Source organism: Sus scrofa, chromosome 7 (assembly GCF_000003025.6).
Source record: "Sus scrofa isolate TJ Tabasco breed Duroc chromosome 7, Sscrofa11.1, whole genome shotgun sequence".
Classification (NCBI taxonomy): Eukaryota; Metazoa; Chordata; class Mammalia; order Artiodactyla; family Suidae; genus Sus; species Sus scrofa.
In genome coordinates, this window is record NC_010449.5 from 115,642,416 (window position 1) to 115,714,504 (window position 72,089).

The 72,089-nt window shown below is 44.8% G+C and overlaps 2 protein-coding genes across 2 annotated transcripts; both read right to left on the reverse strand.

Annotated features, from left to right (window-relative positions):
- SERPINA11 (serpin family A member 11) lies at positions 23,656-39,475 on the reverse strand. The gene is made up of 5 exons (XM_001928472.7): positions 39,311-39,475; positions 35,368-36,013; positions 29,868-30,141; positions 25,878-26,025; positions 23,656-23,999 (listed from the first exon to the last, which is right to left on the reverse strand). Exons 2-5 carry the CDS (start codon positions 36,008-36,010, stop codon positions 23,796-23,798), a joined length of 1,269 nt encoding a protein of 422 aa, XP_001928507.2. The 5' UTR covers positions 36,011-36,013; positions 39,311-39,475; the 3' UTR covers positions 23,656-23,795.
- UABP-2 (uteroferrin associated basic protein-2) lies at positions 43,415-54,217 on the reverse strand. Its single transcript, NM_213845.2, is given in 5 exon segments — positions 43,415-43,712; positions 45,672-45,813; positions 47,842-48,109; positions 51,343-52,008; positions 54,164-54,217. Coding segments are annotated over 4 exon segments (1,263 nt in total). The 5' UTR covers positions 51,989-52,008; positions 54,164-54,217; the 3' UTR covers positions 43,415-43,505.

Below are 72,089 nucleotides of genomic sequence, written 5' to 3' on the forward strand. Positions count from 1 at the left end.
TTCCCCACTCTGAGCCTGTTTCCTTTTCTGTAATCAAAGGGGAATAATGCTCTGGGTGATTAAGGCACATAATGATAGAACAGCTGGCAGCATTTCAAGGATAACAATGCACTTTCCACGTGATGAATGTTATTCCTTTATACTCTGGGTGGGTTTGTTAAAATGAATGTGCAGGAGAGAAGGCATGGTGCCATTTGGGTATTATATTTTATCCTCTTCCTCCTCTCATTCTAATCACAGCAACCGTCACCATTACCCAGGACTAAGCCTTCCCGGCGTGTTTCCATGTATTCACAAAGTCAGACATCAGCCTCATTTTGTGATCACCCCAGTTTGATGTCCATTAAATCGCATTCACAGCATCTCCTCTCTGATTGAGTCATTGTAGTTCGAGTCTAATTCCCAAGTTTTTCCATTTCCTTCTACATGCTGCCTACTTTTCTGGCTGCTCCCGTGGATTCTGGTTTCTGTTTTCTTCCTCCTCCCTAGGTCATGTCTCTTTTACTAACCTGATGTTTCATTTTTAGCTGCCACACGGGCTGGCCCCAGGGCTAGTTCTTGCTTCACTTCCCTGGGTTTTGCGCCACCTAGTGGCTGCTTGGATAAGGGGTTCTTGGAACGAGGGTTCTACCACTATCTGTGACCAAGCCCAGGCTGGGTCCTGGCACCTGTGTCAGGTGTCCATGAATTCTCTCTCCTAGTATGCAAGCTGCAGCTGTGAGTTTAACATGCTCCCAGGCACTGACTTAGGAAGATTTGGTAAAACATTCTTGTTTCTCTCTCCATCACTCCCTAGACTTAGAACTCAGATTTCACATGTGCCAAATTTATTCTACTTATATCTCTATTTATCCCACTTACATCGAATGGAATACTGCTCTATTAGGATTTAAATTTACTATTTTATATGTGCTTTCTATTTTTTCCTACTTAATAGTCCTTTTCCTTTCCTTTCTTGCCCTATTTAGGACTGAGATTTTTATTATTTCATTTTTCTCAGCTAGATTGGAAGATAAAAACTTTTATTTTTCTCTTAGTGCTTGCTCTACAAAGCACAGCACGCATTCTTTGATTTATCATGATATAATGCTAATTGGTATTTTGACCCTCCTCCTGGTAAAGATGAGAGCCTTAGAACACCTTAATTTCACCTGCCTCTCTCCTAATGTACAAGCTGTTGTCGTTGTGCATTTTAGATTCTATATAAATCTCTCTCTCTCTGCTTTTTTAATAATGCACATGCAGTGTACAGAAGTTCCTGGGCCAGGGATTGAATCCAACCCACATCTATGGCAACGTCTGATCCTTCAACCGCTGCGCCAGGATGGGGATCACACCCATGCCTCCGCAATGACCAGAGCTGCTGCAGTCGTATTCTTAACCCACTGCGCCACAGCGGGAACAACAAGAGTCCTTCCAAATCTTGTGCAATTGTGATGATTGTTGTATGCAGCCAATACTTAGGTACATTCTTCCTTTAGACTTTCCTGTAATGATGTCTGCTATTGACACATTCTTTCTGCTTTTACTCATCTGAAAACATTTGGTTTCACCTTCATCCTAGAAGGATATTTTTGCTGGTTGTGGAATTCTACTTTCTTCATTACCAGTTATTTTCATTTCATGCTTTATTCTCACTGTCTTCTGGTTTTGCATGGTTGTCCTTGAAACATCAGAGGTCAGTGTGCTATCCTTTCAAAGATAGTACAGCCTCACTACCTGGGATGTTTGAAAAAGTATCTCTGTCTTTGATTTTCTGCAGTTAAAAAATGATGCTGTGCCTCTGTTTTAATGTCTTTTCTTTAAAAAAAAGTTAACTCCCCTTGGGATTTATTACGTATCTTGAATTTTGAAGGTGATGCCTTTCATCAGTTCTGGAAAATTCATAGGCATTATTGAAGCTAACTTCTGCCCATTCTCTCTTCTCTGTATTTTGGTTATACGTACCTTAGAATTTCTCATGATACTATTTATGTCCCCTGTCCCTCTGTATATCTTTCATCCTTTTATCTCTTCATCCTGTATTCTGGAAGTTTCTTCTGACCTATTTTCCAGTTCACTTAATTCTTTTTTTTCTTGGTGCTTTGAAATTATTTTAGTGTTCTTCCCAAAGAATACATAGTGAAAATGAGAGTAAAGGATAATTTCCTCCAGGTGTTCCTGTCGTGGCTCAGCGGTGATGAACCCAGCTGGTATCTACGAGGACAAGGGTTTGATCCCTGGCCTCACTTAGTGGGTTGGGGATCTGGCATTGCCTTGAGCTGTGGTTTAGGTCACAGACTTGGCTAGGATCCCGTGTCACTGTGGCTGTGGTGTAGGCTGGCAGCTACAGCTCCGACTGGACTCCTAGCCTGAGGACTTCCACATGCCACCGGCCCAGCCCTAAAAAAAATTATTTTCTCTAATCTCAAGTGAAAAACATTAAAATCTACCCATTAAACTTTTTTAAGATCATCCTCTCAAGCCATTGCCTGAAGAAGAACAGGAGATACTTTCTAAAAACTAATTATTTAATTAATCAATGTTTAAATTTGCAGTGTAGTTGATTTACAGTAGTTCAGGTGTACAGCAATGTGGTTTAGTTTTATACACACACACACACACACACACACACTTCTTCAGATTCTTTTCCATTATATGTTATTACAGGATATTGAATATAGTTCCCTGTGCTATACAGTAGGTCCTTGTTTATTTTATATATAATAGTGTGCATCTGTTAATCCCAAATTTCCAATTTATCCCTCCTATCCCCTTTCTCTTTCATAACTATAAGTTTGTTTTCTATATCTGTGAGTCTATTTCTGTTTGGTAAATAAGTTCATTTGTATCAATTTTTTTTTTAGATTTCATATATATGGTATCATATATTTGTTTTTCTCTGTCTGACTGACTTCACTTAGTATGATCACCTTTAGGTCCATCCATGTTACTGTGAATGGCATTATTTCACTCTTTTTTATGACTGAGTAATATTCCACTATATGTGTATATATACACACTACATCTTATTTATCCATTCATCCTTCAGTAGACACATAAGTTGCTTCCATGTGTTGGCTACAGTAAATAGTTCTTCTATGAACACTGGCATGTATGTATCTTTTTGAATTGCGGTTTTCATCTTTTCTGGTATATACCCAGGAGTGGGATTGCAGAATCATATGGTAGCTCTATTCTTAGTTTTTTAAGGAACCTCCATATTATTCTCCATAGTGGCTGCACCAATTTACATTCCCACCAACAGTGCAGGGGATGCTTTACAAGAGTATGTTTGTGGGGGGTTCCCTTTGTGGCTCAGCATTTAACAAACCCAATTAAGATCCATGAGGATGCAGGTTCGATCCCTAGCCTCGCTCAATGGGTTAAGGATTCAGTGTTGCCATAAGCTGTGATGTAGGTCACAGATGCAGCTCTGATCCCCTGTTGCTGTGGCTGTGGTGTAAGCTGGCAGCTGCAGCTCCAATTTAACCCCTAGCCTGGGAATTTCAATATGCCACAGGTCCGGCCCTGAAAAAAAAAATATGTTTGTGTGGAAGGATCTGGAATTTGTTGGTGAATTCATGCTTAGCTGGCCATATCATAACCATATTTCTCATATTTTAAAATTGGTTCTTCTACAGAAAATTTGCATTTGAAATGTCACACAACCTCCAAATATTCACGGGAAAAAAAAATGCCTTTTTCCTGTCACCATGATGGGGAGAACGTGACTCTGCTTTTACGATCGTGATTCTCTCTGTGATCTGCATGATGATCATTGCTATCCATTTTCTAGCTTTAAATAAAGAAGGGAGTTTGTGTGTTTCAGCTAACATCTCCAATTTCTGGATATTTTTATATGTTCCAAATTTTCCTCTCTTGTCCATGAGATTAGCCAGATTGTGTCCTTGAATACTTTCCAGATCTCCATGGTCCCAGGTGGATGTGATAAATAGTCATAGCGTATATTATCCAGAGCTTTCTCCCAAGACTGTAATCGTGGCAGCTCAATCATATGCTCTGAGAATGTGCCTTAACCCGAACCAGTGCTGTGTTGAAGGTTGCCTTGGTCTATTCGGGCTGCTATAGCAAAGTACTATAGACTGGGTGGCTTTGAAACAATAGCAATTTCTTTCCTGCAGTCTGGAGCAAGGAAGTTCAAGATCAGGCTGCCAGCCAGCGTGGTCGGGCTCTGATGAGAGCCCTCTTCTACGTCCTCGCAGAAAGAGGGCACTCTGGAGTCCCTTTTATGAGGGCACTAATCCTATTCACGAGGGCTCCACCCTCATTATCTAATCGCCTCCCAGAGACCCTACCCCCTAACTCTACCACCTGGGGGGCTAGGGTTTCAGCACCTTGATTTGGGGGACAGATATTCAGTCCATGGCAAAGGCCCTCAGAGGCACCGTGGGGCTTTGGGATCCTGCAGGTAATAACAATACAGAGCATAGTTCCCATCGTGGCTCAGCAGAAACGAATCCGAATAGGAAACGTGAGGTTGCGGGTTTGATCCCTGGCCTTGGTCAATGGGTTAAGGATCCCGTGTTGCCATGAGCTGTGGTGGAGAAAAGCAAATAATAATAATAAGGAGCATAAATATCCTTCATCATCACAATTTTTTCCTCTCTTTCTTCTACTATAAGTTCTATGATTAACGGGGATTTATTATGTTTGCTGATGGCCTATGGGTTTAGAGCAATGCCTGGAACATATGAGGTGTTTAAAAAGCATTTGTTCTTAGTAAATAACATTTATTGACCTATGCGACAAGCACTCTTTTGCTGTTAAACTCATCCCTTGAATTCTTGTTTTCAGTTCTCGAATTTATTTTTCCCAAATCTGCAATGTCACTTTTCATGTTTTCTAATTCCCTGTGAAGTTGAGAAGGATTATTTTAATCATCAGAAACATGGTTTATGGCTTTTGTTTGGTAATTCCCGATTTTTTTCCCTTTTCTGTTATTTATATTTATTTTTGTGCATGTTGTAGTCTCTCTTCATATTTCAGGTTAGTTATCTTTGACCACGTGTGTTACATTATATTTGAAAAATTATTTGAAGGAATAAATTTCAGGCCTAAGATAATAGTGTTGCCCTTCAGGTAGAATTTTTTGTTGTTGTTTGTTTGTTTCAATTAGATGTCTGGGATTCAGGGTGATCCGGATGTAATTTCAAGACCTAAGTTACATTAAAGGTGATCCCAAAAGACTGGTACTCCCAACTTTTGCTGAGATTGTCAAAAATGCTACTCGGAAAAAAAAATGCTGCAAGACCTTCTGCATCTTCTTCTGGATCCGCAAACATCTTCTTGTTAACGACAGCGCCAGCCTACCTTCAAGGTTGGTCATCCTTTTCTGGAACTTGGAGCAATAAGCTTCACTATCCTGTTAGTTTTTTTTGACATTTTAGGGGAAATCTTGGAAAAATATTTAATCCAGATATTTTAATTGTCTCTAGTGGGTGGGTTGGTTCAAATTACTTTATTATCAGGAAAGGAAAAAAATTTAATTTGTTTTTAACCAGGCAGTTAACACTGGTTGTTCTTGAAGCATGAGATTTTAGGGGAGAGTTTTTCTTCTTCTTTTATATACCATTTGTGTATATAATTTAAAACTATAATTCCAGGAAAGAAAGAGAAAATACCTGCAAAGTGCCAGCACAATATTAGGCACATTATCATTGTTCAAATGTGGTCTTTCCATTTGCTGGTTTCTTCTTCTTGTCTACCCTCCCCTCCTGCCACCAGGACAACGCTCTGCCTCTCGTGCCTTGCTGCCTTGGAGCAGTGACACAGGAGTCCCACCCCCGCTCCCCTTCCTCTTACAGGCCCAATCTTCAGGCTTGGATCAGAGCTCATCTTCAGCTGAGACTGAAGGAATTCCTACGTCCCTGGAAAGACTGCAAATGCCATGGCAACGGTGAGATCCACCAGGATGCTCTAACCACCTCAGCATGGGAGAGACCCTATAGCTCTGGGGAGTTAACACTTGGGCAAGGAGTTCCCATTGTGGGTTCTCAGTGGGTTAAGAACCTGACTAGTATCCACGGGGATGTGGGTTCGACCCCAGGCCTCGCTCAGTGGGTTAAGGATCCAGTATTGCCACAAGCTGTGGTATAGATCACAGACATGCTTGGATCTGGAGTGGCTGTGGCTGTGGTGTAGGCGTGCAGCTGCAGCTCTGATTTGACCGTTTGCCTGGAACTTCCACATGCTGCAGGTGTGCCCCTCCCCCCAAAAAAAGAAAAAAGAAAAAAAAAAAGAGAAACCAACAAAACAAAAACACTTGGGCAACAAGTAATCATGGAGATATGTCTGGAATAAATCATGCCAAAGACCTACTGATTTTATGGACTCTTTGCCATGCTTTCCTAGACTAGGATTTGTCAAACACCGCTCTTGGTTGTAATCTTCCTATAAAAGTGACAGTGGTTAAGACTTGAAGCATCTGAGAGCCTTTATTTCTGAAAGACTCATAGGAACAAACTCTCAAGCACAAGCCCTTCGACTGTCCCTCAACGGCTATGGGGGATCTTCCTCCTGGTCTTTCAAACACAACCCACTTCCAGCGCCCTTGCTTGAATCTGCCTGTCTTCCCCTTGGGGTCTTGGAACATTGGAACTTTTCTACTCAATTTTCCATTCAATTGCAAGTTCCAACCTAATTGATATTTATTTTCCTATTGAAAATAGCCTCAAACCAAGTGTTGAAACCAGAAGTGAAAATATCATAAATCATAGATAAGGGAATATGGGTGCTTTGGTGACTTCCTCTGTCAAGGTAAGGTGGTATTTATTTATTTTTTTCTTCTTTTTATGTGGTACTTGAGGCATATAGAGGTTCCCAGGCTAGGGCTTCTAATTGGAGCTACAGCTGCCGGCCTACGCCACAGCCACAGCAACGAGGGATCTGAGCCACATCTGCAACCTACACCACAGCCACAGCAACACCAGATTCTTAATCCCCTGAGGGAGGCCAGGGGTTGAAGCTGCATCCTCAGGTTCATTACCACTGAGCAACAACCAGAACTCCTCCTGACACTAACTTAATATAAGGCCAAGTATCTAGGAATAAAACATAGTATCAAATTAAAAAAACCTGTTAACTCAGGGTTCCCATTGTGGCTCAGTGGGTTAAGAATCCGACTAGTATCCATGAGGACGAAGGTTCAATTCCTAGCCTTGCTCAGTGGATTTAAGCATCTGGCGTTGCCACAAGCTGTGGTACAGGTTGCAGATGAGGCTTAGATTCAGGGTCGCTGTGGCTGTGGTATAGACTGCAGCTGCAGCTCTGATTTGACCCTGACCCAGGAACTTCCCTCTGCTGCAGGTGTGGCCTTAAAAGCAAAAAAAAAAAAAAAAAACAACTTAACTTACATACAGTATCAAACTTTCTATAAATCATAAGTGATTAATTTTATCCAAGAGTTTTAGGTCGGGGGCAATTTTCCTTCTGTCCTGGGTCTGATAGGAGGCCAGCCAATTATGCTGTGGACATAAAGGCAGGTGATGCCAGGAGAAAAAGAAGCAGGGACCTCATTATCTGTTAGTATGTAACCTCAACCACCTAACTGGTGAAATCTGCTGGCCATGCTCACCAAAGTTCCAGAAACAGCTTCAGTTGTGCCGGCTGTTCCTGACCGTCCATCGTGCAGGACGCTGGCTTCCCCTCACCGCCTGTGAATCTGGGCACAGGAAAGACATGACAATCGGGTCTGCAGGCCCCGTCAAATATCATCTTAGATTATATTCTGAAGGCAAACAGACACTGCTGATGGATTATCAGGGGATGGAGGGGACAGCCACGCGTCATTGGACAGGGACATTGTTTTGGTTGGTTGGCAGGTTTTTGCTTTAGATTCAGTTTTGTTTTAACAATTGAGTCTTTCCACGTGTTCGCTAGGGCTGCCAGAACAAAATACCACAGAGTGAATGGCTTCAACAACAGAAATTTATTCTTCATAGCTCTGGAGGCTGGAAATCCAAAATTAAGGTACAGGCAGGGTTGGTGTCCCCTGTGGCCTGTTTCCTTGGCTTGCAAATGGCCTCCTTCTTGCTCTGTCTTCACATGGGTTTTCCTCTGTGCATGCGCACGCCTGGCAGCTCTTTTTGTGTCCAACTTTCCTCTTCTTATAAGGACATCAGTTGGATTAGATTAGGCCCGCTCCAAGGGCCTTATTTTATCTTAATTACCTCTTCAAAGGCTTTGTCTCCAAGGATAGTCACATGCTGAGGTTTTGGGGTTAGGATTTTAAGGTACGGTTTGGGGGGACACAATTCAGTCCATCACACCATGTTTCCTATTTATTGGAAGACGGCTCTATGATGGTCCTTCTTTATTTCCTTGCCCTAGTTATCACTGTATTGCCTCTCAACTCTGAGTTCACCTTCCAATCCACGCTCTGGGATGACACTAACAGGAGTGATTCCTTTAGGCGTTTCTCCTTTTGCAGTGTTAAGATTTCTCAGCAGGGGGCGCTGGAGAGGCACTGCAGGGAGGCGAAGGCAGTTCAGCAGCTGCTCCTGCAGCTCATGGTGTTGGTGGGAGGAGAGAGGGAGAGTCACAGTGGGGTTGTGACACCATCCGGTGATGCTTTGCCGTAGAACACAGCGGGAAGGGGCAGTCCCTGAGCAACCACAGCCCGGGTGCAGCATGGTGGTGGTCACACCACAGCTCCCTCCACGCCGACTCCAGACCTCCTGTCCACACTGTTGCTCCCGCTCCCTCTGCTTGCCTTCACCTTTGGAGTTTTATCTCCTGGGGCCCTCCTGATGCCATGGTCCTCCCAACGTGGACACTAGGTGTCCTGTCTGTACCACAACCTCTGCTCCCTCTGCCTGCCTGCCCTGCCAGCCACAAGCTTTGGCCTGTCTGAGCCTTGGATGGCTCCTTTTTCCCTTCCCAGGGACCATAGACCAGCTGTGGTCTGGGTGAACCAATGAACTTCTCTGACACAAGTGGGACGCACCTGCACCTTCTCCAACAAGGTCTAAACCCTTGGGGGCCGGGATCCACCTTCAAAGTTTGTCCCCTTGGAAATTCTCAGTCAGCCCTACAGTATCCTCTAGAGCACATAACATTTTATAGCTACTCTTTTCCCCCCTTTCTTAGGGCCTTTCATACAGCATATGGAAGTTCCCAGGCTAGGGGTTGAATTGGGGCTACAGCTGCTGGCCTACGCCACAGCCACAGCAACTCCACATAACCCACTGAGTGGGGCCAGGGATCAAACCTGCGTCCTCATGGATACTAGTTGGTTTCATTACTGCTGAGCCACAACGGGAACTCCCTATACTATAGTTACTCCTTACCATGGCTTAATAATTCTTTATATCAAACTTCCCTGTGGTTTCTGTCTCCCAATTGACCCACGCTGACCATAAATCAACATTTAATTAGCACTTATTGTGGTCCATGAACTTTATATATATGCTATTTCACTTAATGCCTTTAAATTCACTAACTTGGGGTAAGATAGTGGATAACAGCATGAACTTGGGTACCAGGCAGGTGTATGACAATTTCAGCTCCACCACTTACCATCTCTGTCATATTCGGGTCAAGGATGCTGCGTGGTATCACCCAGGTCCCCCCTCCAGGACTGAGATTCTCATCCATTCAGCTCCCAACAGTGTCACAGCTGACAGTTCATGGCTCTGCTTCTCCCCTGAAAATAATTTTCTTTTTTCCTTTTTAAGGCCACACCTGCAGCATATGGAATTCCTAGGCTGGGGGTTGAATCAGAGCTGCAGCTGCAGGCTATGCCACAGCCATGGCAACAGTGGGTCTGAGTTGCATCTATGACCTACTGCACAGCTTGTGGTAATGTCTGATCCTTAACCCACTGAGCCACAAGGGGAACTCCAAAAATCATTTTCTCCTGAAGGAAGCTACTGTGCCCAAAGTGACAGCCCTTCCGGGGAGACAGCTACACCAATGGCCGGTTGATATGGGGCTACAGATGCCTTCATTTGCCATCTCCATCTCAGAGTGCCCTGGGGATCTGAGGCTGCTGTTACAATTGCCTCAAAATTCCCCATCTGCCCAAACATGTGCCTTTGCCCCTTCATGGGGATGGTTCCCAAGAGCCTTCCCCAATAAAACTCCTCCAGGCGAATCTCAGAGTCTCTGAGTGTATTTTCTAGGAATCTGAACTGAAACATAAGTTATTGGACCCCTCTGAGCTTCTGTTCTTTCACTTGTAAAAGAGAGATGAGGCGTTCCCAGTGGCTCCTTTGGTTAAGGACGCAATGTTGTGTCTGTGAAGATTTGGGTTTGATCCCTGGCCTTGCTCAGTGGGTTAAGGTTCTGGTGTTGCCACAAGCTGCAGGACAGGTTGCAGATGCTGCCGGGATGGATCTGGTGTTGCTGGGGCTGTGGTGTAGGCTAGCAGCTGGACCTCCGATTCAACTCGTAAGCAAGGAACTTCCATATGCTAGAGGTGCAGCTATAAAAAGAAAAAACAAACAAACAAAAAACCCAAACAAAACAAAAAAAGGGAGATGATAATTGAAATTATATCAGAAATTACTGTGAGGATTAAATGAGCTAAGGAACGCAAAGTGCGTGGTAAATTACTTGACACACACTTGGCACTCAAAGGAACTGGTCATTCAGATTGTTCATAAAATGGAAACATTACTATCCCCATTTCATACAGGAGGAAACAGGTGTTGAAAGTTTAAGTAACTTTCCAAAGTCATATAGTAAAGAGAGGACCCAGCAATAAATCTATACACAGTTGTTGTTTTTTTTTTTCCTGCTACCACTTTATGTTGTCTCTTGCTCTTTGGAGCTAATGTATAAATTCTGGTAGAAGTTTTGATTAGAATAAAAAGTTTGTGGAGGAAGTTGGGAAGGGAAGATAGATGGTTGTCTTGGAGGCTTATGGAAAATATGTGACCATCAGCTTCAAAGTGGTGGAAAGAGGACCCAGGGAATAGATCTATGCAAAGGCTTCTATGGGAATAGAATGAAAGGAAGATAAAGCACTGGAGTTAAAAGAAAACACCCCAGACCCCTGCTGGGACTGCCATTCGTAATGCAGAAACAGAAAAGTGGAAGCAATGTACCTCCCAGACATTTCAGTGGTTTCCAGAATTATTTTTACCTACATGCCCAATTCTTAGAACTGGAGGAAAAAAACCATGAGTGGTTTTGCTCCTTACATAATTTGCACAATCTGCAGGCAGTTTTGCTTCTCCTTTTTCCATTTTGGGATAATGGAAATATGATTCTCTTTGTAAAGGATTCTTCTGAGCACCTGGCGGAGAGAGAAGGATAGTAAAATGAAAAGCAAAATGAATAGGAGGAACTTGCTGTAGAATTGCGAACCATCAGAAAATAGCAGATGAGGAGTTCCTGTCGTGGCGCAGTGGTTAACGAATCCGACTAGGAACCATGAGGTTGCGGGTTCAGTCCCTGCCCTTGCTCAGTGGGTTAACGATCCGGCATTGCCGTGAGCTGTGGTGTAGGTTGCAGACGCGGCTCAGGTCCCGCGTTGCTGTGGCTCTGGCGTAGGCCGGTGGCTACAGCTCCGATTCAACCCCTAGCCTGGGAACCTCCATATGCCGCGGGAGCGGCCCAAGAAATAGCAACAACAACAACAACAACAACAAAAAGACAAAAGACAAAAAGACAAAAAAAAAAAAAAAAAAAAGAAAATAGCAGATGAGGAGACAGTATTTAACGTATCAGTGGTGGGGGTTCCCTCGTGGCTCAACGGGTTAAGGATCTGGCATTGTCACTGGTTCAGGTTGCTGCTGTGGCTCTGGTTACAGCTGTGGCACAAATTTGATCCCTGGCTTTCAAGGATGCTGCAGGCACCACCAAAACCTTAATAAATAAATAAAACATCAGCTGTCAACATCCACTCCTCTGGGCATTACTGTCCCCAAGACACTGTGAGCTGAGAGATTACTATTTGTTTGGGGCAGAGCATGAGCCAAGACGGAATGCGCAAAAGCCTCCTGGTCTTTTATCTCTGCCTGCTCTGTCAGGGACCCTACAGACCACTTAAAGAAAGCAGATTTCCCATCGATGGAGCACATGGGTGGAGACATGATTGCTGGTGGGTGACACACTCTAGGGACAGGAGAGGCCTGGCAGCGCAGTGGAGCACAGATGGGCATCCTCCATCCAGAAGAGAACGCAGTTCTCTAGGCTGAGCCAGGGGAACCCAGAGGCTCCTGGAGCTCATGGGATGGGGAATAACAAGGAACTTCTAACTAGCAGCTGTTTTGTGCACCAAGTCGCACTTGTCTACCAAAGTGGCTGGATCATGGCCTTTATTGCTAAAGAACTGGAAGCTTTGGGTAGGAAGAGTAAAAATCCAATTTTAGAACTCTCCACTCAAGGCCACCTTTTGCTGAGGGTAAGTGCTAAACTGTGCCTCATCCTACTTGTGCATCCAAATTTTAAGATTCTCCCTTCCATCTCTGGCCCTGAGTGGAATAAATCATTTTGGGAAATAAAATAATATTTATATGCAAATAACTTGCATCATAGAGCAGGAAAAGCCAAGAGAAAAAAAAAAACAACTGAAAAGTTACTAGACACAATGAACATGTTTAAAATATTCATTAAGATCAGTTAAGATATGAGTCAGTAGGTTACATATTTGTGGTACAATCGGCAGCCAGCACATGGAAGGAAAAGATCATATGCACAAAAGTAAAAAAATGAATCACACACTCATGAATGATATTAGCAAGAAATGTGCAGGAGCTTTAGGAAAAAAGGAGAAGGAAAAAGGGAAACGTGGTTAGGATCACATACAGATGAGAGTAAGAGAAGAAATTCACCTTGTTCTTTAACAGGAAGACTCTACATTTTATAAGATGTAAATTTTCTCTAAGTTGATTTACATATACAATGGAATTCCTATCAACATTCCAGCAGAATTTTTCTTGGACTCTGACAAAAGGATTCTAAAATTCATCTAGAAGACTCATTTTCTTTTTAAAAAAAAATCCCAGAGAAATCTTAAAAAAAAAGAATAATATGAGGAACTTGTCCCACACAGTGAAACTATAGTATTAACACATGAGATACTATGTACAGAAACACTGACAGTTCCCTCCAGCAGAAAGAGACTCAAGAAATAGATTCATGTGCATATAAGAATTTGATTCCCAAAAGATCACACTTCAAATCAACTCTGGCTACCCAGATACAACTTTTTGAGAAGATAATCTGAAAACAATGTTCAATCCCCTATATTCTGTATCTCCTCTGAGTGAGCCATTTTAATTCCGTAGGTATATTTAAAGGATGTGCATCCTGGTATTTTTAAAATTAAGAAACAACTTAGAAGGCTGTTAAAAAGAGAATTGTAAATGAAAAACATGTATGGAAGATTATTCTGTCTTTAAAATAATATGTTATTAAGTTCAAAAAAAGTTTATATCCTACGTATGTGTGGCAGGATCCCATTTTGTGAGTGTGTGTGTGTGTGTTTGTATTTACTTTAGTGATGTATATATTATAAGAAAAGAATATGACAAAAAGCTAATAGGACTAGGTGGTGGGTGACTAAATTTTATTTTTCTTATTACTTTTATGGATCTCATGACGTGCCCGGTGTGATCATGTGTGGCCCATGTAACTAGACATTAACAATAAAGGCAGCTTTCGAAGGTGCGGTTGGAAAGCCCTCGTTGGTACAGTAAGTCTGTCTCATTCACTGGACAACACAGTTGATGACATGATCTCATATGCCCTACTTATCCAGCCACAGGACCTCTATCCTAAGGGAAAGCATTCTCAGGGAGCAGCAATGTCTTGGCCGACAGTGAAAAGTCTGAACCTCCATTTAGTTTCCTATTTGCCTCACTTACCTGAAACCTGAGCTTTGAGTTCAAAGCCCAATTGTTGAGATCATCTTATGTAGTTCAGCCAAAGCGGATATCAAGGCATCTTCTTGACTTTTCTAGAACCACTGCAGGCATCAGTCATTTGAACATTTCTTCTGTGCCTTTTAAAACCAGAAGAGGAAGAACTGTGCTAATATAAAAACCAACTAGAGCTGGATTCCAGTAAGAAACAAAAAAAGTGTTTTTTAGGTCCACAAATATCCATACTTTCTCTTGCTATGTAGCTTATATCTTTCCTTTTGCTTCAAAAGCCAAGAACTTATATCTGAGTTCAGTGTACACATACGGCCAATATAAATGATTGACAACCTCTATTTCTGCATTATTTCATACTTTTAAAAACGGCCTTCTTGTATTTTTAAAAAATCTCAAGTTTTGTTCTTTTATATTTTTTCGTCCCACAAACAGCTTCAAATCCTTTTGGAAGAAAGTTAGATTTGGGAGCCTTCCCCAGGGAGGCCGAGAACAGAATCTGTGACCTTCAGAGCGATGTATAGTCAGCCTGGCTTGTAAGGAGGCACAGTGGTGGTTACAAAGCCAGTGTCAGCCCTGCAAAGACTAGTGGGGGGTGTCCTCCTAGTGGCCACACTGGCAGGGGCAACGGGGTCTGTCCGACTTTCTCTCACTAATGAGGACAGAAGAGGGAGCACGCCCAGCCCTAGAGACCCAGGTCTCAGCCTCCAGGAGGGTTGAACCCAGAGAATGGGGAGCCGTGGTGTGTGGAGGTATCTGAGCCAAGGGTAGAGTCTCCTCCAGCATGTCGAGGGCTGCAGGCACAGATATCAAGACCCATTGGTGGTGGCTAAGGTTGCAATGGAGATGTTCTCCCCAATGCTCAGTGACAGTGAGTCTATGATTGCAGCCCTGCCTTTTCTGTCACCATGTTCCTACTGCTCCCAGCTCAACAGGTCAACAAATTGAGAGACAATTTGTTGGGGCAAGAAATAGTGACTTTAGTCAGAAAGCCAGTAACCTGAAAACATGGTAGACTAGTGTCCCCCAAACCCATCTTACCCAAGTTAGATTAGGAATCTTTTACACTAAAAGGGGGGGTGTGTGGCTGATAGTTGCAAACTTCTTGGTTCTGGAATCCTCTGCTATCCACTTGGGTCTGGTCACAATGTTCCTGTAAACCTCCAGCAAGACAAAGGTTATCTTTGTTCTGCAACATTTTATCTCTGTGCCAGTGGAAAAGCTATAACTTAAAAGGTCAGAGCCTTGAGAAAGGTCTAGCTTGTGTATTTCAGGCCACAGGCAACATTCTTTGACAAAGGTGCTCATCCAGCATGACTAGGCACAGATGGTGAAGCACAAGGGCTAGAGCTAAAGGAACAGAGCTAATGTGGAGTCAGATTTGTTCCTCTCTGTTAATTGGGGCCCAATCCTCTGCCTCCAGGGACTCTGATCCTTCATCAGGGCCCCAGACACTCATGGCCTATCTGCCAATTCATTCAACACACTCTTACTGGAGAGCCCCTGCCACTGTGGTCCACCCTCTACCTCTCAGATGCAGAGAGATGCCCAGAGATGTGTGCACAGGGGTATGGTACAGAGAGGAACAGCCAGGCCCTCTCCTCCCAGGGAAATCTTCTCTTTTGATCTGGAGGGTTTATCTGTCACCTGCCTCTCAACCCCCATAATATCTCATACCACTGCCTGTCACTTAATGCTCAGCAGTGAAGGCTGCTGTTTTTGTTTTTGTTTTCCTTATATAAATACTATAAATAATGTTTCCTAATAGTCTATGCTGACAGTAAAACCTGGTCTTAGACCAAGTTTTCTTCTAAAAGATTGGGTGACCTTAGGCAAGATGGTAACCTCTTTAGGCCTCAATTGTTTCTTAAAAAAGGAAAATAAAAAAAGAAAGAAGAAGAGTAGATAACATAATGCAGACCACAGAGCATTTTTCCTTAAAGTGCATCACATAGAACACCAAATCTGTGGGATGTTAGAAGTGTTATGAGAGAAAAATATTTCTGTGGTCAAATGACCTTGATAAACACTGGATAAAGAAGCCAGGAGGTCAGGCACTGAGATAGAGCCCAAACTGAGAGAAGGAGAGAGAGAGAGAGAGAGAGAGAGAGAGAGAGAGAGAGAGAGAGAGAGAGATTATTGTTTGATGACATCCAGCCTCTTGCAAAACTATGGGTGAGGCCATCCTAAACCAGTTGCCAGTTGACCCATAGATGCTGAGGAAGATCAGCTAATCCTGGCCCAGGCCAGTATAACTGCTCAGCTGACCTCCAGATTCACAAGCTAACTTTTGGAATGGTTTGTTATGCAGCTTAGGTTACTGATACAAAGAGGAGGGAAGGTGTGGGGATGGACCTTGGGAATTCCAGAAGACAATACAATGAGATGTGGTGCCTAAGTGTCCAAGTCCCCTAGGTCCTCCCCCACCGCCTCCCCAAGGTCTGAGTGGCAGGTATTGAAGTACCTGCTCATGTCTACACCTCAGGGAATCTGATAGCCCTGAAGGCCCTTGAACAGAGCTGGCTGAGCAAAGAATGGGACTTGATTCAAGGGTAACCCATCCACTGATTGACCACCTATGAGTTGTGACCTGGCTCCAAAAGATGAACTGGGCCAATCAAAGCCTTCCCTGGCAATTAATGAGAGCATTGTGGGGCCAGAGCTGAAAGGTCACGGGTGAGCCATTAAAGGCCCCTGTGAAGTGAAGAAGCAGAGATGTTGTTTAGAAGTGAACAGTGTTGTTCAGATGCGCAGAGAGACACAGAGCAGCCCTGGGAGATAGATGGGCGAGAGACTGGCTCTTCTCATTTTCAGCTCCAGCAAAGGTGATCATCTGGATCCAGGGAGTAGACAACCACTCAGGCTGGTACAAGAAGATGCATGTGTACTATAAGGCTGCAGGGCCATCTCCAAGAACCATATGCAAGACATATAAGCATTTGTGGAAAAGGAGAAACTGGAGAGTCATCAAACAGAACAATCTCTCTTTCTCTCAGGCAGGCTTTCAAGAAGGTCATCCCTCTTCGAACTTGAGGGAGGGCTTGCTTTCTTACAGGGACTCTCCCCGTCATGCTTTCAGCAAGAGGCGTGGGTAAACATACGCTTTCTCAGTCTGCTCTCTGGGTACATTCTCACCTCACACTCCCTCATCCCTCCTTCGACCACTGGCTTTCTATCTTGAACTGTCTTAAGGGGAAGATTCCAAATTTGGGCTTGCGCTTTGCGGGAAATAGGTCTCGTGGGTCTGAGGCAGGTGTCACTAGGTCCGGCTCAACCAACCAGGGTTTTGTGGATGATGTTGATTCAAAGCCATTGCCAAAATAAAACAAATCTTGGACTTCCAATTGCCTTTGGAATCTTGTTCAGATATCACTACCAGGAAACTCTTGGAGAGGTAGGGCTGTGAATTGGAGTAGGACATGGGTGTTTCCAGATTCCTGCCTTTTTACAATTTTAATAGCACACTGGTTTCTAGCACATCAGTGAACAAAGAAAATAACCCTTCTCTACAAGAGATCCAGAGAAGAGGTAACAAGATTTCTTACTACCAAAGGTCATCTCACACAGGGGAGTTGCCATTGGAGATGTGTGTGATGGGCTGCATTAGTCAGGGTTCCCTGGAGAAACAGACCAATAAGAGATTATCTCGCTATGTCTGTCTGTCTGTCTATCTCTCTATCTCTCTATCTATCTCCCTATCTCTCTCTCTATCTATCTATCTACCTACCTACCTACCTATCCTATCATTTTTATTCATTATATGAAATTGGCTCAATAAACTATGGAGGCAAGAAAGTCCCTCATCTGCAGAGCTGATGTCACGGTTTGGGGACCATCAGGCAACTGAATTCTCTTTTCCTCAGGGGAGGACTGGCTTTTTGTTCTATTCAGACCTTCAGTGGATTGAATGAGGAGGACAATTTGCTCTACTTAGTCTACTGATTGAAGGGCTAATCTCATCCAAAAAAACACCCTCACAGAAACACTCAGAATAGTGCCTGGGAACCAAATATCTGGGCACTTTATGGTCCAGCCAAGGTGACACCTAACATGTTATCTCAGCTGGCCTGGAACCATAGCTTGAGCTTCTCTTTGCTCTAGCAAGAATACACCTGGCAGAGTTCCCATTGCAATTCAGTGGGTTAAGAACCTGACAGAGTGTCCATGAGGATGTGGGTTTAATGCAGGGCCTTGCTCAGTGGGTTAAGGATCTGGTGTTGCCCTGGCTATAGCGTAGGCCTGCAGCTGCAGCTCCAATTCAATCCCTAGCCTGGGAGCATCCATATGCTATAGTTTCGGCTGTAGGGAGAACAAGAAGAATGCATATGTAAGAAGAATGCATTCTGTACAGCAGAAATTGGCACAACATTGCAAATCAACTGTACTTAAAAAAAAGTATACACTTGGCTTCTGACTAGCTTCTGACTATGCTTCACAGGAGAGAGCTCACAGGTTATTTTCTTAACCCTTCCTCAAGAAAACTATAAATGCTGCCTAGCATATCAAATATAGATGGTTAAGGGTACTGGGGAGCAATGTGGAAGCATGAGTTAAGGGTGGGGAGAAGGTTCCAGAGAAAAGGGAAATGCATTTCAGTGAAGCTTGAATAGTGTCACTAGGCTGGGGAAACAAAAATAGGAGTTCAGAACCAGCAAGAAGTTAGAGCAAATTCCTAAGTATCAAATTCCCAGAGAATAGAGACTCACAAGGAAATGAATCTGATGTCCTGTATACAATTTCCCTCCAAGGAATTTTCTGACTCCTAAGTGGTGAATGCCTTGGGATAAGATATTGAATAATCATGCAAAATTCACCTACTAAAATAATAGAGATTTTAGCAGGCTCATAGGACTCAGAAGACGAAAATCGGTGTATGAACGTGTGAGGGGGGAGGGACTCTGGAAAACAGCCCAGGTTTTCAGTTGAGACCTCCTCACTGCTACATCATGGGGGGAGGGAGAAGGCCAAATAAATCAGCCCTCAAAAGAGACCAAAACTCAGCCTTGACTAATAAAATAATCAAGGGACTCTTTCTATACTTTATCTGCCTGAGAGAAGAAAATCAAATCTCCTCTTGAGGAAGGAAATAGTCAAAGCTGCATAATTCTTTTTTTTTTTTTTTTTTTTTTTTTTTGTCTTTTTAGGACTGCACCTGTGGCATGTGGAGGTTCCCAGGCTAGGGGTCCAATTGGAGCTGTAGTCACCGGCCTATGCCATAGCCACAGTAATTCAGGATCCAAGTTGCATCTATGACCTACACCACGGCTCATGGCAATGCCGGATCCTTAACCCACTGAGCAAGGCCAGGGATTGGACCCGCATCCTCATGCATGCTAGTCGGGTTCATTAACTGATGAGCCATGATGGGAACTCCAAAGCTTCATAATTCTTGATACACATTGTCTGGCATAAAAAATGACTGGGCATATCAAATAACAGAAAAAAAACCCCTGAAAACTAAGAGAGAAATAGATACTAAATATTCACAGGTATCTAGATATTGGCATTATCAAACAGACTTCAACCACGATTATTTTATATTAATAAATAGATGAAAAGAATTTCACAGAGAAATGAAATCCATAAAAAGAGTCAAATCAAAATTTTAGTGCTAAAAATTTAAAGTAACTGAAATTAAATAAAGAATCTAGAAAACATGGACAACTTTAAAGCGCTCAGCTCTGTTCTTGGCTGGAGTGAAGGGAAAAGAACATTTATGCCCATTTTCACGGATTCTATAAAACTCAAAGAAATTTGAAGTGGCCTTAATGATATTTCCCATACAGGGTCCTATGTATTTGTGTAGGTTTTACCTGGCCAGAGGTTTGGTCCCAACATTTGAAGCCTGTACACCTGCAAGCCGGAGACAAAATAAATGTACCTGGGACACTGCTACACTTGCAGAGATGTGGCATTACAGAGATGATTCAAGACTCACAGGTCTTCACAGGATCTTTAAAAAGATAAGTTTTAGGTAGCTGTTGACCTACTTGAAAATGACCAGTTTCTTCTAGATGGTTAAAAGTTCAGTTTGGAGTATAAATACATCTGGAATCGCCACTTGGAGGGAACCTTAATTCACAGATGATTGAAAACAGTTTAGGAAGAGAGGGAAGAAGCAACAGTGAATGATGACTAAAAATGATATTTTCTAGAGGAAACCCACAGGGCTCTCACCCCCATGTCTCAGCCTCTGCAGTCTCATCCTGATCCCTGGTCCAGTGGTTCCCTTGGCGTGCCACACTGTCACAGCAAATATCCCTGTGGCAACAGTGGTCTCGCCCTCCGGATGAAATCTTTCATGCCTGTGGAAGGCCCCTGAAGGCACTACATTCACACCTTTGGGTTTTGAAGATATGCTCCCTGCATGGTTTCACTAGGAGGGCTCATGTCTGACACCCGGACCAGTGGCTGCTTAGGGAATTTGGACCTCCCCTAGAACTAAGCAAGGCTCTGTGGGAACAAAGGGCAGCTGTGAGGGCTGGGGCAACCAAAAGAAGAGGGTGGGGGTAAAACAAGTGTTCACTGAGCACTTACTGTATACCGGGTGCTCAACACTTCACACTTATAACCGCATTTGATTTTTGCAATTCTGTACATTGGGTTTTATATTTTCCATTTTGCAGAAGAGGCTAAGGCACAGAGGAGTTAAGCAACATGGCCAAGTTTGTCCGACCATGGGAGGTGGCAAGAATTCACTCCTGTTTGGAAGTTTGCCTCACCTGGTCTTCCAAGGAGACGGGAAAAAAAAAAAAGAAAAAAGAAAAAAAAAGAAAGCATGTTGTCTGCCCAGCTTGAAAGGGAATAAGTTCCCTCCCACTAACCCCCCCACCCTGACCCCAACAGACTTCGAATACTTTGTGCACCAGGCTGTTTCCTTCCCCACCTGAGTCTTTGCCTCAAAATTCCATCATGTGGCATAACTCCCCCGTCACAGCATTGAGTTACCAAATGCGCTTTGCTGCTCATTCCTTGTTGGTTCCTGACTCAGGAAAAGGCTCCAAACAGATGAATGGGCACATCTCTGCCCTCCACCTGTGCTTCTGGGTCTTTCCTTGTACAGTTTTCCCCAAACACTCCTGCTCATAGGGCTTCTCCCCTTTCTTCCCTCCTCCAACCTAGAGGGTCAGGTCCTTGCAGAGGGCTAGCAAATCATGCCTCAGTTTCCCCACCTGAAATATAGAGACATAGCAGAACTACTACTCATGATTTTGGGGGGCAAGTACTAAGTCAACTGCCTATAATGGTGTCTAGTCCATAGTAAATGCACAGAGACCAGTAGGCATGTCTCACTCCCTCAAACACAGTGTATTTCTCAAAGAGGTGCTGGACACAGAGGAGACTTGAAGGGTTGGTCAATGGTTCTGTGATCACCATGCCTGGGCCAGAGCAGAGAGTCAATAAATATCTCTAGGCCATTCACCGCCTTGGTTTCAATTACGTGCCATTTTCCAGAAGAGAGAACAAGGTTTGACTTGTAGTTTCCATTTGTGGGAAGGATGAAAGGGAGCACATTACAGCCTTCAGCTGAAATCCAGCCTCGTCACCCAGTGCTCTGCTTGGTCACCATCCAAAGTCCAGCTGCTCTTTTCCGTGTATCATGGGTCACTTTCCTGTGTGTCTTCTTGTCCAGAGAGAACCCATCCTTACTGCTCTCTCTCTCGTGCATACTTTATTTACCCATTTTGTTTGCTGTTTGTTTCCCCCACTAGAATGTAAACCCCATGAGGGCAGGCATTATTGTCTGCTTCATTCACTGCTCTATTCCCAGTGCCTAATGGTGCCCTGCACATAGCAGGTGTTCAGTAAATCTGTGCTGAGGCAGTGAACGTGTGTCCCAACAGCCCTGCATGTAGTCTATGTGATGGCTACCTGCACACTTTAGTCTAAGTACTTGTTCAATGTCCATCTCCCCTGCAAGTCTGTGAATCCCGTGAAGATGGGACTTGTGTCTGTCAGCTTGCCCACTCCACTCTCAGAATCTTCAAGAATGCCTGATAGAAATTTTCAACTTAGGAACCTCTCCCCTTAATATCTCTGACTTGCATGACCCCAGGAAAATCAGCCACTTATTTCTGCAGGAGCCAATTCCACTGTTGGAGAGGATTTTGGCAGCTCTTCAAGCTTTTGAATAGAGCTCTTATTCAATTTTTAGTTCAAAGCAACAGCAAGGTTTTGTGCCTGGCAGGTTGCCAGGACATGGGGCAAGCCTCCTGAGATCCTCTCCTTTTTAATAAGAGAAGTGGGGTCCACAGACCCAATAGGCAGGCACGGCAGGGTGGGGGGGGTGCAGAGGGCTAAAGAGGGCTGTTTGGACATGGGGTTGTGTGTGCCGGCAGCCTGGTGGGGAGAGGGTGGATGGGCCAGGACAGGGCAAGTGGTAGGGGTGGACCTCCAGGGTAGAGCTTTTCTGGCTGCCCCCTCACCCTACTGGTCTCACCCATGTCCTTCTGGCCTCACCCTACTGGTCTCGTCCAAGCCCAGTTTGTCAGAGGATTTTCCAATCACCACTTTGTCCATATACACATCTGCTCATGTTGGCCTCCAGCAACTCCCTACTGTAAACAGGACAAAGTCTGCAGCCCTTATCCCAACATTGAAAACCTCCAACCTTTACCTCTGAATCCTTCTCCAGCATGAACTTCTGCTGTGATCCTACATGGACTTTTTATTGCTGCAAAACTGGTCTTCCCTTGTTTTCTCAGGACATTCCTTTTTCCTTCTTTTCCCAGTGGCCTTTGCCCAGAGTGTGTCTCCTCCACCTCCCCCAGACCACCTCTCCCTTCTTCCCTTTATTTAAGGCTTCCCTGGTTTTCAAGATCCAACTCAAGTCTTACCTCCTCAGGGTGGAGGTGGAGGAGTTATACTACTTTCCTTTTGGGTGTGGCTTCTTTCTAGACATGTACCACCCACAGCCACACTCTAGGTCTTGGCAACTACTTCATTGTGGGGACAGATATTATTACATGCATGGTATGTACGTACAACTAAGTTGGGCATTTCTGAGTTCCCCCACTATTTCCCAACAGATGCCTTTTAAATACTGGATGGGGAGTTCCCATCGTGGTGCAGCAGAAACAAATCTGACTAGGAACCAAGAGGTTGCGGTTTGATCACTGGCCTTGCTGTGGCTATGGCGTAGACCAGCAGCTGTAGCTCTGATTAGACCCCTAGCCTGGGAATCTCCACATGCTGTAGGAGCAGCCCTAAAAAAAAAAATACTGGATGGGACACTTGTGGGGGTGGGACTACTGATTTCTAAATGATGCATCATTGCATCTGAATACTGCCCCAAATTCATCTCACTGACCAAGAGTTTGCCTTAAGCCCATTGTCCCACAAGGCCATGTTGACTCTTACACTTTCTTTGACCTTGGGGTTGTGCTTGGGCATTTGACCTCCATTTCTGAATCAGTCCATTATTGCATTGGCCCATCTTTGCACCCCCTTCTTTTCATAGAACATAGCTTAGAGCCCCTGCCTTGGCTTTAATCTCCTTTCAAGGTCCTGACATCTGGGCAATGGCATTTCAGGATGCCATCGCTTCACTGTACAGCTGAGATCAGCCACGTGACGGAGAGGCTTGCTTATTCCTCCCAATGTCCTTTGTGCCTTTTCCTAGGACCTTTACCCAAAGGATACTCAGGAAAGATCAGCATTGGTAGCAGAAGTGTTGGACCTCTCTGGGGATGTCATAACTGGAGGCTGTTCTCATCTTCAACTTTCTCATCACAGATTGAAAGGCACCAGATTGGAGGAGACTGGAGAGTGAATGGCTAACTGCTGCCCTGTGTGCTGCCCCCACTCTTGTAAGGACCCCGTCTCACTCTTCACAAAACCCAAGGTCAATTTTATTAGCATCTTTGCACACTGATTACCTGTACCGCACAGCAGCCCTGAGATGCAGGCTAGTGCTAACCCTCCTGTTTTTAGGAAGGGGATAAGACACCCCCTGGCCTCCCGTAATGGTCACCCTGCTGCTGGGTTGACGACTTTTCCCAGGAAGAGGAGGCTCTGGGTGGTCACCTCCCAAAGGAGCACCAGGAAAGGCCGGTTGAAGTGGGCATGTGGGGCCGATGTCGTGTTCAGAGACTGGGGTTGGGAGAGGAGGCCAGAGGCTGCCGCAGCCTCAGTGCCCCGCTCACTCATGTCCACTGCCGCCTTGTGGGACACCTGGAAGGAGAGAAGGGGACAGAGACAGCATCAGGGCACTTCCTTCAAGGGGACAGTTGCACCTTGTGTGGCACTAGGAAGACGGAGGCAGAATCACCCAATTCAGGCCCTGCCCACCAGGAAGCAACTCCAGCCTTTATTTCATTTCCCTCATTGCCCCATTTTCTCCACCTCCCTCGATTCCTGGGGTTCACCCTGACCGTGCTGTTTGCACTTGGACGGGGAGACAGATGGCCTGAGGAGGGCTGCGGGCTCCGGCGCATGTACTAGGCACAGCAAAAAACAATGACTTTTAGGAGCTTTTCCCAAGTACCTGGGCCCACCTGTCATTTTCTGCTAGAAGCTGTACTTGCCCTCTCTAAGCCTCAGTTTTCTCATCTTTAAAATGGCTTGCTCAGCCTAAATCAACAGTTTTCAAAATGAATTCAGTAGAACCAGGCTTTCTGATGTGCCAAGCTCTCTACTGGCCTCTGTGAAAAGAAGTCTGATTTTTTTCTACCTCTCTCTCCTTTATTTAATTAATTAATTTATTTATTTATTTTGCCATGGCAGTGCTATGTGGAAGTTCCTGGGCCAGGGATCAAACCCATACCACAGCAGCAACCTGAGCCACAGTGGTGACAATGCCAGATTCTTAACCTGCTAAGCCAGCAGGGAACTCTGAATTCTGTTTTTTTTTAAAACCTCATTTTCATGCAACTTCTTAGGGATTCTGAGGCTTCAAAAAACATTGAAAAACGTTGGTCTTAATCTCTTTCCTTTCTCGAAATATCTATGAAGAGATAAATCTAACATCTAAGGTCATTATGAAAGAAATTCTTTAAAAGACTAAATTATTTATTTTCCCTCTTGTTCATCTTCTGCACAAGGCTAAGGACATGTGTTCCAACATGCACAAACACGCGCGCGCACACACACACACACACACACACACTTCCCTGATCCTTGGTTTCACATTCCAGATCTCAGCTGGTCTTTCCCAAATCAAAGACAGTATACTTTCCTTATGAAATTTCTAGCAAAGACTCAACTGATAATTAACGACTCTATCTTAGGAAGACAACAGAAGAGTAGAGAAGGGTCTTTTCTGCCTACCCTCCTGTGGCAAATAGCATTATTCTTCACAAATATGAGCTCTCCCTTCCTGTAGGGTGTCCTTAGCCTTTGCCCATGCCCCTCCTGCAGGAGAACACAGGTGCATCCCATTGAGGGCAGTCTTGACTGTAGGACTTGCTTTAGTTAATGACGTGTGAGTGGCCTTGACAGAGACCACAAGTGTAGAAGCGTTAAGTGCCACTGCACATTTTCTCTGCTTTTTTCCCACTGCTATAAGAATGACATGCCCCAAACAGGCGCTTCTCTTTTAACCTACATTCTAGAAGGAAGAAGACATGTGAAGTGGATCTATAGCCAGATGATAGTGACATGCTTCTGAAATGTTACATGAACAGGAAATAAACCTCTGTTATGAAAAGGCACTGAGATTTGGTGGTCATTTGTTACTGCAACAAAGATGATGGATACACTTCCTGTTCATGCCCTCTACTCCCTCCAGCTATAACAAGGGCAGGTAGAGTTTGCTGCCTGCCCTCTGAGGGAATTTAAAGGACAAAACCAAGGATAGTCCCACATCTGGGAAATTCTGACCCCGTGGATGAGCGTCTTCTCTATTCAAGATTCTGAAGAATATGAAGGTCTGGAAGAAATGGGTGGGGGTGGAAAGGAAGATGCTTATGAAAAGAAGCATTAAAGACTGTGGTGTTAAGGAATCAGAGCAGAACAAAAGGGGAACTTGACTTTCAAATGCACCTTATGTCAAAGGAGAGAAGATGCCCCTCCCCCAACCCCCCAAACACACGTCCCCGGTCACCAGCTTACCCTGGAGACGGTTCTGTTGAGCTGCCCAGTGATTCCTGATAAGTCAGCTTCTAAGCTGAATAAGTTGGTGAGACCAATACGGGGAAGTATCTCCTCCAGGTTGTATGTTCCAGAAATGGAAAACCTTGGCAAATGCAAATCCAACAGGCTGGGGAGAGAATCAGATGGAGGAAGTGCTGTCTCATTATATGTGCTTCTCTTGCCCTGTCTTGGCAGCCCGAGCTTTGGGGGGGAGATGTGTTTCCCCGAGTGGAGGGACTACATCTTTTCCCAATGCCACTTGCTATGCCAGAACATTCCATGATCCAGAGCCTCCTCCTCCTCAGAAGTCACAGAGTGTCTACGCTGGATCTGAGAGGACTCCTGGCACAGCCATCGGTCCTCATCTTCATCACCTTTACGGAGGGTTTTCTAGGAGCCACACCCTGGACTAAGTCTCCAGGGCTTCACTGATTGAAGCCACGTAGCAATCACAGAAGGTAAATACTGCTAACGTGGTCCCACCTCCATAGCTAATACATCAGCAGGTTCTGTTGGCTCAGCTTCTGAACTGTATCCTAAATCCATCTCCTGGCAGTGCCTAATGGAAGCTATACCATCCCTCACCTGTCTGAGCTTCAGGGGATGTCGGAGAGCTAATGAGAGATCACACATGTAAAATGTGGGCACAAATCAATAAAGTGACTCTTCCTATGTTACTGGCACGCCCCGGCCATCAGATGCCATATGCCTTTGTATTCTATTCACAAGTTTCTTTTGACCCAGAGGAAATCTGTCCCTTTCTTCCTGGGATGTTTCTTCTCTGGAATTATTGATTGACAGATGCCAGGACACCTGCAAGCTTGGTTAGTTCATAGGCAGCTTGGAAACTTCTACTTCTAAGGAAATCAGATGAGAGACCCTAATTCAGATTAGAGTATCTTTACCTGTTTAACTCCTGGGCCAGTATGAGGATCCAGATGTCTAATCCAAGTGGGGGGTAAGTTGGAAGTCAGGAGATGAACCGTGAAAAGGAGAAAATGAAAGTGGAGAACAGAAAACAGGGCCATCTCACCTTGGCCTACTTGACACAATTTGCACCCAGGCAGCTCTTGGATGGGCAGGCCCACCATGGAGGGGGGTTTGAGTACAGTCTGGCTGACGGGTGTCTTGCAGAGAGCCCAACACAGACTGGGTGTTCAATCAGTGTGAATGAAGAAATGGAGTTACAGGAAAGGTGATTCCCCAGGGCAAACTAGCCTTCCTTGCAGCTGAACAGAGGGAAACTGGCAGTCTGAATTTTCCATGTCTGAAAGCCCATTAAAATGCTGCCACGGTATCTTAACTCTCTGGCACAAGAAATACTATCAGGGAGCATCTGAGATTTGGAAAAATAACTTGGGTTGGTTTTGTTTTTTGAAGGTCAAAGTGGGAGGTCAAAACACACCCTCCCTGGAGTTCCCATTGTGGCTCATCGGGTTAAGTATCCATGAGGAAGCCAGTTCAATCCCTGGCCTTGCTTGCTCGCTCGCTCACTCAGTGAGTTAAGGACCTGGTATTGCTGTGGCTGTGGTATAGGCTGGCAGCTGCAGTTCCAATTCGACCCCTAGCCTGAGAACTTCTATATGCTGCAGGTGTGGCCCTAAAACAAACAAACAACAAAACAAAACAACTCCCCCCCAAAAAATCAGATCCCTCCTAAGAGAAAAATCTACTGATCTAGAAGATTCTGTAGTACTTCCTCTTGTGATGGGGGAAGGAGCAGGTTCATCCCAAGAGAGCTTGAGTATGTGGAGCTGGAATCAGAAACTTACCAGAGCTATGTAGATTCACAGATACCAGCAATAACACTTTTTTTTTTTTTTTGGTTTTTTTAGGGCCACACCCACGGCATATGGAGGTTCCTAGACTAGGGGGCAGATCAGAGCTGTAACCACTGGCCTACGCCAGAGCCACAGCAACATGGGTAAGCTTGGTTAAGCTGTGTCTGCGACCTACACCACAGCTCACGGAACACCGGTTCCTTAACGCATTGAGTGAGGCCATGGATCGAACCCACATCCTCAAGGATGCTAGTAGGGTTCATTAACCACTGAGCCACGGTGGGAACTCCTCAGGGATAATACTTTTAATCCCAGCCTCTGTCCTTGACCTGTATCTCTTTTACTTGGCCCTGAATCTCTACCCAAACACAAAACATCCTTTCTCTAGTCTTAGTACCTCAATGTCATTGCGATGCTGGGAGAAGGCTCCTGTGGGCACGAAGGTGACTGATGCCTTCTGGATGGATTAAAAATGACCCTCAAGAAGTTTGGTCTATACCCCCTCCTTTTGAGGCTAGTAGGTTCCGTGAATGCTCTGATCAATAGCACATGGCATAGATGATGCTGGCAAATTTCTGAGCCTAGACCTTAAGTGAGAGGGAGCCTTCACTTCCCATCTTTTGAAAGGCTCCTTCTTGGAGACCTGAGCTGCCATATTACAATATCAATTGTACCGACCTACAGTGCAAAAGCTGAAGCTAGCCTCATGGAGATGCTGCACAGAGAGAGAAATGCCTGCTAAGTCCTTAGCGCACCCAGCCAGCCAGCCTAGGCTCTAGATATCTGCATGGAGGAGACTTCTATGCTCCACCTTCAGCCACCATCTAACGTTAGCACATGAGGACTGCAAGTGAGAAGTGCCCAGCTGAGCCTAGTCCACCCACGGAATCAAGACAGATCACAGATGAGTTTTTTCCCCCCAGTTTGGGGTGTTTTGTGCTCCAGCAAGGGGTAATTAGTACTCGGGACCATATTTTACCCCAGAGTGTCTCATAAAGGACAATATGCCCCAAGAATGGGTTATCTGGAGTATGAGGTCTAAGGAAACCAGAAAAGGCTGAAACCATTGTGAGAAAACCACAAACTGAAAACACAGTGAGATGGATGAGAGTAGGCAGGGAGCCCATAAAACTGGCAATTGGCACTTTGATTTTTACAGTGTTTTTCTTGGCATTTAATTTCTTTAAGAAATGTTTTCATTAAAAAGAGGCACTCCTAAGACAACCACGGCTCTGTGGGAGTCATAATTATTCTTAATAATTGTCCTGGATCTGATTTGTTGCCTACACTTAACTACCTTCTGGTTGTAAACTATTCTTTGGAGAAAAAGAGAAGAGGGAAGGAGGTTGGGCAGAAAGCCCTCTGGGAGGGGATAAGGATGATTAACGATGGCTGAGCACTGCTCATGCACCTGCTACCGCTCTCAGAGTCTCCATATGTTAACTCAATTAATCCTCCAAGCACCCCGATGTGGCGGTTACTATGACCCCATTTTACCTTTGAGGAAATCTGAGGCCCAAGGGGTAAGAATTGCTATAGATCACACGGCTGGTTAAATGGCAAGCCAGTGAGCCAAGCCAGGGCTTGGGGTCTTGCAAATGGGGTTGATTGAGACCTGTTTGGATCCCTTTTTAAAAAAAATTTTTTTTTTTAGGCCCACACCTGTGGCATGTGGAGGTTCCCAGGTTAGGGGTTTAATCAGAGCTGCAGCCGCAGGCCTACACCACAGCCACAGAATGCCAGATCTGAGCTGCATTTGAGATGTACACCACAGCTCATGGCAACGCCGGATCCCCAACCCAATGAGAAAGGCCAGGGATCAAACTTATGTCCTCAAGGATACTAGTCAGATTTGTTTCCGCTGTGCCACCATGGGATTCCTGGATTCCTTTTTGTCTTTTTTTTTTGTCTTTTTAGGGCTGTGTCCATGGCATAGACCCCAGGCTAGGGGTCTAATTGGAACTACAGCTGCTGGCCTACACCACAGCCATAGCAATGCCAGATCCGAGCTGTGTCTGCAACCTATACCACAGCTCACAGCAATGTCAGATCTTTAACCCACTGAATGAGGCCAGGGATCGAACCCGCAACCTCATGGTTCCTAGTCAGATTCGTTACCCACTGCGCCACGACGGGAACTCCAACTCCTGGATTCTTAAACCAAGTTGGCCAGAGTCCTTCTGCTCACCTGGGCAGGAGCAATTGATCCCATTTCCTCAGGGTCTCTGGCTGCAGAGCGGCCTCTACCTGTGCCATTTTCCCGGGGTCAGGGAGGATGAGCAAGGCCTGGGCGTTTCCACTGTATTCTATCTGGAGGACGGTGCAGGCCACCTCATGGTCGTAGAGGAATCTGTGCATTTCCTTTTGGCGCATCATGGGGACTCGGAGAGAGGTCCGCTCATCCACAAAGAAGCTCTCTTGCTTCTGGGTCTGGTAGGGATTGAAAGGATGCTTCCACTTGGCTTAGGACACAAAACCCACAAAACCATGAGAACACACTCTAAGAGAGCGAGTCTTGGGGTTCCTACACTAAACCCCACTGTTGAGAAATGGGGAACCTGTCATAGCCTTGCCCATGTGTGTAGTATCTTCTCTTTTTCTACCTACAATCTCCACCCACAACCACCTCCTGAACACACTGGTCTTGGTGATAAGAAGAGGGGGCTGGCTCCTCCTCTCCCTCACGCCCCCACCCAGGGAGTGTCCAGGTGTTTCTGATTCTGTCTCCAGAGCCACACTTCATTTGAGGCCACCATCTTACTTGGAACCATTTCACGAACTTTCTAACTTGTCTCTGTTCTACAAACTATTTTCCAAATTGTAGCCGGACTGAGCTTTCTAAAATAGATGTGATCATGTCACTTTACTGCTTCAAACTTTGTGGTGATTCTGGGATCCTATAGATAATGTCTATGGTTCTCGACCTCAACATAGGCCCTGATTACCTTTTTATTGAAACACTTTTTTTTGGGGGGGGGTATATGGAAGTTCCTGGGCTAGGGGCTGAACTGGAGCTACAGCTGTTGGCCACAGCCACAGCAAAGTCAGATCCAAGCTGTGTCTGAGACCTATGCCACAGCCTATGGCAACGTCAATCCTTAACCCACTGAGTGAGGCAGGAATCAAACCCACATCCTCATGGATACGAGTCAGATTTGTAACCTGCTGAGCCACAGCGGGAATTCCTTATTGCAACTCTTAGCACTCCCACGTAGGCATGTCCCTATTGTGTTCTATGTTCTAGTCCAACTTAATTTGTTTTTCCTCTTGAAAATGCAGTGGTAATTCTGTTCCTTGAACCTTTGCTCTTACTGTGTTTTTAGCCTAAATCCTCTTCTGTCCACCTCTTCCACAGCCTCTTTGCCTAAGTCCAACTCCTCCCGTATGTCTCAGCTGAGATGCCTTCTCTTCCAGGAAGCCTTCCCTCACCCCTTGGGTCTGGAAAGTCATAACTTTTAAGAGTTCCAGGGCACCCATTCCTACCCAAGTAGAGTGTCACTTTCCCACTGAGTTGCACCTCTGTTCTTACTTACTGACAACTCACATGGGACTGTGGGTTACCCAACAGTGGGAGAATACTGTCTTATTCATAGATTTACACAAGAGACTAGCAAAGTCCCTGTAATGGAGTCAGTATTTAAGTATGGTTTTGAATGAATGAATAACATTCCCAGAGGCCTTAAATATGAGACCAAAGTTTAATCTGAAGTTACTAATTCAGCAAACATTTAAAACATGCTTGACCCTGTATCAGACTCTGAAGAATCAGTGATGACTCAGACTCATGCTCTCGAGACTTCTGTTAAGTATCACAGGCTAAATTAAAGCTGAAAAAAAAAAAACCTTGCTGTTTCTGCTTAAACACTTAGAAAAGCTGGATAAAACAGTGGGTAAGTTACTAATACACAAATAAATAAAATACGAAATATAAAAGCTAAATTTAAAAAAAATTAGCTGATTTCAAAAATAAGAAGCAAAGCTCCCAGATACAAATCAGGACTACATATCTCTGGTTTGAGCTGAGGTCATCTGGCTCACAGGTTATCAGAATAAGATATAGCACTTAGGGGTGGTGTTTAATGTCTTCTTCAGGGAAATAAATAAAATTCAGGCCCATATGTGGAAATGATATTTTTTATCTTTGCAAATAGAATCTATAAGAGGCAATTTCTTCCCCATTTGGGAAGTCTGAATTGAAAAACTCTGCCCAGCCGCCAGGTGATGGGATGGGACAAGTCACCAGATTTCCAGGCAAGGGGAAAGAGTCACCTACTCCATGTTTTTTGTTCTCATTACTCATTTGGTGCAGGAATTTCCTGACCTAGAAATTAGTATAGAACCAGTGAAACCAATAGGACTAGACCAGAGGCAAATGCTACCTTGTCCTCTAGAGACTGGTCTACAACAGGCCAAAAGAAACTTGCACAAAAAGATCATTTTTACTGAAAATGAGCACAAAGCAAAAAATTTCAATCCTCTCTTGAGGAAGTATCAGTAGGGGCCACAAAACCAAGAATTCATAGTTCAGGATACCCAGATAATAGAGTAATTTGAGAGTTTTTTTTTTTTTTTAAGGTGTATAAAAAATGGAAAAAATAAATTCATAAGAACTGGTCATTATGATATTCTGGGTTTTTTTGTTTTGTTTTGTTTTGATTTTTAGGGCTGCACCTGCATCATACTGAAATTCCCAGGCTAGGGGTTGAATCAGAGCTGTAGCCGCCGGTCTACACCACAACCACAGCAATGCCAGATCCAAGCTACATCTGAAACCTATGACATAGCTCAGAGCAATGCTGGATCCTTAACCCACTGAGTGGGGCCAGGGATCAAACCCACATCCTTATGGTTACTAGTAGGGCTCATTACCACTGAGCCACAACAGGAACTTCCTGGTCATTATGATAAAATAATAGCTGGACTTGAGAAAAAATAATAATTCTTTAACATTTTTTTTTGTCTTTTTTTTTTTGCTATTTCTTGGGCCACTCCCGCGGCATATGGAGGTTCCCAGGCTAGGGGTCCAATCGGAGCTGTAGCTGCCAGCCTACGCCAGAGCCACAGCAATGCGGGATCCCAGCCGTGTCTGCAACCTACACCACAGCTCACAGCAACGCCGGATCGTTAACCCACTGAGCAAGGGCAGGGACCGAACCCGCAACCTCATGGTTCCTAGTCGGATTCGTTAACCACTGCGCCATGACGGGAACTCCAAGAAAAAATAATAATTCTTAAAGTGGAAGCATAGTCAATGAAAATGAATTCTCAGCAGGTTGGTTAAACAATAGATTAGACACGGCTTAAAAGAAAATTAATAAAAAGGAATCTAGAGCTGAAGAAATCACCCAGATGGCAGCACAAAGAGATAAAAAAATGTTTTCCTAGGAGCAGGAAATATAAAAGATGAGCCTAGAGTGTCTCGCAATGTCAGAAGGTAAGAGAGTAGTCAAAAAAAAAAAAAATCGGTAATGATAGGGGCATATTGAAAGACACAGGATTCAACTGAAAGAGTTCCCAGTGATGAAGGTTATATAATTTTGAGTAACAAAATTAAGTAGTATTGGATTATAATGCAAAGTTTAAAATAAATATCTATGAGTCCATAATTATGTAAATAAGTGATTGAATAAATAAATGTGGGAGAAAAGAAAAGTCTCCTATGCAGAAGAATTCCAAATAATTTGTATCGTTCCTCTTCTTTCAAGGAGAGGGAGCATCACTCGTGACTCCAAAAGTATGGGATGTTCACAGCGACTCCTTCCAAAGGGAACAGAACGAAAAGGGAGAAAAAAGATAACTTTACATGGGAGAAATCTGACAAGCAACATCTCAGCCAGGAGACCAGGGTCAGCATCAATAGCGATAAACATGTTGACATGATGTGACAAGAATGGTGTTTTACCTTTGCGGCCCTTTTCCCCAGGTGCCGTAACGCCAGTCTTAATTGTGGGGAAAAAATCAGGCCAATCCCAACTGTGGGACATTCTGCAAAATATCTAGCCAATACCCCTCAACACTGTCAAGGTCTTTAAAAGCAAGGAAAGTCTGAGAAACTGCCGCAGCAAAGAAGAGCCTCAATTAATAGGATGACTAGGAGTTCCCGTCGTGGCGCAGTGGTTAACGAATCCGACTAGGAACCATGAGGTTGCGGGTTCGGTCCCTGCCCTTGCTCAGTGGGTTAATGATCCGGCGTTGCCGTGAGCTGTGGTGTAGGTTGCAGACGCGGCTCGGATCCCGCGTTGCTGTGGCTCTGGAGTAGGCCGGTGGCTACAGCTCCAATTCAACCCCTAGCCTGGGAACCTCCATATGCCGCAGGAGCGGCCCAAGAAATAGCAAAAAGACAAAAAAAAAAAAAAATAGGATGACTAAATGTAATATGGATCCATAATGGGATCCAGGAAGAGATAAAGAGAAACACAAAAATATTAGGGAAAAACCTAAAGAATAGACCATGAACTTGACTTAAACAAGAATTTAGATGCTCATTTTCCTAGTAGTATTTATCACTCTATATACTACTAATTCAGGAAATAACAGAGATGAAAAGAAATGAACCCCAAAGTGGGAAGAGTTCAATGCAACAGTCAAAATAAGCTATAGTTATAAGCTTACCTTATAAGTTAAGATGTGGTAATGACACTAAAAAATAAGTGCAAACTCATACATACAGTGTGATACCATTTGTGTAAAATGTTAAAACACAAAAACCGTATCACATATGATTTATGGATATATATTTTATGGGTTAACCATGTGGATCCACGGATGTGAAGGGTAAACCTGCCATACTGGTTGTCTCTGGGGAGGGATGGAAGAAGGGAAGTGGGGCCAGAGAAGGATTAAAAAGGAATTGAACTGTATCTGCAATATCATTTAAAAAAAATAAAAACCTGAAGTGAATGGTAAAATGTTCATATTTTTTAACTCTTGCTGGGGGCATGCATGGTGGTTTTAACATCAGTCTCTGCATATTTCTGTAGGTTTGCAAGGATAATATAAAAATAAAATATTTTTCTACAAAATGAATTATTCATAGAAAAGTGAGATGGAGTATAAATTGTATTTAGAGAATTAGGATAGGGAGTTCCTGTTGTGGCACAGTGGTTAATGAATCTGACTAGGAACCATGAGGTTGTGGGTTCAGTCCCTGGCCTTGCTTAGTGGGTTAATGATCCGGTGTTGCCGTGAACTGTGGTGGAGGTTGCAGACGTGGCTGGGACCCCGCATTGCTGTGGCTCTGCTGTAGGCCGGCGGCTGCAGCTCCGATTCAACCTCTAGTCTGGGAACCTCCATATGCCGTGGGAGCGGCCCTAGAAAAGGCAAAAAAAAAAAAGAATTAGGATAAAAATAGAACAGGAAAAATCATGTTAAGAGAAATCAAATATTGATAAATTAAGAAGTAACTGCCATTCCTTTGTGGCTCAGCGGGTTAAAGATCTAGTGTTATTGTCAGGACTTGGGTGGCTGTTGGGGGTATAGGTTCAGTTCCTGGCTCAGGAACTTCCACATGTTTAAGGCACCACCAAAAAAAAAAAAAAAAAAAAAAAAGTAGTCATAAAGGAACATTATTTACACATGAGGAGGTAACTTCCAGAAGAAACAGCTACAGACTTCCAGGTAGGTGCCCCTATTTAGGGGCAGGGCTGGAGATGGACGAGGAGCATACATCTGCCCCAGGCAGCCCTTACCTTTGAAGAAGATATAATTCAAGAGAACCATGAGCGTGTCTTGGGCGAACTCCTCCAGGCAGTCCACCACCTGCCCGTAGGTTTGCTTTCTCAGGTAGTCATTAATCTGCCTCCTAGTTGTTCCAGAGTCCGTGAAGTTGGCAGAAAAAGCCAAAGCCCCATACACCTCCCTGATGTTGTCCAAAAAGTGCTGCTGAGGCTTTAGCTGCTTGTCCAGGAACAAGGAGTTGCCTACTTTCATTTCAAGTTTAGAGCTGGGCAGGCCAAGGGTGCGGATGAGGCTCTGAAAGCCCCGGTGGATGTCGGCTTCTGGGATCTCCGTGAGGTTGAAGCCGAGGCCCTCCAGGATCTGCGTCGGGGTGTCGGCCTGCGCCCCCAGGGAGAGCAGGGCCAGGGTGGAGGAGATGCTCACTGGGGAGAAGAAGATGTTTCCTGGGGTTTCGGCGGCCAGCTGCTTATACAAACGCAAAGCGAAGTCGGTGAGGGTGGGTGTGATTTTGTGGTAGGCGGGGCGGGCCCCTGAGAGCTGACGGCCAGGGGCTTCAGGCCCCCCCAGACTCTTAGATCCATGGGCAGGAAAGGGCTGACGGTGGACAGAGGCCAGGATCCCTGCTCCCAGCAGCCACAGCCGCGCTGGCCCCATCCTCTGAAAGCAAGATGTGGAACTCATCATTCTTTGTAAATAACTTCGTGGCATCCCGGCGTTTACCCAGTAAACCTCCCATCCAAACTGTATCTCCTGGAGGTGTCAGGGGGGGCGCTACAGAGGGTGAGGTGGGGGTGCGCAAGCGGGGCTGGGGACACTTTCCCCCAGGCTTCAGTCAGAGCAGCAGCCCCTTATCTGCTTCACATTGATTCGTAAGGTTTTGAGGCAATGACTCTAGGATACTAAAAACACACACTGACTTCCATGGTCTTTTCTCCCTGCCTTCCTCCCTGCATCCTTCTTCCCTCTTCTCCTCCTTGCTCCCTCCTCCTCCCTCCCCCTCCCCTCCTCCCTCTCCCTCCTTCCTTCCTCCTTTTTTCTGTCTCCTTTCCCGTCATTGTTTCAATCGTTTATTAATTTTCAAAGACTGGGGAGTCCCTCAATACTACAGAGCAAATGTTCGGACACCGTGTCATGAGTGCTGCTGGGCCTCCTTGCCCCCAAGTGTGGCCGCTAAGGACACTGTTTCCACCTGGAGGGGAGACGATGACGCTTGTAACTCCTGGGCCAGGACCTCCCAGGAGGAGGAGTGCCCTCTACGCTGGTGGTCTCCATCAGCTGGAGGGTGGGTAAATATGATGATCAGCCTTGGGGACCTTGTCAGTGGGGAGCAGCTCATGAGACTGAGGAGTGGCAAAGCCACAGGGTGGATGGAGAGAGAGGTCCGCTTTGTCTCCATCAATTCTGTTATCTCGAATACCTCCTGTCACGTGTAGGGGCTGAAACCTCTATCTTGAATGATGGAGAGGTTTAGGAAAGATACCTCTTATGGGTTGAATTGTGCCCCCCCCGCCCCATTCCTAGGTGGAGGTCCTAATCCCCAGTGTCTCCAAATGGCATCTTGTTTGGAAATAGTGTCACAGGGGTGTTGTTAGTTACCATGATGTCAGCACGGGCCCTAATCTAATATGACTGGTGTCCTTGTATAAGAAGGAAGTTCAGACACAGATATGCACACAAGGAAACGTCAGGTAAAGATGAAGCCAGCCATCAATCAAGGTGATGCTTCTACAAGCTGAGAAATGCCAAAGATGCCAGCAAACCCCCAGAAGCAGAGAGAGAGGGGCCGGGAACAGACTTTCCCTCAAAGCCTTAAAGGAACCAGCCTTGCCAACACCTTGATCTTGAACTTCTAGTTCTCAGAACTGTGAGAGTAAGTTTCTGTCCTTTAAGCCCCCACCCCTACCCCAACCCCAGTTTGTGGAGCTTTGTTATGGCGGCTCTAGCAAACCAGTATCTCCTGTGCTTTAAGTTAGAAAATTTGTGAGCCTTTGCATCACCCCTGGGGGTTCAAAGTGCTTCAGAGCAGGGAGGGTAGCTCCAGCTCCAGCGGAGGCGTTGGTATGGACCCTGCTTGTCTCTGCTCCCTCTGTCCCCTTTTCCTGTCAGGGTCTCCACACACACACATCCTGCGTCCTCACCGAGCACACTGGGACCTCCCACCCCCTGCCTGGCTGGCCTCGGTGAGGGGTCTTGTCCCCTTGCTCCCTTCCAAACTGACCCTTCCATTGTCCCATGCCACAGCAGCTGCCTACCGCTGACAGCCCCATCCTTGCTGTCCATCTGTGCTGCTAATGTTTGTGTCTTAATCAGCACTCTGAATACCTTGGTCCAAACCAGGGCCCTCTGGGTCCTTTACAAATGCCATGGTAGTGTGGGGGAGGTCATAGGTTTGCAGGTGGTTTATAGCAACTAGTGCCCTCAAGACCGCCCCCCCCCAAACCCCCAAGGCCAGTTGTTAGAGAGGGAGGAATGTAGCCCCATCATCGGTTGTGTTGAAACACGTTTGCTGGGCAAAGTACTGCGGGCAGGTTCCCAAGGCCACGTCCTACCCCCCCGGCACTGCAGCTGGCAGGCCCTTGGAGCGGCAGTTTCCTTTCACAGTGGAGAACAGAGCACTTCAAAAATGGCTCTGTCCTTGGGGAAGGTAAGAACTACAGCTGTAATAAAGCAATATCTTTTTTATGGCTGAGTGGGATCCTGCTGTGTAGCACTGGGAACTCTGTCTAGTCACTTATGATGGACATGTAATGTGAGAAAAAAGAATGTATACATGTAAGTGTAACTGGGTCACTGTGCTGTACCGTAGAAAAAAATATACATACAAATCAATGATAAAAAAAAATGCAATTTCTGGTTTATTCTTTTTACCCCCATGAACTTACCACCACTTTCTACTTAAGGCACCCCAGGATGCCCAGATTTGCAGAAGATCTGTTTCCCAGAGCACAGAATTGTGAGTCAGGGAGTCAGGAGGCCTGGGGTGGAACCAAGGCTGTGCAGTCAAGTCACTGCGTGATACTGTGCCGAGGAAACTCTGAACTGCAGTGCTTTATTTGCAAAATGCAAATGGCAATGCCTGCCTCCCAGGGGTGGGGTTGCCTAAAGATTAAATACAATATAATATAATATGCACCATAATGTGCCCTAAACACCTGGCAGCGAGAGAGTATGCAATGTTATTTTTCACCCCTTCCCACCCAGGCTGGATGTAATTACACCCAACTGACGTCTTTATTCCCTTTCCCGAAAAATCCTGGAGGAAAATTAAGAGCTCCCTTAATTAATTAGAATATTCCTAGGTATTGTTTCTTTTGTGGTGGGGATATTAGATATATGGCATCTCTGGTTCCCAGTCAGACTTGCTCCCAAATGCAGGGGGAGGGGTGTGTGTGTGAAGGGGGGATGGCATTTTGAATCGCCTCAAAGACTGGAGAAGGAGGTGCTACTGCAGTTTAGTGGAAGAGAGATAGCACTTGAAACACCAGGACAGTCACAGGCAATGAAGAAGGTCCATCCCAAATGCCAGCAGTGCGCTAGTGGAGAAAGTCTTGCTTCGAGTCATGTAATTGAATCCTTATGAGAACCTTCAGACACGGGTAATATTCCCTCTGTTGTACCTTCGGGGAAACTGAGACTCAAGGTCAAGACAAACACCTGTTAAGTGGCTGGAGCATGATTCAAATTCCAGACAGACTCTGAGGCATCCCTCTTTCCTATAACAGCCTTTCCTAGTAAAATTGCTACCACAACCGGCATTAGCATTTTGCTTTGGGTTGTACTGTTCTGTGTTCTTGTCTAACTGCCAGAAATACTAGGAGTTCCTTTCTCCAAAATTTTAACGGGCAGTTTATAAAAATAGGTTATTTAAAACCTCAAGTTCCAGAGAGAGAGAGAGAGAGAGAAAGAGGCCACTGCCACCCCCGCCTTCATTTCGGACATGAGCGATGTACTCACAGCAAGGTCCCTGGGCTGGGGCCCTGGGTCTTCAGGACCACGTCGCCTCTTACCCACAGGAAAATAGTGTTTGATGATCGAGGCAGCCTCGTCAATATTTGTCAGGTCAATTCCTGGAACCGGTCTGAAGACAATGTGCAGCAAACAGGAAGTGACCTTTTTTTCAAAATACCTGGCCTGCCAGCCTGTCCTACAAACAGAGTGAATTGTGATTCTGGAACCAGCTCGGTTTGAGGATTGGCTCGTGTTGGTGATGACGGCAGTGGGGGTCATGATGCAGTGGCTGCTGATCCCTCACCAGTGTTTTGTATGTTCCAGGCAGCGTCCTTCATGAATCACTCAAACAATAAGAATGTGAGATGTTAACTAAACTTCCTGTGGTGATCATTTTACAATATGTGGAAATTGAACGGTCATGCTGTACACCTTAAACTTATATGGTGGTGGAAGTCAATTATTTCTCAAGAAAACTAGGGAAAAATAATGCAAAAGGCATGATCCTCTCTTACCGAGGGGAAACTGAGGCTCTGTAGCCCAATGACTGGCTCGAAGAATGGGTGGTGGGGCCACACTCAGGAGACACATCTGGATCCCCAGCTGAAGCCTTCGATACCGCACTAAACCATTCCAGTATTTTGCTAATGCTTTAAATAGCCAAAATCCATGTACAGAGAAAAGACTGGAAGATATTTCAGAAAATAGAGGAAAGTCATCTCTCTTGCCATAGCAAAATCCCTTAAAGTGGGATCATAGATTCTTTTTGAATTTATTTTTTATTAAGTTGATTTACAATGCTGTTCCAATTTTGGCTGTACGCCAAAGTGACCCGAGCACACACACATATACATTCTTTTTCTCATATCATTTTCCATCAGATTCCATCCCAAGAGGTTGGGTATAGTTCCCCGGGCTGTACAATAGGGTCCCATTGTTTATGATCATTGACTCTTGTTCTCCTCTATCTCCCAAGATCTAGAACCAAGCCTGGAACTAAATGGATAGTTTGTATGAGTGAGTCTTTTGGTGATGGAATTGGATGGGTTTTATGTTCTCTTTGTAGATTATTGTCTTCTAATTTCTCTTAAAGAGCCTGTATTTTATTACAATAAAAAGCAATAAAACATCATTTCAAAGTAGAATGATTTAATTTAAGTGTACATAAAACTAAAGAAAAGTTCATCCAGGTTGGCACAGTGGTTCTAATCAAGAGGTTCCTTTAAAACATAGAGGCTCCCAGGATACCGAATCGGATTCTCTCCTGGGGTGGGGCTAGAGGTGCCTCTGACACACCTGGTGAGTAAAAAGCCCAAGGTAGAGAAGTGTAGGTGCTCAGGGTAGGACCCATTCAGTATGTGGTGGAAAGCTCACGGTCAGGGACATTTAAACCAGGCAGTGATGGGATCTGCGACATCCATTGATGTTTGAGGCCTTAGAACTTTCTAGAACAGTGCTGAAAACTTTCTGCATATTTTATAAAGACGCATTTGCAGTACGAATAAACAAGAGAATTGAAGTACATGGCCAGAGTTTCTCTCTCACCTAAGAGCAATCCAGTTCACTCTTGGCTTGCACATAAATTACCTGGCTCATGCATAAGTTACCTGGCTCTTCGCAACATTTGCCACCTGCTAAGGAAGAAGAAGCAACCCTGGGAATCTCACATTTTGGAATCTATTGCAGACCCTGCCATAACAGAGCCCACCTCACAGAGCTGTGGTGGGAGGAAATGTAGTTGTTCGTGGGTGGTGTCTAGCAGTGCCAGGCCCGAGCAAGGACACACACACACACACACACACACACACACACACACACACACACACAGAAAGAAATTTTAAGGAATTGGCTCGCATGATTATGGAGGATGGCAAGTCCAAAGATTAGCCTATTGGCCCATTACAACGAAGAGTGTAGGTTGTAGTTGTCAAGTCTGAAGGCTGCCTGCTGGTAGATTTCCCTCTTGCTCAATGGCGGTGGTGGTGGTGGGCAGGGGAAGGTGTTAGTCTTTGTTCTATTAAGACCTTCAACTGGTTGGGTGAAACCCACATTATGGAGAGCAGTCTGCTTTACCCAAATTCACCATTGTAAATGTTAATCTCCTCCTGAAACATCCAGAAGAATGTTGGCTCATATACGAGGGCACCAGGGCACCATCCCACATTACACGTGGTGGTAGGATTGAGGATTGGGCACCACCTCCTTGGTGGTGGGTTTGGGGGTGGGTAAGGGGGTGGTGCTTGGTTTCCTTCCTGGAGTGAACATCTTTGACCTTGGTGCACTGACGCCTCACTTTTGTGTCTAATCTTGAGTCAAAGGGTGTGAAAATGTGCCCTCACACACATGGAGGTAAACTCGTCTCATTATCAACCTTGGGATCATGCTAGCTCATTGCTGCAGTCAGGAAAACCACTCTGGCCCCTTGCATAGGCACCACGTGTGGTAGCATTGAAGTCTGTGTGATGGCGCAGCTTCCCATGAGCTTGGGCAGATGGGCTTGGTTAAGTCTGCAGGGTTGACCTGGGTGTCAACTGCTTCCCAGTCATTTCCCGGGCTTTTCCATGCACGTGTCAATAGCCTTCTTGTTCCGTGTGTCACTGCCCAGCTACCTTTATCATGAAGGACACTGGACCCTCATAATCCTCCATGGACACCCTCTACTGCATGGAACCAGGCCCTCAGCATCTCTAGGGGCACCTTCCCCCCTGCTTCTGCCCTGGATCTGCTCAGATAGCAGCCACGAACAAGCATGAATCTCCAGGCTTTCCTCCATTGGGTTATGCTGCTGACCCACTTCCTCCACGTTTTTCTAGAACAAATCACCTTATTCTTCCTCTCTCAAGCCAGCTCCTTTACTGAGCTGATTCTCCAAGCTGCTCTCGTGGCCCACCCCTGGGCCTCTCCTGTCCTGGAGCTTTCTTGGGTTGTAAGTGATGATGCACTGGCAAGCTCTTTTCTTGAACCTTTGAGCATCTGCATTAAATGAATGAAAGTTCAGGCCCAGAAATGATTCTTCTGGTGGTGAATGGAGTTCCTTCAGGGTCACATTGTCCCCAGAAGACAAAACACTTGTGTTGTGTCCTGAACCCCACCACAGCTGGACTTTTCATGTTTTGCCAGGGGTGGGGGTTCCCTATCCTGTCACATTTGGTCCATGGCTCCTAGATCTAATGGCAACCCGCCTGCCCCAGGTGGCTCTGGTTTGGTCATGTCATCACATGGCTCTGCAGTCAGTCCACCATGTGCTACCTTTAACCTCCAATCTCAGCACTGAGCCTGGGCTCTCTACCAGAGAGTTTTATTTCATCCTCTAGCTTAGTCTGCTCTGAACTAGCCCACCCAGGCAAGGTTTCACCTCTTGGATATCACTCTTGGGTCAGCCTGTTTGGCCAATGTCTTTGTCAGCTGTGCCCGTGGCTTCTAGGTCTAAATTCCCTTGTCAAATATCTGGTGGTCATCAGACCCCATGATCCTGTATGTCCAAGGTAAGTCAGGGCCAGCCAAGTAGTACCTCCTCCAGCCCCTCTCTCTTTCTAGAGACTATCTCTCTCTCTCTCTCATACACACTACTTTGTGCCTGACTGTCTTATCTCTTTCCCCCTCGTCAGTTCTACTTTCTGTCCAGTTGGGGGCAGTAATAACTCCCTCACAGAGGACTGTTGTAAAGATGGAAAGAGACCAGGGCATGGGACAGAGTAGATGTTGCCAACATATTTGGGGCCCTCTGCCTCTCCAGGTACCCCTGTTTCCCTTGGAGATGAGTGAACACACAGAAGCCACTGAGGTGTCTGGGGGTCCCCACCCTTCCTCTCCCACTTTCCTCTCTGTGGTGGAACCTGCCTCTACCTGGGGCTGCCTGGGAGAGTAAACACAACTCTTCTTGTACTGATGAGGAGATGAGCTCTGACTGCCAGCTGCGCAGGGAGCGAGACCAATGGGACAGCCACAGACTGAAACAGCCCTCCTGCACCTGCTTGCATCTGGTTGCCCTGCTTATGTCAACCAGAAGAGTCACTAACCAAATGTCTTTGGCAGGCCCTCAAACTCCCTCTGTTCCCAGACAGAAGAACAGCAATGATCCATCCCCATGCCATGCTCAGACGACACTTCTCAGTCTCAGCCTCTTTTAATGCACAGGTGGTGAATTATATTCATTTTATTCATGACCAAAGTTCCTGCTCAGCACAGCCTGGCCCCACCTCTACTCAGTTTTGGGGTTGAAGACTTTGGCCACGAAGAGGTCTCTTCGAGTTATCTCATCCTCTACAAACAGGAAGAAGGGTCTGTCAAACTTCACAACCACGGGGACCTCCTTCTTGTCCACGGGGACCTTCCAAAAGTCCTTGTCCTTGGCTGCATTCTTGGTCAAGCCATCCTCCTTCACCTCTATCACAGCATGATGCACGGCCTAGGGGAGATAGGTTTCCTCTCAGCGCTGGGTGTGAACTCACCTGGCTGGCCGGAGGACAAGCCAGGGCGGTGTGCCCAGTGATCTTCCATGGCCAAGGTCAGGGAGGAAACCTCACTCCCTGGCTGATGGCAGGTGGAGGAAAACTGGCTTCCATTCTGGAAAACCAGGCTCCCAGCAGCTGCGTTCACCATTGAACCCCCACAAGGGGTTGACACTAGCGTTGGTAATTGCTGAGTTCAGGCTCTCTAAATACAGGACAGACAGTTCAAGGAGGCTGCTTGTTTTAAAGGGAGGAAAGGGGAATAAAACACAGAGGAATGCTGGGAGGTCTGAAGGGTTAGAAAAAAAAAATCCCATTGAATGACTGAGATAGTTCTCTCATATATTTTCAAGAAGGATGTGGTGACAACTACTAAGGCGCTGGCTTTTGTTGTCTCCATCCAACTGAGGACAATTTGCCCTCCGTGTGGAAGTGCCTGAGCCAGAACACGTATGTCTGCCCCCTAGTCTACAGAAGACCCTGCTGGGGGACATGACAATGACTGCTTGCATTAATGGCAATGGGTTTGGCACCTCTCAAATGCAACCCGACCTCCAGCCTCAGACATCCTTGCTGGGTGGATTGTTTGAATTGGATACAACATGTAGCAATTATACCCACTGGGTCACAGGAAGAACTGCCTCCCAGTGGGGCCCAATCCTGGGAACTCCACCAATGTCCATGACAGCTCCTTCATCTCCCAATTAGAGGACATGGCCCCTGCCCTCTCCCTACCCCCAGGGTCATTGAGAAATGACAGAGTCATTTGGAGAGAAACTATGAAAAAATGCTTTGTAATTTGTCAGAGGCTGTATCATGGGGAGGGACCGCGACTGCTCTTTATGTCCGGAGCAAAGTGTTACAGGGTGGCCGCAAGGTAGCTGGCCAGTTAGTGACCTTGGTGGAGTAACTGGAGGGCAGCCCCTTGTGCCTACGGGGATTTTAACTCAAAGTAAATGCTCCATGGCATCTGGACATCTGACTGGCATCTCCAGTTTGGTAGAGCCAGCAGTCCCTACCTACTCCCCCAAACCAGCTCCTTCTCCATCCTTCCTGTCTCAGGCATTGGCTCCATGGTTTACCAGGCTCTGACTTACAAACCTGACTCTCTCCTCCCTGCCCCCAGCTCTGTCCTCAAAAGGCACACAGATCCTTCTCATCACCGCCAACCCTGCCTCTAGCACCCTGTCCAACCTTCATTTCCTCTCATCTGGGCTACCCGCCAAGCTTCCTAATGGGTCCCCCTCTTCCTCTAGGGCACTGCCTAGTCTCCACATGGTTTTTGGAAAACATAGGTTGTTCATGTCAGCCTTGGTAGTCTTCCATGCCAGTCAAAGAAACCCCCAGTCCTGTCCAGGGCCTGTGAGGCCTCTGTGACCTGACCCTGCCTGACTACTGTCCTCACTGCCCACCAGGCTCTGGCTCACTCACCACCCTCGCTGCCTGGGCCTTCTGGGACTCCTCAGCATTGTCAAGTTCACTTCCCCTCGGGATACCCTTGCTGTTCTCTTTGCCTGGAACACATGTCCCCACGCATGTGTCCCCTTGCTCTGTCCTGCCCTTCATGCAGGCCTTGGCAGAAGGGCCAAGGCAGCCTGTCTCAGGCCTGCCCACTCCACCCTATCATGCTGTTCAGAGTCTCAGTTCTCCTTTCTTCCCAGGACCTATCCCTGTCTGCTGGCCTGCTCAGTAGAATGGAACAGCAGTGAGAGTAAGATTTTGTCCGGCTCGCTCACAACTTTATCCCCATTGACTCCAAATGTGCTTGATGCAGTGACTTTTCAATGAACGAATGAAGAAAGAACCCTAAATCCCATGAACCCACGCAGAGAAGAGCTGGAACTGATGTATAGAAAGTTGTTTTTCAATGAAGACTGTGGCGGATAAGACAGAAATTTTGCAGAGGCCCTACTCACCTCCAGGATAGTTGACGTCTTGGTGGTGTTCCAGGTGACAGCCTTGGTAGTGAATATGTCATTGATGCCAATCTTTGGAAGCAGATGTTTTAAGTCTATCTTGGAGGTGATCTTGATCTTGGGCACAACTAAGTGCACCAATCTGTTGAAAATGAACAAAACAAGGAAGCTGAACTATGGCCCTTTCCTAGGGTGCTGGGGAAGGGCCCTCTCCTAAGGCTGAGGAAGCATACTGTCCTAGGCCTAAAGTCCTTTTTGAAGAGAAAAGGTAATAAAAGGATTAGCTTTCAATGCTTCCTTGGGGGGAAATTAAAGAAGCTGTGGGATGAGCAGCAATTTTGAATTTCCAAGGAGATAACTTACTCAAAATACAACTTATGATTCAAATAATCTCCTTCCCAGGTACTCTGTGCAAGAGAAGTTGAGGTCAGACCAAGGGCATCCATCCCTGAGTCCCTCCAACCCTCTGTCTATAAGCAGGGTTTTAAATTGGGCAGTGACCCAGAGTTCCCGTCGTGACTCAGTACTAAGGAAACCGACTAGTATCCATGAGGACGTGGGTTCGATCACTGGCCTTGCTCAGTGGGTTAAGGATCTGGCATTGCCATGAGCTGTGGTGTAGGTCACAGATACAGCTTGGATCCTGAGTTGCTGCGGCTGTGGTGTAGGCCGGCAGCTATAACTCTGATTCGACCCCTAGCCCGGGAATTTCCATATGCCATGGGTGTGGCCCTAATAAGACAATAAATAAATAAATAAATAAATAAATAAATAAATAAGGCAGTGACCCTAAGCATAGTGGGGAAGATGGAGGGCATGAGGTTATCTTGCTGGAGGCAGAGCAGAGGAATTTTCGTGGGAGAGGAAACTCCAGCCCCGATAACAAGTTTTCAAACAGAGAGGAGGACAGGTCCCCTATAGATGAGCAGGTCTGTGGCTAAGAGGATGAGGATGCAGCATGCCAAGTGACCCCCCCTAACATTTTCTGTTGCTCATAAACCAAGACATGTTAGCCTGTGTCAATATGGGATTGAGCTTTTAATGGGATAATGACCCATTCAGTTGTGTTCCTCTACCTCTGTACCCCTTCTGTGCCCAATCAGGAGCACTGTGGGAGGCACAACTGTTGCCCAAGATGGCAGAGCCCCTCTGCTGTGGCCTTCAACTGCAGAAGTAAACATTCTTTGGAGATTTCTTCCCAATTTACACATTCATTGCCCAAAGACTGTTCCCCTACTCCCGCCACTAAGATCACTGCTTACACGATGCAATTATCTGCATTCGACTGGACCTTGGTGACTATCGTACTCCAGCTGGATCAATTCAATTCTCTTTTCCAGGAATATGTCATTGGAATGGGAAGATGCTAGATTTCGTCTGGGGTGGAGCATTTGATTGCAGGGAAGAGAGGCGTATCTGTCCACAGTGGTCTCAGCTTGAAAGGATTCTTCCCTGACCATCATACTTAATTAAGATCCCCATAATGAAGATCCCCAATTATTACTCTACCACTGAATTCCCTGTTATAGCACCCTACACATTTCCTCCAAATCTTTTACTACAATTTGAAATTGTATATTTATTAGTTGACTTTCTGCCTCTTCCACCAGATTGAAAATTCCACAACAGCAGAGATGTGTTTGACTAATGATTATATTCCCAGAACCAAGCATATAGTAGATGCTCAGGAAGTATTTTTGGGGTGAGTGGCTCTTGTGCTAAATTGTGTGTGAAAAGCTGGTGTGTTTCACTAGTGAGACTAGAAGCAAGGACAAGTGACACCGAGAGAGATGGGGCTCCAGGTGAGGTTGCTGTCTCTTGTCCAACCCCTGAAGAATCCTGGGTGTGTTTATTCCATGGTGTCCCATGAAATTCCCATATATCTTTCCAATAAATTTCTCTCTCCCCACCTTGAGCTTGTATGAAGTGCATTTGTGATACTGTACAGGTAACCAAAAGAACCCTAATTAACAGTTAAGGGGCTTCCATCTGGTAATGGGATTCAGGCTACTATTCTTCCTGTTTGGTTTGTTTCATTTTCTACAAATATGCTAGGAAATAACCAGATGCCCCACCCACCCCTGCTGCAACTCAAGTAAGACTTTTGCATAGAGGAAGAGGGGATTGAGAAAAAAACAATATTCTGGAATGTTCTTCCAGAATAGCATACCTGAAGTCATTGGTTTTCTGAAGTCTAGCTCTCTTAGCAGCCATCTCTTTTAAAGCAAAGTCAAATTTTCCTGTGTCAGGGAGGACAAGAATTATGGACGCATTTTCTTTGCAAGGCATTTTAACCATCGTAGCCAGCAGTTCCTCTGACCGGCTGTAAATCATTCGTTCTGTCTTCCTCATCATGTCCACCTGCACTATGGTCTTTTCATTCACAAAGAAGTCCTCCTTCTTTGTGAGGTTGGTTTGGAAAGCTCTTTCCAAAATGCCTGGGGGGAATCAGGAAGGAAGAATCAAAAAGGGATTTTGTGGAAAAGGCATCACCACCCACTTGTTTGGAGACCCTGGAGGTGATGGGCTTAGGTAGGAGGAATCAGTCTATTTACAGTGATACCTTGACCTTAGTGAGCAGAATATGTAAAATTCCAGACTGGTACAAAGGAAAGAAAGGCAAATGCATGATTTTCAAAGGTATTCACCATAGGATTTCTTTAAATCTGTAATTCGCAGAAGATGTTTACCAAAATAACTGCCTCTGTGACTCTAACACCAGAAAGGATTTTGTTATCAAATAAAACTTAGGAAACATTGACCACAGCGTCCCTTCTTTGAAAATTCCTACTGCATTTGAGTGTATTAAGAGCACATTACTGTATATGGAGTTGATGGGCAAGGGGGACCTGCTGTACAGCACAGGGAACTCTACTCAATATTCTGTGATAACCTATATGGGAAAAAAATCTGAAAAACGAATGGATGTGTGTACATGTATAGCTGAATCCCTTTGCTGTGTAGCAGAAATTATCACATTGTAAATCAAATATACTTCTTTTTTTTCTTTTTTTTATTTCCCCAAAACATAAATTGCACCCCAAAAAATAAATACGTGGGAATATACCTGACCAAGGCAGTAAAAGACTTATATGCTGAGAACTATAAAATATTAATCAAGGAAATTAAAGGAGATGTAAAAAAATGGAAAGATACTCCACACTCCTAGGTTGGAAAAATTAATATTGTAAAAAAAGGCCATACTACCCAAAGCAATCTACAGATTCAATGCAATCCCTATCAAGTAAATCATCTATACATCAATATAATTAAAAAAGAGAGTTCGAAGAAGTCTTACGGCAAAGAAATCTGTTAAAAATTTACCTAACTTACTTAAGGAGAGAAACTTACATACACACACACCTGCTTGAAATCCTGCTTTAAATAATACACTTCCCCAGTGGATTTAAAAGAAGATTCAATGTACGCACCAGTTAAAAAAATGCATCTGTCCCCCAGAGTGAGGACCATTGGGTCTGGTCTGGAAAATCTCTACACGTGTTAGCCTTGCTTCTGATTCTACAGCCAGGCTCATGGTCCTCTCTGTTCTGTTTTTATGACTTGCCTTCTAAGGAGTGATATGGATAAAGCTTTTGGAAAGCTTTCAGAGGGAACTGTGCCAGAGAGTTCTCTGGAAAATCCAGAGACGTGATTCCTCCAAGATCATTTGTGGAGCATGTTCTACATCCCAGGTACCTAGTTTGGAACTGTGGGTCCACATGTGAATTACAGATGGTCCCAGCAGCCTGAGCAAACATCCTGTGCTGGGAAGCATTGATTTATGAGAATTTCCCTCACTTATCACACAAAGGACAATCTTTGTGTTCTGGTCGGAACCCTGTTTAAGCCGTAATAGGATATCTGTTAATTCACTCATTCAAGCCTAAAATTTCTTGAGCTCCTTAGATGTGCCAACTACCGTACAAAGTACTGAGGTTATAGCAGTGAATAAGCCGAGGAACTCCATGTCCTTATGGGGTTTACTTTCTAGGGGAGAGAAGCAACCCACCACTGTAAATGATTAAAAGTATGATGATCATGAGGAAAGACCCAAGCAATTAGCTGAGCCCAAGGGTGGAAAGACTTACTCTGGATGGCCAGGGGAGGCCTCCTTGAGGAGAGGGCGTTGAGGCTGAGGCTTAAAAGAAGAGGATGCTCCATGTGGCAGAGAATGAGAGGAAGAACCTCCCTAGGGAAGGAACACCATGCAATAAGACAGGAAAATGCAGGCTGCATTTAGGGAAGAAGGTCATCATGGGCGAGGCATAACAATGAGAAGGACAGAGATGGAGAGACACTGGAGGGATGGGCAGGGCTGGAAGCATGCATAGCTGAGTCCAGTGGGATTTCATTCCAAGTTAAGGGAGGGCTTTAGTTGGGGGAAATGATGTGATTTATGTTTTAAGAGCATTGTTCTGGCCTTTTAGTGGAGAAGGGATTGGATGCAGGCACAAATGGAAACAGAGCAGTTCGACAATTGGGGCAAGTGATGATGATGACCTGGGCTAGGGACGTGGCGGATGAGATGCTGAGATGTGAACACATTCAAGATAAACTCTGCAGGCAGAAGTCATGGGACCTGCTGTGTTTCTTGGGTTTTGTCTGGATGGCATTGTGATTCTCTGAGGTCAGGAGAATGGTGGGGAGATGCAGTGTGTTGGGAAGATGCAAGGTTTGGGGATGGTGTTTGAGAATCTGTGAAACATCCCCAAGGAGATGTCAGTAAGCAGATGAGTATCAGAGTCCAGACCTCAGAAGAGGTGGTCCAGGCTGCATTAAAGACTGGAGAATAATCAGAGCCCAGATGATGTTTGAAGTTGTGAGCCTAGGTGGGGTGGGAGAATACATTTCTGACATTAGAAGAGGAGAAAACAGCAAAGGAGAAAAAAAAAAAAACATGAGCCATGGGGGCAGAGGAAAGTGGGGGGAGCGCTTGAGCATGGAAGATGGAAGGGGGGACCCCCTTCTGAGGAATGGGAGGGAGCGAACAAGCACTTCTTCACTGTGATGGGAGGAGAGAGCAAGGGGAGAGATGTCTGAGCCTGGGCAGCACATGGAGGGCATCCTGTCTGAATTGCTTTCTTGTCCCCATTTGGGCAGGAGGAGAGGCCATTGGTTGAGAGTCCATGGAGAAAGGAGACTGGTAATGCAAAGTGGAGGAAGAGGTTATAAAGAGGAAGAGGGATGCTGGCAAAGGGTAACTCTGAGCCCACTTGAAAAAACACAGGCAATGTCAAGATCTGTGACCAGGAAGTTACAGTGATATTTTAGACAAGTGGTAGGTGATCTGAATACAGCACTGAACACAGCTTTGACAAGCATCACAAGTCACACTGATCTGACCTTACAGAAGAGGTGAATTGGCTGATGCTCTTGCCTCTGCAAAAAGATTTCTTTTTTCCTTTTTACCAGCAAGAGTCATTGCCTTTTACTCCAAAATACCATAAGCAAGGCAAACAAGATGATTAAAAGAATTAAGAGGAGAAAAAGTGCAAAATGCTGGACAACAATGATATCAAAGACAACGAAAAAGTTTTGGATCTACTGGTTTCTGGGAAAATGGGATATACTCACATAAACTACTTTTTTTTTTTTTCTGACACAAACCTTTTAGGAAACACAAGGGCAAAGATTACCTCAAATGGGAATTCATGCACTTAATAAACCTCACCTTTGAAAAAAACGTAGTTGACAAGACATAGGAGGGTCTGAGGGTCCAGGTGGGTGATTAAGTTTTTGGCTTTCTTATCTATTTTGTCAGCCACAAATTGGTTGATGGCCTTCTTAGTTTTTTCTTTATCTTTAAAGTCGATCATCTGGATGTCCACTTTATATACCCTGTCTATCTCCTTCAGAAACATCTGGTTCATCTTCTTGTTCCTATCGATAAAGAAAATATCCTTGTGCTTTAGCTGTTTCTTCTTTTCTAGCTCGTGCAGCATCTCAACAAGATGCTGTAAAGCCTGGTGCTTGTCCCACACTCGGAGGTTTCTGAGGTCACGTTCCAGGACGTCAATGGCGTTGGTGCGTGTTGCGGATCTGAGCCCCAGGGAGAGGGTGGCCAGGGAAATGGAGATGCTCACAGGGGAGAAGATCATATTCTTTCTGGGATCCTCGATTAACAGAGTCTTGAACAATTCTTGGGCAAAAGCCTTGTAGTTAGCTTCCATCTTCTGGGAGAGAGCTGCAATTCTCTTGAATGAGACTGGGGTAATAGTCTTTGGGGAGGTTTGCTGCTTTTCACAGGAGATGCTATTAAAAAGGCCACAGAGGATGAGAACCAGAGAAAGCACCAGAGGCATTTTCCCGTGGGACATTTCTGCAACAATCCAGAGAGCTGTTATTGGAAGGAAGAGGTATAGATGTGAACATTCGATGGACTGGGTTCTCAGTGTGGAGGGGATTGAAAAGGACTCAGTCTTCTCTCAGTGCAGTTCACCTGGGTGGGGTTGCCATTAGTCCTGGATTGGCGGATGCTAGCTAAGTCTATGGAGGACAGTCTAAGAAGATTCTGGGACATGACTTTAGGCAAATTAAAGATAAGTGACCTGATAGTGAGGGATCCAGTTCTGCCTCTAGCCTATGCTACACGTGGGCCTCTGTACAAGTCTCCAACCACACTGAGATTTCTGTCTTTCCTTTTTCTTTTTCTCTTCTTCATTTTTATTTATTTATTTATTTTAAAACAGGATTCATGACAAAATTCCAAAAAGTGTGGAAAGGAAAGAGCCAAGAGGAGAGAAAAAGCAAAGATTGCAGATTCAAATGCCTATGAGATCTGGCCAGAAAGATACACATGTAAAGACAGCACAAGTAGTGCAGTAAGGTGCTCTGCGGACTGGGGAAAATGGGGAGGGGGCCCGGACTGAAGGGGCAGGAGCTCCAGCTCCACCTGTGATTAACCTGTGGCAGTCCTGGGGCACTGGGGCTAGATTTTTCTGTTTGTTTCAGAAGCATCTGGAAATCCATTTTTTTTTTTTTTAAAGCAGAGGAAGGTTTCCTGCAGGGTCAAGCAAGGAGAACAAGAGGCTCATACTCAAAAACCCCAAAAATCAAAATCCTGATTTCTGTATGAAAAATTAAATCTTGCCAAAAGCACTTGCTAGCCGCATAAAGCCCAAGTGTAGGCCAGATCTGGCTTTAGAGGTGCGGGTGTGATTTCTAAAGTAAAGCCCAGGTGGCGCTCAGGTGACTTAGACATCAGCTGAGCCAAGAGTCTGGCAGTGGTCATGTCAGGAAATTCAGGTTACCTCACTTAGGCCTTTCTGAGCTCACCACTACTTCCCCTTACCCACTGTCAGGGCATGAGCTCCTCTCTGTCTCCACAAGTGCCGCCCAGGATTGAGTGAGGGCAGAAGTCAGGCTTTGCATCTGGAAAGGGTGTTATTGGCAGGAGTGCTGACCCCACCAATGGGAAGGAAGAAAATGTGAACCATGACCTAAGCTTGTGCTCAAGTTTCGCCTTTTCAGGGCAGGACCATGTTCCCCTCCTTTGTGTCCCCATGGTACCTAGCACAGCTCTGGGCACAGGGTCCACTTCTCTGCATCATTGCTGCCACTGACATTCCTTCCTTGAAACAGCATCTGCTCTGAACTGAAGCCTCACATCTCTCAAAATTCCTATGTCAAAGCCCTAACTCCGAATGTAATCGTATTTGGAGGGAGGACATTGAGAAGTAATTTGATGAGGTCACGAGGGTCCCTCACAAGGTCACAAGGGTGTGTGACCACATACTGGTGCTCATATAAGAGAGTGCTGGCTCTCCCCAACTCTGTCCTTACATCTGCATCCAAAATGAGGAGGTCCAATGAGGACACAGTGAGAAGAAGACCATCTATAAGCCAGGAGTTTCACCAGAATCCAACCATGTTGGTACCTTGATCTCAGACTTTTAGCCTCGGAGCTGTGAGATAATAATTTTCTGTTGTTTAAGCCACTCAGTCTATGGCATTTTGTCATTTAGTCCAAGCTGCCATGACAGCAGCTCCCCACTAACAGTCTTTTCCCATCAACCCTTCCAGCCACACTACAGCCAGTGTGGGCTCCCCCTGAGCTTCGAGGGGATAGAGTCCAAATTCTTGGGGTAGCACAGAAGTCCTGTCATGCCTTGGTTCTTGCCAACCAGACTCACCGTCCTGAGAAGACTGCCCCACTTGCTCACTGTCTCCTTCACACTCCCCTGCCAATAGCCCCTTCCTTGCACTGCCAACCTCCTCCTTCACTGCCTCTTTTAGTCACCTCATCTGAGTGGGGAAGATGCAGTGAGAAATGGAGGACATTGTGGCTGGGGGGGGGCAGTGAGTGAGAGGGGACCATGGGAAGGGGTGTATAGTGAGTGAAGGGGATTCCAGAAAACACACATACATACTTCTTATACTGCATCCTCCATCATCTTGCCTAAGGCAGATCCTACCTGAAATATAGCCAAAGAGAAACCAAACACCTACCCACGTGGAACCACACTGTCCCCAAGAGAAGAAAGGTGTCTTACCCTCCAGGGGAGCCTGCTGTTGTCTATGGCTGTTGTTCTCTGCATCTGTCAGTGACTTATTTATACTGCCACTGGGGTAGTGGAATGGATAAACCTGAATTAATATTAACTTGGCCAAAAGGTTGTGTCCAAACATTATCCAGAGCAAACAAGAGCTGAATCATTTCAGCCTCCAGTGTAACAACGAGGAAATTAATGGATTATGATACCATTTGAGCTACTGTTCATTAAAATACTCAGTGTTATTTCTACAAACTCCTAGTCCCTACTCAGAGCCATACTCTGGTATTGATACTAGGGGAACAAGATGCTTAAGGCCTGGCCTCCACCCTTCAAGGAGCTTTTGGTTTTGAGCAAGAAACAAAACAGGTAAAAGAACTGTGGGGTCCATTTGATTAGTTCAAGAGGAGTACACATTACCAGCAAGAGGTTGTGCATGGAAATAAAAAGGCACAGTTAATAATCTAGGACAATCAGGAGAGATTATGTAATCTTGCATCTAACTCATCTAACTCTTAAAAATAAAAAAGAGGCAGGAGTCTGTGTGTTGTCAGGGAAGCCTGAACAGGGCATTCTGAATGCTGGTGTGGGGTTGGGTTCCCTGGGGATGTGGTTCAAGGTTGTGTGTGCAAGGTTTTTCCACGTCTAGGGCAAATTCACTTCTGGCATGGTGGAGTGACGTGACCGCCATTATCTTCTCCTCAATTGCAAATAAAGAGCTGAACAAAATGGACAAAAACAATTATTTCAGTGCTATCGAAATTCACCAAAGGCCCACAACAAACAGATAAGTGTTTGTTCATGAATAGTACTGAATTCTGTGTAAGAACAAAGTGAGGAGTTCCTGTCGTGGCTCAGTGGGTTAAGAATCTGACTAGTATCCGTGAGGATGCAGGTTTGATCCCTGACCTCACTCAGTGGGTTAAGGATCTGGTGTTGCCTCGAGCTGTGGTGTAGGTTGCAGAGGATGCTTGGATCCCACATGCTGTGGCTACAGTGTAGACTGGCAGCTGCAGCTCTGATTCAACCCCTAGCCCAGAAACATCCATATGCCATGATGCAGCTGTGAAAAAAAGTACAAAGTGAGCCTGTGGCATCCTCTTCTGGGGCTGCTTCCACCCCACTCCAGCTCTTCTGGTGGGTAGCGGGGCTGCTGTTGCCAGAGCAAACTCACTTGGCTTGGAGCATTGTCAATTACAATGATGGTATCAGTGACGAGCAAAGTGTGTGCGAGCCTCATGAGGGGCAGTGGTTCTGCAAGCCTGCAGTTGTGTTTGGAACAGTAGATGGACTCATAGGTCAGCAGGGGATTAAACAGGAAGTCTCAAGAGGTGTGACAGCTATAGGTGACTTGATGAGCTCTCTGCATATTTCAAGTTGAAAGGAGGCTCTGTACATGTACAATTGAGATGGGAGCAGGCCCAAATTACTCTCATCTCCCTGGCCTGTGGAGAAGCAAGAGAGAAAGTGGAAAGCAAAATATGGTGGTGCTTGAGATTAGAATGGTTTCATCAGCCTCCACACACAGATCCATCAGCAGAAAGTAGAAACTTTATTGGCTCGAGGTGTTTAAAAACAATTTCTGACCAATATGTGGTTGGAAAATAAGCAATATAGACACCAAGGTGACCTCTAGAAGGCAGGTTTAAAAACAAAATAAAGAAAATCTGAGAAGAAACATCACTGGTCATAAATTTTCAGGGGAAACACACATCACAGATTCAGTCCAAGCAAATTACTAAACCAACAAAAACAAAAGCCCTCAAGAGGGAAGAGTCAGGATCAAGAGTTACTGCTATGTGCTATCTAAAATATCTAGCATTCAACAAAAAATTATGATAAATGCAAAGAAAAAAGAAAGTATGACTCATACTCAGGAAAAAATGTCAATAGAAATAGTCTCTGAGAATCCTCAGATGTTGAATATAGCTGCCAAAGACGTCATAGCAGCTGTCACAATTACATCAAAAGAATTCAAGGAAACTATGTTTAAAGAATGAAAGAAAAATATGATGACAATGATACAACAGACAGGGAATCTAAATAAAGAGATAGACATTATTTTTTAGTGGAAATTCTGAAGTTGAAAGTATAATAACTGAAAAATTCACTAAAGATCTCAATAGCAGATTTGAGAGGGTAGGGAAAAGAATCAGTGAACTTAAAGCTGGAAAAATGGAAATGATCCCATATGCACAGAGCTAGGAAAATAAAAAAATAGAAAAATAAATAAAACAGAGCCTCATTGACCAGTGATGCAATATCAAGCATACAAATATAAGTGTAGTGAGAGTCCCAGAAGGAGCATAGAGAGAGAAAGGGGCAGAAAAAAATATTTGAAGAAATACTAACTGGAAGCTCCTCAAATTTGGTGGAAAAACAAACTACAAATCCAAGAAGCTCGAAGAGATCCATACCTAGATACCATACTTAAATTGTTGAAAGGCAAAGGGAATATCATGAAAGGAGCAAGAGAAAAAAATAACTTATCACATGCAAGGGAATAACAAAACAATTAATGGCTAAGTTCTAGTTAGAAACAATGGAGGGAAGAATGCAGTTGGGTGACAAAGTGCTGAGCGAAAGAAAAATCTGTCAACAAAGTCTAGCCAGCAAAACTACCCTTTGAAAATGAAGGTGAAATAATAATATTTACAGACAAATAAATACTCAGAGAATTGTTGCCAGAGAAATTCCTTTACAACAAACACTAAGCAAGTCCTTCAGACTGAAAGGAAATGACACCAGATGGTAACTCGAATCTACAGGAAGAAAGGAAGAATGATTAAAGTGGTAAATACGTAGGTAAATATAAGATGCTCTCCATGTATTTTCTCATTAGTCTCTTAATTTCTCTAAATTACATAAGATTTTGTAAGGCAGTAAATACAACAACGTGTTCTTGGGTTTATAACTTACACACACACAATATATATGATAGTAATAGCACAAAGGAGGGGAAGGAAAGGAAATTATATTGGTCCCAAGTTTTTATATGTTACGGAAATTAATTCTCTTTTGAAGTAGGTCATGATGTGTATTGTGATCCCTAAGCAAACAAAAAGAACAAAATTTCAAAGAGGAATTAAAGAGATGCACTAAAAAATTTGCTTAACTCAAAAGAAGGCAATAAAGGAGGAACAGAAAAGCAAAAAAGCAAAATGCCATATATAATTCCAAACATCAATAAATCCATTAGTTGTGTATGTACTAGACATTGTAGTTAGGTGTAACAGGTTGTCAGGCTGAATAAAAAAGCAAGACCCATCCATATGTTATCAACAAGAGACATAGCTTAGATTCAAAGACACGAATAGGTTAAAATGATGGGAAACATTATCCAGGATAGTACATATTCTGGTCAACAAAATAGGTCTAACAATGCATTTATAAGGTAGAAATGACAAAAAGTATGCCATCTGACTATGACACATTCACAAAAGAAAGAAATCTGAAAAAGCCATAAATATTTGCAAAATAAACAACACACTTCTACATAATTCATGGCCCAAAAAATATTACAGGGAAAAGTAAAAATATCTTAAACTAAATGAAACAAACAAATAAATTAATATATCAAAATCTGTGGGATGCAACCAAGGCAGCTATTAGAGGGAAATTTATTACTTTAATACCTATATCAGAAAAGGAGTCAAGATAATTAAATGGGAAAGGATTAATAGTTTCAATAAGTGCTGTTGGGAAAAATTGAATATCTATATGCAAAAAATAAAACAAAAAACACATCTTTGCCTCTCAACATATACCGAATTCAACTCAAATAGTCTATTGATTTAAATTTGTGTTAAAAAACAAAACATTTCTAAAAAAAAAAAAAATTATCTTCATGATCTTGGTTTAAAAAAAAACCTGACACCAAAAGCATAAATCGCATAAGAAAAAATTTCATAAATTAGATTCCATTAAAATTTAAAACTTTGGTGCCTTAGATATAATAAAAATGAAACATCTAGGTACACACTGGAAGAAAATTTTTAAATATATTTTATTTTTTTTAGGGCCACATCTGTGGCATATGGAGTTTCTCAGGCTAGAGGTCAAATCAGAGCTACAGCTGCCGGCCTGCACCACAGCCACAACAACGCCAGATCTGAGCCGTGTCTGTGACCTACACCACAGCTCATGGAAACGCTGGATCCTTAACCCACTGAGCAAGGCCAGGGATTGAACCCGCAACCTCATGGTTCCTAGTCAGATTCGTTTCTGCTGCGCCACAATGGGAACTCCCTGGAAGAAAATTTTTGAAAAATATATATCTGATAAGAGACTTGTGTTCTGAATATGTAAATAACTCATAACTCAATAATAAAGAGACAAACAACCCAATTTAAAAATGGTCGAAAGACTCTACACTTTACAAGAAGATATAAGAATCTTCTAATAATCACATGGAAACGTGCTTAGCATCATTTGTCATTAAAATGCAAACAGAATACATGGTGAGATAACATTGCATACCCATTGGAATAGCTGTAATACAAAAGAAAATACCAAATGCCAGCAAGGATGTGGAGAAACTAGAACCCTCACATATTATTGCAGGTTGAAATGTAAAATATTGATCCCTGCTACAACATCAATGAACTCAAATTATTACAGTGTAGTGAAAGAGGCCAGACTCAAAAGGCTACATACTATAAGATACCACTGATATAAGAAATCCAGAAAAGCTAATTTTTTAGAAAGAGAAAGCAGATCAATGGACAGCTGAGAGTAGCTACTAGGTAGATTGAAAGTGGGCTTGAGGGTATTTTTTGGTAGTTTTGAAATGTTCTAAAACTGGATGGAGGGAGGTCATGTTGCAGAATGTTATGAATGAACTAAAAATCATTGAATTACACATGTACAATGGGTGGATTTTATGATATGCAACCTGCGAGCTCAATAAAGCTATTTAAAAAAAAAAAGAAAGAAGAGCAGTGGCAAAAAGCTTTGTGGGAAAGGTGATGAGCCTGGGCTCACATGGACCTGAAGGTCAATATCAAGGCTGTGAGACCACCTTGAGCAAGTTATCCATCTTTCTGAGCCTTAGCTTCCTCCTCTGAATTGAAGGAAATAGTATTCCTTTCGCAGATTTTTCTGAGAGCTTGATGAGTTAAAGTACGGATGCAGTAGGCACTCAGTACATGATGCCCTCCTGGCTGACACCTGACTTTCTATGGAGCTCTGAGTCCCCTGGGGCCAGACACTGTTCCCTGTGCCTGGAACCCTGTCCCCACTCTTTCTCCCTCTTAGGCTAACCCAGCTCCCAACCACTCTTCAGGATTCAGTTCAGATCTCTCCTTGAGAAAGCCTTTCCTGACGGCCACCTCTCTCTCCTTCCACCTAGGCTCTGTGAGCTCCTAGCACACCCTGTGCTCACCTCTCATCATGATGGCTTGCAAAAATCCTTGGATTCACTCCTTCCCACCCTGTGAAATCTTTGTGGGAATAATCTGTACATAATTCATGATTCTCTCCTTTGTGTTGGCACACAGTAGGTACACGAACATTCAGTAAATGAACACATGAGCACATATTCCCTTGAGGGACCCTAACTTCACGGAGAAGCCTCCATTCCCTCCCAAGGGTCATCCCTCTGCCCTATGAGGTGGGCCCCTTAGGGCACTTTGCTCGGGGAGCAGGTGCTGAGCTAGAGTTAGAGGAGTGAGGGGCTGCAGCTTCCAGCCATCCCTCTGCCTAGACCCCTGTGTGCCTTGTACAGCAACAGTGGTCACCCCAGGGCTGAATGGTACTGACTGTCACACTTGATCTGCAGTGTCTCATTTAACACTCACAACAATCGGCTGTATTATTACAGTTTCTGTTTTGGAGATGTGAATCCAGGCTCAGAGAGGTTCAGTCACTCATCCACAGTCACACAGCTACTGGTGGAACAGAACTGGGGCTTACACCCCCATCTACCTGACACCATGACCATAATCCTAACCCACAGTCCCCTGGCCAGTCATCTCCTCTTTCTGGTAATAGATCCTGGATGAAAGGGGTCGTGAGCAAACTTTCAGATATAAGGGCACTTACAAGTTCTTTGAATGCTTCCTCTCATTTTCAGTAATTGCCTTATTTATCAAAAAACAGCAACATCAGCCTCCTTTCTTAAGCAACTTTTATGTTTTTAAGTTTTCTGGTATAGAGAGATTTTAATTTTTGGCTTCAACTAGTAAATACAACCTGCAGTATTCCATTTTAAAGCTGGACCTTTGAACACATTTTCGGTAGCATCTGCTGAGCTGGAGGGGAAGAGGGTAGAGGAGTACTGGAGATCAGCCCCACGCCAGGGATCAAAAAGGGAGCCCGCGAGAAGATGGTCCTGAGCTCTGAGTGGAATGGAGGATGCTGGCCACCCTGTGAGGGATGCTCTGGGGAGAACATTGCGCAAACGCTTACCTGTTCAGCTCCACTCCCGGCTGGGAAATGAGCTGGAAGGAAACACCTTTGTTGTTTGAAAATGTTCCCGATATGGAAACACAAAGAACAATGACATTGATGGCTAGCCTCACTGCGTGTTTACCCACACGAAGCCCCGGTGATGCAGGAGCCCTGGGTTTCCAACTGTGACGGTGAGCTGGAACCACAGACTTTCGGAAATCCTTTTCCCCTGAGCTTCATTCCTCTTGTCCCTGTGCTGTGTGACTATCCCGCTCTGTGGTGGGGGGAGGAGCATCCCTGAATGCCAGCTCCCCAGGCCCAGCTTCTGCTGGCCTCACAACACAGGTGGCCACTCTTTTCCAGGGGGGCAGTGACACCAGTTGGGGTGACTTACTGTACTTGGGGGGCTTTCTCAGGGCTTGTGCCCAAAGTGATGCTTTCAAGTCACAGCTATTGGTTCTCGTCCTCAAATTTAGTGAAGGGCTGTACTGAACCATCCCTCGTGGCGTCTCCCCCTCCCCCACTCCAGATGGTAAACTCTCAGGCAGGATCAGTTCCTCGTTGTACCCCCAGCCTCGGTGCCGTGCCTTGTCCACTTGCATCTGCTCAATTCACCTAAATGCCTGCACATGGATTCGCTGGGGCAGGCGGAGAAGCAACACCCACCCAGAAAAGTGAGATGTTCAGGGTCCTGCCTGGTCATGTTTCTATGATGCCCTTTAAAAGACTCCAGCACAGACATGAAGGGAGTAGCAATTATTTCATCTACAATCCAGGGACAGGTAATAATGGAAGGATCCTATTTACAATCCACACTGTAGGGGGAGTCAGCATTTGAAAGAGGTGGCTTGCCTTGCTCTGGATAACCAGCATAACACAAGGTTAATCTAGAACACTGCATCAAAAATCCACACTAATCAAGCCTAATGGACGGTTTTTTAAAAAGAGATTTTCCAGTGGTGAAATGACTGCTGTGGGAGATGCATGGATGGGCTAGAAACACTGTTTGTCTCTGTATAAAGAACTTGGAAAAGACAGCATGAGGTCGTTGGCACATCTGACGTGGTGTGGGACATTGATGCCCCCAGAATCGGAAAAGGAAGGAACCAGAACTACGTGTCTGCCAGAAGGGGATGGGGAAAGTGTGGCGGGCGGGGGCGGGGGGGGGGGAAGTGGTCTTTGACTGACATCCCTGTGGCTGTTGCACCATCTGTAGCTCCGGCTCTGGAAATCAGAGTATGGGAGTCAGGCCATTGCCACCGCCCACCAGCAGGGAGGAGGCTGAACTCAAGGGCTGAATGTACATGTGTGACAGCACCAGAGCCAGGAAGGCAGCAGCCCATATGGTAACCCTTCATTTTCCTGTTTGAGAAACTCAGCCACTTTAATGCCCACCTCTGCTCCCCCAAACCCAGGATCCTTTACTTGGCTAATAACACAGTACCTGTACCTGACCTTGATTTTGCCATTCTAGCCACAGAAATGCCCAGTTGTCCTTCCAACACACCTGCTCACTCCTGACTCGGCCTTTGTGCTTGCAGAAAACCCCCCTTTGTCTCATTGCCTTCAAATTTTCCCATTCAATGCCTTCACGCACCGAGTGTAACCTGCAGCAATCACGTTTATTTATAGACTTGGTTTTACAGTTGCGGTGGTGGCCACCCATCACTCCCCCTACCCTTGTAGACCCAGTTGGCCAGGGACATTCTGTCTGGTTCACTGCTGGCACATAGTAGGTGCTCATTATGTTTTTGTTGAATGAATGGATACATGAATTCATGTGGCCACTGAAACATCACATGTCAACCACCCATCCACTGCAAGTCAGCGGATAAATTATTGTTGGGTTAGGACCCTGGAGGCATGTGGGAACACTGTAGCCAGCTGAATCCACAACTTGGGTGTATTGAGTTTATCACTGTAATTCTGCAATAAAGATGACTGACTTAAATGTCACCCTTCCCAGGGGCTCCATGCACTGGAAATACGCCAACCCAGAAATATCTCATGAAACTAGTTATCTGGGATGATTTGCGGAAAGGAGCCCTGCTGGGGGTTAATGCGCTTTGGTGTGTGCCTGGGATCTCTGCTGCTTTTCGATGATTGAGCCAAATACAGCTCTGCCAGGGGCAGGCGGACCCTCAGGACAGGAAGAGGCCCATCCTAAGGTCACACGAGAAGCATCAGGTAACATGGTCTATAATTTGCTGTGCGTTGTCACCTTGTATTCGGATGACAGGGCTTTTTCCACCTAGAACATAGTCAGATTTCCAACTTTGCCTAGGAAGAGCATTGTCTCTGTGGCTTTGTTTATAATCAACAGCAGGAAGGACCCATTGAAGCAAATGGTGGGATAAGAGGGGCCATCCTTTGACTGGACTATGAACTTGGTGGCGGTGGCTGCTGTGGTCTGGGTACCCTCCAAGCTGACGTCCAGCACAGCCTTGTGGGTGGTCTGCCAAGGGAAAAACAAACACCAATAGCTCCCTTCTGACTCCTTTATTTACTGAGTTTGGGTGTTTTTCCTGGGAGTGGGGACACCCCCTCAAGAGACTTCAAAGTTATACCTGGCATTAGGTTGGCTTAGCCAATTACAGCTGTTGTGGCTTCTGGTCAGTTAGCCCCTTAAGTGTGGAGTTGAGTGGTTATAAATATAGATCAGGGGTGGGGGGAGGGAGTGGGATGGACTGGGTGTTTGGGGTTAGCAGATGCAAACTATTACATGTAGAATGGATAAGCATTCATTCTACATGTCCTATTGTACAACGCAGGGAACTCTATCCAGTCTCTTGGGCTAGACCATGATGGGAGTTAATATAAGAAAGTGAATGTGTGTGTATATGGGTCACTTTCCTGTGCAGCAGAAATTGGCAACACAGTGTAAATCAACTATAATTTAAAAACACACACAAAGATTATAGACCAGAAAGACCTAGTTTGAGTCCCAGTTCTGCCACTTAATTGTTGCAAAAGTTATTTGGGTGCTGTGTGCTTCACTTTTCAAATCTATAAATAGGAGATCATAATTGCATGTCTCAGGAGTTTATCTAGAGTTAAAGGAGGTCATATGAAGCAAGGGTCATGAACTTGCTAGCAACGGTAATTGCTACAATTGTTGCATGGGAGATGTAGGTTAGGGATTACTGAATAGTGGATCCTTCCCTCTTCCTCCGGGAAGAGTCATGTATTCCGTGGATCCTTCCCTCATCTTCCGGGGAAGAGTCATGTATTCCCAAGCTTCAGGGGGCCAGAGCACCCTGACGATGACAATCACTGTTTTGCACATGTGCAAAAAAGCGTATCATGGGGAAAAGTTCATTATGTTTGTCACGTTCCGGTGGGACCCCTTGGTATTCGTGCCAATGACAATGATCCTCTTTGGTGGCCCAGGGCCACTGCTGACCATTCTAATCTGTTGTCAAAATGAATTTTTAGACACGGGTGGACAGAGGTTGTGCAGGTAACCCACATGAGCTGAGGAGACGTCTCGTAAGAGGAAGGCACACTTGGGGTGATTTTTGGGGATCATGTTGCCATGTGGGAATTGGGCTTGGTGGTTTGTTTCAAGAGAATCACAGTCTAGATTTTTAGGTACAATATCTTACATTTTAGAAGGCAGTGCTTTTCCTTCCTCTTCCTTTTCTCTCCTTTTCTTTTCTCCTTCCTTCCTTCCCTCCCTCCCTATCTCCTTCCTTCCTTTCTCTTTCTTCCTTCCTTCCTTTCTTTCTTTTTTCTTTCTTTCTTTCTCTTTCTTTCTTTCTTTCTCTCTCTCTCTTTCTTTCTTTCTTTCTTTCTTTCTTTCTTTCTTTCTTTCTTTCTTTCTTTCTTTCTTTCTTTCTCTCTCTCTTTCTCTCCTTCCTTCCTTCCTTCTTTATTCCTTTTTTCTTTCTACCAGGTTCAACCCAACACATCTACCAGGCTCTCATGGTCCATGAGCAGCCACATTATGACCTTGGTATGAGCACAGAGGCTTCAGGGAGGAGGGGATGAATGTGGGGGAGGGGGCAGCTGCTTGTCTGCAGTGGTTTGGAGGCAGCAGCACTGCTGGCTGGAGAGAGGCCTGGTTCTCAGAGCACTGTAAGTGGACCTTAGGAGCATTTATTTGAAGAGGGATAGAGATCCCTGTGTCTCAGTGGTGCCGTAAAGCCACAGGCCTGGCACCCATGAGATCCAGCCCTGCTTCTGCTACAGAGAAGTCACTTTGGCTGTGGTCTCTGTTTCCTTACTAGTGAGATGAGGGAGCTGGACAGGCTGGTCTCTACAGGCCCTTCCAACTCATGCTTTCATGCAATATGCTCATTGACCAACTCACTTTGGAGACTTGCAGGGAGTCTCTCTTCGCCATTCCAGAAGAATCCGCACTTTTGTCAAAGGCATCCTGGATGCCCATCTTCGGCAGGATGGTTTCCAGGTCATAGGAGGCAGAAATGGAAATTTTGGGAAAGAACTCCTCTAACCACCTGTGGAAAAGAAGAAAGGACAAGGTGAGCTCACAGGCCCGTGGTGGCCATTCGGAGTGGTGAGCAGGAGACTCTGCCCTTCCTCCAAGCACTGGTTGCTGCTTGAGGCATCAACACATCCCAGACAACCAACCCATGTTGCTCTGGAAGTAAGCCTCTTGGATGCCCAAGTCCAGCTTTGAAGACACACAAGATGAAAAGTGGGCCCCTGATGAAGTGGGGACAGAGCTGAGAAAGGGGCCCAGCAAAGGTGCCTATGGCAGAGGTCAGTGGGAGGCGCTGGGCAGTGATGGGAGTGTGTCTACCCCCCAGAGCATGTCTCCCATCATCCTTCCTGAGACAAACCCTGCTCATCCCTGAGAGAGCAGAACCATCTGATAGAACTTTCTGTAAGTTAGAAGTGCTGTCTGATATGTGCTGTCTGATATGGTAGCTACTTGCCCTATATGGCTGTTAAGCAGCTTAAATGTGGATAGTGTCAAGAAGTAACTAATTTTGAAATTTTACTTAATTTTAAGAACTTTAAATAATAATGTGAGGCTGATGGTTCCTATATTGGACAGCATAGCTCTAGATTTTGGCACAGTTTTTTTTTTTTTTTCAAGTCTGTGATGGGTTTCCTGAACCAAGAGTGAAGAGCTCCCATACTATATGTCAGGCATTGTCTCCTATACTATACTCCTCTACTATATGTCAGGCATTGTCTCAGGCACATTCACCAACATTGTCTCCATTTTACGAGAGTAAATCTTCATTTTAGTGCTTTGCCCAAGGCCATGTACTTGGTGAGTGACAGAAATGAAAGCATGGGCATGTCGGATGAACAATATAAGCTCCTCATTGGTGGACTTCTTGTGACGTCTAGCACAATGGACAGCTCTCTTTTCCCTTCTACTGTCTCCTGCACTGGCTTGGCCATCTCCACCTTCTCTCTGCTCTGCCTGTTATTCTTTAGGGACCCCACACCCCCAGCCTCCATGCTGCCTCCTCTTCCTCTATCCAGCCCTGGTTGCAGTCTGAGTAGAGAAGAAACCTCTGAAACAGCATCCCTTGCATCTTTGTTAGTACTGTTTTCTTTACCAAAAAACGCCCTTCCCAAGCCTCTACGTCCTGTCCATCCTTGTGGCTCAAATGTGCCACCTCCTTGAAGCCTTCCTTCAACCCAGCAGAAAGAAAGTAATCTCTCTGATCAGAAGCTCCTCAGAACTCTGCCCACCCTCCCCTGGGACATTGACCTTTGTCTTTCTTGAAAGACAGTTATCCCTAATGCTCTCTTTTCTCTCCTCCTAGACTACAAGCACCTGGGAATGATGCTAACAATGCCAAGAAAATAGTGCTAAAAGATTGTGCATAAGACTTTGACATGCCTTTTTATCTTACGGTTAAGATCATTTTGGGAAGTTCCTGATGTGGTTCAGTGGGTTAGGAATCCAACTAGTATCTGTGAGAATGCAGGTTCGATCCCTGACCTCACTCACTGGGTTAGAGGATCCAGCACTGGTCACGGATGCTGCTCAAATACTGTGTTGCTGTGGCTGGGGTGTAGGCCAGCAGCTGCAGCTCTGATTCAACCCCTAGCCTGGGAACTTCCATATGCTGTGGGTGCGGCCCTAAAAAAAAAAAAAAAAAAAAAAAGAAAAGAAAAAAAAAGATCATTTGGATACTCTCTACAATAACTACAGAACAATAATAATAGTATTACTATTAACTAACAATTATTAAACGCAGTATCTCTCAGGCATTCTTCTAAGCACTTTATAAATAGTAACTTATTCTATCTTTTCAACAACCTATGAGTTTAATAATATTATTTATCCTCATAGGAGAGTAGCGATGTTTTGTATATATGTGTGAGTGTGTTTATGAAATAATTTTATAGAATTCCATATTGAATTGGCTGATAGAGTGAGATCTGTTAGCACAGAATAGCTCTGGTGACATATGCTTTTGTGATATATTAACTACACGACTTTAGGTAATTTACTTCTTCTCTTGGAGCCTCTAGTTCCTTATCTGTGAATGGTGGTGATAATGCTTCTCATCTCTCAGGTGATTGTGAAGTTCAAGTGAGAGCGTGTATGCACAGCACCAAGCTTACCATCCAGCATACAGCTGGTGCTCAATCTGCAGCATGATTATTCAACAGCTGTTGTTGGGGTCTTCTCCTCATCCTTGGATGCACACGATCCATCACCTGCCTCAGGCCACGGCAACTTGACACCCACCTCTTCTGGAGGGAGCGGCTCACTTCCCCAGGGTCCTGGCTGACAAGGCCCATTCCAGCTCCCTCATCTTGCTCTGGCCAGGGAAGACAACGAAGGCCACAGTGTCTCCACTGTAGTCCATCTGCAGCACAGAGCAGTTCAGCTCTGGATCCAGCCCAAGAGCAAATTGCTCCACCTGGTGCATCATTGGAACCTGCACAGTGGTCCTCTTGCCCACCAGAAATGGGAAATTTGACTTGTGTATGCAGGGTTAAAGGGCTTCCCCCACTTGGCTAGCACAAAGAGAGAAGAGAGGTCTCGATGTCAAAGTGACATTGGGGAGGGGGAGACAGCAAGAATAGTGAAGTAAGGACCTCTGAACACTCCTTCCTCCAGAAAAGCCATGAAAAACTGCCAACAGTGGTCAGAATTCACTTGTAGAACTCTGAAAATTAACCAAATGCAATTTCATAAAATTGAGGAAAACATTATCAAAGAAAAACAGCTAAATCTTGGCAAGAACAGTGAGCCTCGTGGTTCTGTAACTTGACCTAGTTCCATTCCCCACTCCCTTTTGTAGCCTTAAAAAAATAATAGCCTGCATTTGCAATGAGATATAGCACCCTGGCAGCCATTGAAGGGAAAAAATACATTCCAGAAACCTAGAATAAAGTAGGAGGACCGACACTAACCAACTTCCAGACTTACTATAGAGCTACAATAATCAAGACGGTGTGTTACTGATAAAAGAACAGACAAATAGATCAGTGGAAAAGAACAGGGAACCCCCAAATTGACCCACATAAATACAGTCAACTGATCTTTGACAAAGGAGCAAAAGTAATACAGCGGAGCAAAAAAAGTCTTTTCACCAAATGGTACTGGAACAACAGGCATTGATAGAAACGCAAAAAAAAAAAAAAAAAAAAAAGAGCCTAGACACAGAGCTTACACCCTTGTCAAAAATTAACTCAAAGTGGATCACAGACCTAAATGTAAAATATGAAACTATAAAACACTCAGAAGATAACAGAAGAAAACCTCAATGACCTTGGGTATGGCAATAACTTTTTAGGTACAACAACAAAAACATGAATGAAATAATTGATAAGTTGGACTTCATTAAAATTAAAAACTTCTGCTCTGTGAAAGACAGTGACAAGAGAATGAGAAGATAAGCCAGACTGGGAGAAAAATATTTGCAAAAGATATATCTGATAAAGGACTATTGTCTAAAATATACCAAGAACTCCTAAAACTTAACAATAAGAAAACAAACAACTGGATTAAAAAATGGGTCAAAGACATTGACAGATACCACACCAAAAAAGTACGCAGATGGCAAATAAATGTATGAAAAGGTGCTTCATATCCTATGTCGTCATGGAAATGCGAATTAAAACAACAGTGAGCCACTATTACACATCTATTCAAATGGCCAAATACTGTAACACTGACAACACCAAATGCTGACAAGGATGTGGAGCAGCAGGAGCTCTCATATATTGCTGGCAGGAATGCAAAATGATATTGCCATTCTGGAAGACAATTTGGTGGTCTCTTTCAAAAACAAATACACACTTGCCATATGATCTCACAGTCAGGTTCCTTGGTATTAATTCAAAGGAATAAAAAACTATGTCCACACAAAAATTTGCACATGAATGTTGATAGCATTATTTGTAATTGCCCAAACTTGGACACAACCAAGACTTATCCTTCAGTAGGTGAATGGATTAAAAAGCTATGATACATCCAAGCATGGAGTATTAGTCAGAGCTAAAAATAAATGAGCTATCAGGCCACGGGAAGACAAAAAGGAACCTTTAATGCATATTACTAAGGGAAAGAAGCCAGTCTGAGAAGGCTATATACTGCATGGTTCCAACAGTATGACATTCCGGAAAAGGCAGATCTTTGGAAACGTAAACAGATCAGTGGATTCCAGGATTTGCGTATGTGCCTGGGGGTAGGGAGTGAATAGGCAGAGCACAAAGGTTTTTTGGGGCAGTGAAAATAATCTGTAGTATATCATAATGATGGATACATATTATTGTACCCTTGTTCAAATCCATAGAATGTAAAACACTAAAAATAAACTATGGACTTTGGGCGATCATGCTGTGTCAATGTAGGTTCATCAAACATACCTGTAACAAACATACCTCTCAGGTGCAGGGATGTCACTAGCAGACCTGCTCTATAAGAAATATGAAAGTGAGCCCTTCAGGAAACGATACTACCCAGTAACTTGAATCCCCATAAAGAAATAAAGAGCACCAGTAAAGGAAATTACATAGTTAAATATGGTATAAAGTATTTTTGTTGGTGTTTTTTCTCCTTTTTTTTTTTTTTTTTTTTTTTTTTTTAGTTAGGATGGGAATCTGTGGCAAATGGAAATTTCTGGGCTAGGGCTCAAATTGGAGCTGTAGCTGCTGGCCTACCCCACAGCCATGGCCATGTAAGATCCGAGCCACATCTGTGACCTACACAGCAGCTTGTGGCAATGCCTGATCCTTAACCCACTGAGCAAGGCCAGGGATCGAACCCACATCCTTACAGACACTATGTTGGGTTCTTAACCTACTGAGCCACCACAGGAACTCCTCTCCATCTTATTTAAAAGACAACTGCATAAAGCAATAATGACAAATCTCTGTCAATGACCACACAATTTATGAAGATGTAATTTGTGACACCAATTGCATAAAGGAAATGAAAAGGAACACAACTATTTAGGAGAGGAATTTTTCTACACTACTGAAATTAATATTAATCTAAACTAGGCTGCCATAAATTAAGATGTTAATCATAACCATTATAACCGCCACTAAAAAAATAATTTGACAAAATACCAAAATAAATAAGGGGATTAAAATGACACACTGGAAAATATTGTCACGCAGCTCATCTGTGTTCTGCCTGGGATTCAAAGTCAGGTCTCAGATCCCATGACCCCAAACCCAAATCCCAGATCCCATGCTCTTTGCTTTTTGTGCTTCATAGGTTTATTTATTTGTTTTTTTAAGAAGCAAGACAGTGACACCAGATTGCAAAGTCCCCATCTAAGCTGCTAGAAGTGATCTCTGACCTCTTAGAGATCCCTCCCAACACCCTTTGTCCCTTTTGTGTAGAGCTAATCCTGTTCTCACTTCTCCCCATGGCTGGCTGTCCCCAGAGAGAGGCATTTACTGGTGTGTTGGTGTCCTTCAAAAAGAGGAAACCTGGAGCAGAAGGCTGCCTACAGCTGTGGTTCTTCAGACACCTCCCCTGCAACAGCCCCCAACCCTGGCCCCCTTTCATGGGCCTCACTCAGCAAGCCTTTGGCACTGGGAGGATTTTAGACTAAGCACCCTAATGGCAGTTGGAAACTCCAGCCGTTCTGGAGCAAGTCAGGGTTGGGCTTGTATCAACCCTGATCTTTACGATGGGCAAGTGGACTTCAGCGTCTTTTTCTGCTTTGTGACATAGGGACGATTATCTGTACCCCACAGAATTGTTCAGAGGATTGAAAGCAAAAAGATCACTGGCCTATGTCAGGCCAGTGCTAACGTGATAGCCACGTTTCCAACAGCCTCTTGGTTGAAATGAAATTTATGTAAATTGAGTAACATTTAATCATACCAAATAGGACTAAAATTGCAGGAATCTGTATCAGGAATCTTTTCTGCTGAGTGAGTGATTCCTTTAGGAAACTGCCTATTTAAATGCGTTCAGGACTTGTCCATGAAGACAACCCCCCCCACCACATTGCCTCCTAGTTATTGCTCAATATCCATCCTCCCTGTCACAACCCAGATGTGTATTCACCACCTCGCCTCCCACTCACTCCCTGGCCCATTCCAGCCTGGTTTCTGGGTCCCCAGAATCACGACCAGCCACGAACATATCTAAGTTCTCATCTTATCTGACTTTCTAGGAGCCTCTGACACTGGAGACCACTCGGCACTTAGCCAGCCCTTCCCCCAGGCTCTGGGAGACCAAATTCTCCTGGATTTCTCCCATCTCTCTGTTCCTCCTCCTCATCCCCTATTTACTGGTTCCTCTTCTCCTCATGTTTCGGCGAGCTCCAGCATCCCTGCTTGGTTCTGGTGCCCTCCTCACCCTACCCCTCCTTTCTCCTCAGCTGATCCCATCACACCCACGGTTTCATTACTAAGAGATGCAAATCACTTATTATTTTCAATCTCCAGCCCAAGCCTTTCCTCTGGACTCCATATAGCTAACCACCTCCTTAATATCTCCTGATGATGTGGCAAAAGAACCTTAAGCTCTACATGACCCAAATGGGACTGACACTTTTTTCCCAAACACCACATCCCCACAAAAGTTTCAACCGAAACTTTCCTTTCAACATCTCTGTCCATGACGCCACCACTCACCTAGTTATTCAAACGTGGAGCTCATTCTTGCACCTCTTTCTTCCTCATTCCCCATGTCAACACATCACTTACCTAGTTGAAGTGTTCCAACAGCCTCCCATTTCCCAGAGTGGAGTTCTTTAGTCCAACCTGTAGAACCCAACTTCTTCATGCATCTGTGGATCTAACTTCATCATGCATCTCAAAGCTCCTTCTCAGATTAGGTCCAGCCATTCTGCGCAATTTCATGATCTTCATAGGCGGTGTCTGTCGTGCCCTACTCCTAGAGTCTTATCTCCACTCTCCTCACCAAATCTTCCCTCTAACTATTCACTGTTTAGGTCCTAGCTTATGATGCCTCTTTAAGGAAGCTCGCTCTGACTACCCAGATAAGGAAAATGCTATTAACTGTTTTTATGGTACCATTAACCTCTTTGTGAAACACCCACCATTGCCATAACTCCACATTTGTGTGGCTGAAAAGTTAGTGAATCAGGGAATTTCTCTTATT

What these genes read in the sequence shown, in the direction of transcription:
- SERPINA11 (XM_001928472.7), bottom strand. Translation starts at nt 36,010, where the DNA reads ATGGGGCCAGCGCGGCTGTGGCTGCTGGGAGCAGGGATCCTGGCCTCT. An exon ending in GATCAATTGCTCCTGCCCAG is followed by an intron (nt 26,026 to 29,867) that starts GTGAGCAGAAGG and finishes TTCTCTCCCCAG; the next exon opens with CCTGTTGGATTTGCATTTGC. An exon ending in TCAACAGAACCGTCTCCAGG is followed by an intron (nt 24,000 to 25,877) that starts GTAAGCTGGTGA and finishes CTCTCCTTCCAG; the next exon opens with GTGTCCCACAAGGCGGCAGT.